Consider the following 72,089-nt stretch of genomic DNA (forward strand, 5'->3'; position numbering starts at 1 on the left):
TTTTTATAAAGTTACTTTGGATCCAAATTATGGTGACTCCAGTTTATAATTAACCATAACATGCTGACTAGTTTTCTATTAAAAATTGGTTTCGTAGCTGACAAAAGGTGTTCTTTCTGTAACAGCGAGGAAGAAACGATGAACATTTATGTTGCAACTGCTTTGTTGCAAAACAATTTTGGAGGAGGGTTTTACATTTTTTTTTACAACTGGGATTGGAGTGAATTTCGAGAATTCTAAAAATCCTATTATATTTTTAAATTTGCCAGTCGAATTTTTTAAATCTAGTAGTATTACTAGCAAAATATATTATATCTAGATCAAACTATCAAAACAAAAGCCAGACATGCATGAGCTCTACTTTGATTTCATATTTCATTTTAAATTGGAAGCTAATTAGACTTACATGGAAGATCCAAAAGTACAAAAGTTATTTACTAAGTAGAATCATGTGAAAACATATTTTATTGGTAAAAAGAGTAATGGCTATGATAGTAGAATAAGGTGATCACTGAAAGAAATGTTGACTCTGCAAAATATCACCCTTTTTCTCTCACTCCCTTTCTCGTACGTGCATGCTGCAGGGATGCACATATATGCAGAAATATGTGGGTATAGATACATGTGTATATATGTGTATAGGATTTTTTTTACATGAGTATGACTGTTTATGCATGCTTGTCATATTTAACTTTTTAGAATTACTAATTTATAATATGTATTGATATAGTATCTTGAAATTGTTAATGCAAACCATTTCTTTTTCTATTCAATAATTTATCTCTTCCATCCCTCTTACCTTTCATTTTCCCGTTTCTTGTCTTCTAGGTTAATAATTTACTAACATATATGTATTACATGCATGTATCATTATCTCTATGGCAATCAAATAATCTGTAAATAAATAAAAGATCACATTACAAAAATTCTAGACTTTGTTCTTGGCTAAATTTTAAAACTCTTCATGTATTCAATTCATTAATATTTTGCATTCCAGGTCAGGTGTCTATATCAATTCGGTTGTGATACAGTATATTACCTTAGAGACCTGTTCAAATAAGAATTGTTGACTTTTGTAGATAACACCGTGTAAAGAGAATAAAAGCCCCAGGTAAGTATTATATGAAACCACTTTTTATGTATGATTCTAAATAATATAATTATTGCGTACTTGCCTCTGTAGTTAGCATCGTTTGAAGAAGACCAGACCATTAGTTATTTCCAGATAAACCTTTAATCCCCATTTAATCTTTTAATCCCCATTCATCTGAATACGATTTAAGTTGTCTAAGTGCTGCATTTCAACAGTTGTACGACTGCAGTTGGGCAATACACTTCGAAGTTCATAACAAAATTAGGACAAAACTAATGGTGAAAGGATGCAAACTTGCCGTTTGCCAAAAGGGTAATTAAAGTTATCAGTTAGTCCTGATATAAGTTTTTAAGTGTATATATTTTGCCTACATCATACGTAACCTTGTAGAATTAAAATTTGTATTAAATGTTTGTTACAAATCTTCTCTATTTATTATATTGTATGTCTTCTCAAAATCTGTTACGGTACAATATAATCTGTCATTGCGTTTTAGAAGATATTTCCAAATATGTCTACAGTACTGTAATATTTTTTGTAATCCTCTAGGTCATCACCAAGTAAATTAATTTATTCAGACCGTTATGTATTCATCTGATCAAGATTGTAGGGGAAATTTTACTTTGTACTGGAAGTAAGCTTAGGTCTGTTTAATTGTTTTTGTATGTGTAGTGGGGGAGCTAACAGGTAACATTTCTGTGCAAAGTTTTAATTATTGCTCCACATCAATTTTCTGATACTAAGAGATTTGACGAATCAACTAAGGTATATAAAACATGAAGCTGTTTGACAAATTCAGAAGTTAAACCATCAATACTTGCTCCATTTTCAGATTTAATGCAATGACAATTTGCTGTTTGCTCGTCCTGCTAGTTTTCACTATTTACTGTTTTAACCTTCATTATTTTGGTGGTAGTATCAAAAGTCCGTTTTAGCAGTAGTAATATTGGATATTAAAAAAGACTGAAAAAGCGATGGTTTTGCTCCTTGTCTAAAAACTTGCTGGAGTCAACCTTTCCTCTATCTCTTAATAAATTCCATATCTTTGTGTCAATTTGCGCGAGAGCAGCTACATACTGCATTTGCTATACTTTCCCTTTGAGAAGTATATTTTTATATATTTTATAAACATTTCATCAAGATATTCTTCATGGTAATCTCCAGACCAAGAACTTGTAACAGTTCTCAGTGCTCTAACTAACGTTTATTTGCAATATTACACGATATATCAACCGTGATTGTATAGTTGGATGCATTCTGTTCTATACCTGTCACACAATATTCCGATAAATGTCTTCATAGCAACATATTCACCAGCATCCTGAAGAGTCAAAACCAATGTTTGTTCTTAAATAGCTTTACCAAAACCAAATATTTCGATTTTATAAAGAAAAATATCTCCGATTACAAATTATGAATTTGGTCATGCGAATATTCATAACACTGAAATGGTTTTTCGTGAGTCAATTTGAACTCTTCCAGGACTCAGATTTATCTTTATATTTTATCTGGACTTTGTATAGAGCGATCATTACTAGAAATACTGCCAATCCCGGACAAATGTTCTCAGAGTTCCATGTGTATTGACACAACACTGTTCAAAGATGTCAAACTTGGATAATAATATCATAATATAACAGTCGGACAGAAATAGTCCATAGTGCCTGCTTTTGGTGACCCACGCAAAGTTCAAAATGGCCGCTCCAGATTTTCAAAGCTGAAACTTTACAAAACTTCAATAGCCTGTGACCATTATTATTACAATATGTCTCATTGATGACGCTTCTTCAGGGCATTGGTGTATCTCAACTTACTGACAATTATCAAGTAACTAATATAATCGGCATATACCCCCGTCAATAATAAATTGACAAACAGAATAATTAAGCTTGTTGCATTATTGGTAATAAGAAGAATCTCCTCTTCAGAAGCACAGATGCATTCTGTACATTCGCTCAATAGTACATCTTCCCTCTGATGGAATATTAAATAGCTTATTGTAAATTTGTGTGAATAAATTTTTCCCTCAGTATGTTGTCATTTAACACAACTTCAGTCACATAATTTCACGATAAATAAGTATTACTCAAGAACAATAGATAACTATGAATGCTCCTATTCTCGCAAGTATATTGTTTGCCAACCTCAGTAACTGTACCATTAACTGTATTTAGTTTCTTGAGTTTGATAGCTCTGTTATCACACACGTGTTGCTAGATCAATCGACAACATTTAAAATATGTTTAAGCAATGTGATATGCGCTGTTCCTCTCTGATTTAGTTACACTTGTTAGCACTTACACATTCAGAATATTTACAAATAAACAAATAATAGTCAATAAATATCAATTGACTCTGTTTTCTCACAGTACGCTAACTTTACAAATGTGTTATGTTTTCCAAGGTGTGTCCGTGTACAGCTTCAGTAACTATATCATCGTATGCATTTTCTTCCTTGAGCTCTGGAACTAGATTATCGTATGCATTTTGTTCTCTGTGCTCAACTGTGTACACATATTTTCTTTTGGATTCCGAATCTGGTTTTGGTCCCAAACCCTTATCCGATTTCGTCGCCTTTTTCTCCGCATTAAGAAGCAACGTGAACATGAAAGTGACCGTAAATGCAACATTTAGTATAATCCCAACGAAAACCAGATAAAAGGACCAGGACTGAACAAAGTGAACAGCTGATTCCGGAAATCGAATTCTTAATGTCGCCATGTTGGATTGGACATTATCGTAGGTGTAAATGGACACTGCAAATGATAATAATAATAATAATAATAATAATAATAACAATAATGATGATGATGATGACAATACTGATAATAATAATAATAATAATAATAATAAAGATAATAATAACAATTACGAAGACTACGATAATAAGTGATGGTGGTCACTGTGTGGTGGCCATATATGACGAGAACAATGACAAAGACAATAGCACTGTGTGGTTATCAGAAACGATAACAACAAAATGAAGAGGTAGTAACGGTGTTTAACATCTTCTTTCAAAGCAAAATATTAAAAAATACATTTAAGTAAAATTGTGCATAGCACCTGTGGAAAACCGACAATAAACTGTAGCTTCTTTATCTGTCAGTGGTCAACACCAGGAACTGAACTCGGAGTGTCACAGGTAAATACCGAGTGTCTTGCTACTTTTTTTTACCGAAAGGTCTACACTCAAATAACTTTTTCTCCGTGATATTTGATATTTAACCTTGCATCAACCAGTCTACTTAGACTGAAACTAATCGATGAAGAAACATGATTAGTTACAAAGTCAGCGCAAAATATCTGATTTAGGATAATAGTTATTGGGAAAGAAATTGATCCTCAAAGGCAGAATAATTGATTGTATGTCAGAGAAACATCACATCCTATTGAATTCTAGAGAGGTTTATTTCTACTATCTCGTAAGCGGCATTCATTGGTCTCGTTCTTAGGAGCCCGTGGTAGCTTAATGTAAAGACAATCTTGAATGATTGACAGGGAGCCAAATGGCTAATATTCTGGTAATGAGGAAATCCATTTACGCTACAGTGTATTACATATCAAATACTGCGATTTCACTTTCTTATATTGGTAGGATCTCAATTTTCCCGATTTTCGTGCTTGCTAAAATATATTTAAAGACCAGACGATCATCGATACATTTACAAAAACTCTCCTGGTCCACTACAAGCGTTGCCAGTAACTAAAGTACCAACGAACTTTGTTTTTTGTTGTTGTTGTTTATTTTCTTAAAATCAATAAAAATCTTTACCATCTGAAAATAACCTTATTCATCATGAAATGCTAGGCTGTCATTCGGTGTAATTATTTAATGCATTTCTTTAGTATTACGTAATTACAATAACCTTTTTTTCATACGTTTGTTGTTGGTTTGTTTTCTTAATTCGGGATTTGGAGGTGGTGGATTTGGAATCCAGTGTATACGTATTTCAGTTCGTACATGTATCTGTTTTGAGATCTATATTTGCATGGCTCATATTTAAATATGCTTCAATCCATTAGAAAATAGCCCAAGATTAGCAATTGTAAAGAAAAATAAGTCTGCATAAAGAAGAGAGTAAACAAACATGTATCTAACCGTGTAACTTGTGCGTCATACTCAGGCACGTCAAAAGAAAATAAATCAGCCATACCTAAACTAGTACTTTAGTCCTGAGTGTGAGCTGTCAATATTATTCTGGTAGAAAGGATTTTGACAAAGAAGAAAAAGAAAATCAGTTTTACATAGAAATGTGTAATTGAATGTACCATTAGGAATATTTAATTTACGGTGTAGAACGATACACAGACATATAGACATACGGACGGTGACGGTAATCGGTCTAAAATACATAATATAACTGAGCACATGTTATCTTTACTAATCTGTTTTAACAAGACTGCAGATAATAAGGTCCCTCCATGCATCTTTACAGCTTGCTAACCTTGGTGTCTACCCAAGACACATTAATGTCCACTGCTGGACAAGTTCATCTTATCGGGTGTTGCCCTAGGCGATACTTGTCACCTGATTGCCATTTGAACAATTGGAATAGCTATATACCTAAGGCAATAAAGGGCAGATAACTAAAACTCTGCTTAAGAAGTAACACCTCTAGTAATATATGTTACGTATTCTTAAAAACAAGTCGTTTTTCGCACTCAGCAGTTGTCTCCCCCTTGGTCAGGCATTATGCTATTTATTGTGTGTCAAATGACTTCAATTTAGCACAGCAGAAACAAGATACGTCAAATAGGTAAATGTATAATTAGTGGCTACCTGCATTGGCGAGAACAAATATGATTGAACAAGGTATTAGGAATGAAAATTTGAGAATGTTTCAGATCAGGTTGCATAACAGACACTTTACTGGTATAGATGCGGTACAGTTTGAGGTGTACGGAAAAAAAAGTTTAGAATAACATTTGAATTCTTAATACTAGCAGAGCACTGCATCTATTGTATGTTTCAGATTTTCCATTGTAACTCAAACATCAGCTAAAGTGATTGAAGAAAGAAACCATGGTATGCATTAGAAAATATTAATCGACAGTACAATACAGCCAAAACCAAACAAATTTTTCAGCTGATAAATAAGAAGTATAGATACGGAAAGTATCGAGGAAATAGCAGTCAATACATCTTTAACTAAGCTGACACTGAATTGTCCCAGAATGGACAGTGTTTTAATCACGAAAAATACGAATGGAGAAGGTGATTTGATAATGTGTAATAGAGTGGTGAAAGTGATTTTATACAGTGTAATGCGAGTGAAGGTAATTTGACACTGTGTAGTAAGAGTGGAGAAGGTAAATTGATATTGTACAATAAGAGTGAAGGTAATTTGACACTGTGTAATAAGAGTGGAGAAGGTAAATTGATACTGTACAATAAGAGTGAAGGTAATTTGACACTGTGTAATAAGAGTGGAGAAGGTAAATTGATACTGTACAATAAGATGGTGAAAGTGATTCGATACTGTATAATAAGAGTGAAGGTAATTTGATACAATGTAATAAGAGTGGAGAAGGTAAATATATACTGTATAAAAAGAGTGGTGAAAGTGATTTGATAATGTGTAATAAGATTGAAAATAATTTCATACTGTGTAATAAGAGTAAAGGTAATTTGGTACTGTGTAGAAAGAAAGTAGAAGGTAAATCGATACTGTGTAATAAGAGTGGTGAATGTGATTTGATACTGTGTAATAAGAGTGGTGAATGTGATTTGATACTGTGTAATAAGAGTGGTGAATGTGATTTGATACTGTGTAATAAGAGTGGTGAATGTGATTTGATACTGTGTAATAAGAGTCAAGAAGGTGATTTGACAATGTGTAATAAGACTGGAGATTTGATACTGTGCAATAAGAGTGGAGAAAGTGATTTGATAAAGTGTAATAAGAGTGACGAAAGTGATTTGATACTGTGTAATAAGAGTGGAGAAGACGATTTGATACTATGTATGAAGAGTGGAGAAGGTGATTTGATACTGTGTAATTAGAGTAGAGAAGGAGATTCGATATTGTTTTACTTAGAGCAGAGAAAATGATTTGATACTGTGCATACAGAGTGGAGAAGGTGATTTGATACTGTGTAATAAGAGTCGAAAAACTGATTTGATACTGTCTAATAAGAGTGGAGAAAATGATTTGATACCGTGCAAACAGAGTGGAGGAGTTGATTTGATACTGTGTATGAAGAGTGGAGAAGGTGATGTGATACTGTGTAATAAGAGCGGAGAAAATGATTTGATACTGTGTATGAAGAGTGGAGAAGGTGATTTGATACTGTGTAATAAGAATGGAGATTTGATACTGTGCATTAAGAGTGGAGAAGGTGATTTGATACTGTGTAATAAGAGTCGAAAAACTGATTTGATACTGTATAATAAGAGTGGAGAAAAGGATTTGATACCGTGCAAACAGAGTGGAGAAGACGATTTGATACTATGTATGAAGAGTGGAGAAGGTGATTTGATACTGTGTAATAAGAGCGGAGAAAATGATTTGATACCGTGCAAACAGAGTGGAGAAGACAATTTGATATTATGTATGAAGAGTGGAGAAGGTGATTTGATGCTGTGTAATTAGAGTGGAGAAGGAGATTTGATATTGTTTACTAAGAGCGGAGGAAATGATTTGATACTGTGTAATAAGAGTCGAAAAACTGATTTGATGCTGTCTAATAAGAGTGGAGAAAATGATTTGATACCGTGCAAACAGAGTGGAGAAGACGATTTGATACTACGTATGAAGAGTGGAGAAGGTGATTTGATACTGTGTAATAAGAGCTGAGAAAATGATTTGATACCGTGCAATAAGAGTGGAGAAGGTGATTTGATACTGTGTAATAAGAGTCGAAAAGCTGATTTGATACTGTATAATAAGAGTGGAGAAAATGATTTGATACCGTGCAAACAGAGTGGAGAAGACGATTTGATACTCTGTATGAAGAGTGGAGAAGGTGATTTAATACTGTTTAATAAGAGTGGAGAAAGTGATTTGATACTGTGTATAAGAGTGAAGAAGGTGAATGTATACTGTGTAATACGAGTGGAGAAGCTGATTTGACACTTTTGTAGTAAAGTGGAGAAGATGATTTGATACTGTGTAATAATAGTGGAGAAGGTGATATGATACTGTGCAAAAAGAGTGTACGTGATTTGATAATGTGTAAAAAGAGTAGCGAAAATGATTTGATTCTGAGTAAAGACAGTGGAAAAGGTGATTTGTACTGTGTAAGAAGAGTGGAGAAGATGAGTCGATACTGTGTAATAAAAATGAAAAGGTGATTTGATAATGTGTTATGAGAATAGAGAAGGTGATTTGATACTGTGTTATAACAGTGGAGAATGTGATTTAATAATTGTGAAAGAAAGCGTGGAGAAAGTGATTTGATACTGTGTAATAAGACTGGAGAGGGTGAGTTGATACTGTGTGATAAGAGTGGAGAAAGTGATTTGATAATGTGCATTAAGAGTGGAGAAGGTGATTTAATGCTGTGTAACAAGAGTGGTGAAGGCGATTTGATACTGTGTAAAAAGAGTGGAGCAGGTGATTTGATACTGTGTAATTAGATTAGATGTGTTTTGATACTGTGTAATAAGAGTGGAGAAGGTGATTTGATACTGTGTAATGAGAGTGGAGAAGGTGATTTGATAATGTGTAGCAAGAGTGGAGAATGTGATTCGATACTATGTGAAAAGAGCGAAGAAGGTGATTGGATACTTTGTAATAAGAGTTTAGATGATTTGGTAATGTGTAATAAGAGTTGGCAAGGTTATTTGATACTGTGTGATAAGAACGGAATATGTGATTTGATGATTTGTAATAAGATTGGAGATGATTTGATAATGTGTAATAAGAGTGTAGGTGATAAATACTGTGTAATAAGAGTGAAGATAGTCATCCATAAGAAGTTTCTTAACTCAGAAAAGTATCAGCCTACACTAGTGTATTTGAAGGGTTCTCTTTAAACAATCAAGCTAAACAATAACTTAGCAATGTTTGTATTAACAACACTTTGCACAGACAATACTTGCCTATGGCTTGATTTGATACAAGAAGCTATCCGTCTACAACTAAAAATAAAGGTTATTTCTGATATTGACAAAGTATATATTTGTCTTGTGTTCGATGTTTTGGCTAACATTCAAAATATTCACATTAATTTAATTATATTTTAAGTATTTGTAATACATTTCAATGAACCTCATAATACGATAATTTATGGGCTATGTAATTGGTGAAGATATTATTTGTGTTAAGTAAAGACGATATGCCGAAATTGTTTTTATACATCAAAGAAATCTGCCCAAGTTTGCCATGGAACAAGACTTAGAGAGAAATTGGTTTCTCTAAGATAGGAAAAGACTATCGTGATATACCCTGACTATAAAAACGATACGTTGTTAGAATTACAGGTTGATACGTAACAAATAACCAGTACTTTGTTTCTAATTGATGACTGTGGGAATCATGATGACAGAAAATAAAGCAATTAGCGTTACTAAACTAGATTTTAGTGCAAGACATTGTGAAGGATCAATATAGCTAATCGTACAAAAGCAATCAAAGCCTACTTTTGGTGGCTTTCTAAAGCAAGGACAAACAATAGTGGAAACTATCTCCACCGAAATGAATCTCGTCACAGGCGAAGCATGAAAGGTTATTATTTTGAATGAAACTCAATTTTCCTTTTAACTATGAAGTAATAACATATCCGTTCGGTAATGTAAGTATGTTGTCAACCAACAAAATGCGTTTCGTCATATATAGACAACACGGTCATGCTCATTCTGATGGTATGAATCTAGTTTGTACGGTAAGAGAAATTACTTCATTCTGATGGTATGATCCTAAATTGTATGGTAAGAGTAATTAACTCATTCTGATGGCATGATTCTAGTTTGTATGGTAAGAGTAATTACTTCATTCTGATGGCATGATTCTAGTTTGTATGGTAAGAGTAATTACTTCATTCTGATGGTATGATTCTAGTTTGTATGGTAAAAGTAATTACTTCATTCTGATGGTATGATTCGAATTTGTATGGTAAGAGTAATTACTTCATTCTGATCGTATGATTCTAGTTTGTATGGTAAGAGTAGTTTGTATGGTAAGATTAATCACTTCATTCTGATGGTATGATTCTAGTTTGTATGGTAAGAGTAATCCACCTCCTGGTAATTTTCCTTATAATTGAATACGCAGTCTTTGTGCTTATCGAATGTCAGATTCTTTTTACTCACGTTTTGTTAATTCCTTTGTGAATAAAAGCTTCTTCCTTTGTAGGTCTAAATTAATACATTTTACTTTTGGGGCCCCGAGTGGCCGAGTGGTCTAAAGAACTCACCGTTCCGGATCACTGCCATCTCACCTCTGTCTGCGTGTGTTCGAGTCCAAGGCTCGGCTAGCGTGGGTACGTGGGAAAGCCTGCCAGTAGCTTCTCGTGGGTCGGTGGTTCTTCCCTGGGTTTTCCAGGGTTCTTCCTCCACCAGTTATACTGGCCGCCATATATAGCCTATCTTGTGCTTAAAAATGGCGTTAAACCCTAGAACAACAACAACAACATTTTACTTTTAAGCCACAAACTATTAAGTGCTGCAACTAGAAAAGGAAACAACACGTTTACAAAAGCAAAATGCATACTGAATCATAACAGAGAAACGTATAAAATCATCGAAGCAAAGTGCAAATGACTGAAAATTTTACGATGATAACAATCAAGAAATTTTTACATTTTTCAATGAAATTCAGTCATGCTTGAAGAACTGCATAGCATGCTAAATGAGAGAATTGAATTTTGTAAAAGTTCAATTATATTTAATGAAGTGGAGTAACTTCCGTACAGAGATTTAACCATAGGGAAAAAACCTACAAACCTACAAACATAGGAATAGAAATGTAATGATGTTATTTGACGTTAATTTGTCAGTGTACAAACCAAAGATTTACAGAAAATAAGTGAAAGTAAAAAACGTATTTTAAGTATAATCGAATATTTAATATCAAAGATTGACAGGTATCATCGGCTCGGTGGAAATTGGCATACAGCTACGCCTGATTGACTAAAGGAATAAAGAACCTTGGATTTAGATACAAACTGAAGATAAATGTTTCGTTTATGGTGTGAGATCAGTTTTAAATAGTCACCTAAAACTGTACATACATATCTCGAAATTTCAATTACATGAAGTACTGAACTGGTTTCACAGATATATGACAAATATGGCAGACATAAGCTCAGTTGAAAGAAGTATATTCATGAATAATGGAGAGAGAGGTGAAAGCAGTTAGAAGATAATCAACATTAAAGCTCTTAGAATGACCCAAACTGAGATAGTAATACACGTGTATATGCTGATCATATTCAACCCAAGCCTTACTACTAAGTACAAGGAGGAAAAAGTAACATTACGTTTAATAAAAGATCAATCAATGCTGGCATCCAACATGACAAGAAGAAATGCACCTATTAAATGCCCTGAACCGAATAATGCACTTGAAGAAATATTAGAACACAAATGATCATATACAGGTTACAATGGAATTCATTATTTGCTTTCTTTCACTGACAAGTCAGCGAGAAACCCGACGACTGTGTAGCTAATAAACCCACTTTATAAGCACTTACAGATCAAACACTTTTTTTATAGAATTTTGAATTGAATGTATTCATAAAATACATATCCATCAAATTCAATATATTTTATTTTATTCAGTGGTTTAGAAAAAGTTCACTGATCGAAAAGCATACGTAATACTGCATCGTTATAAATTAGTCAGTTTCCGCTACGCATATCTACTTATCTGGTGGATAGGGCGGTCATACAGATGTCCAACCAATATGACTATATTACACCCATATGGGAGTTATTTATGTGTTCTCAATGCAGTCTCTGTTTCGATTTTTGTAGAAACACTAAATCTAAATTGTATAAATCCCAACACATATATTTAGGAGAGAGACAGAGAGAGACAGAGACAAAGAGAGAGACAGAGACAGTGACAGAGAGACAGATAGAGAGATCATACAATAAATACGAAACCATGTTTATCTCTTGTTCCGGTTCGGTGGAAAGAATTTGTTTGATATGGCGCATGAGAAAGTCATGGCATGGCTGAAATGACAGATCCCTGCGCCATCAAACTCGTCGTTTCTGTCGACTCTGAACAAAACACATATATAGTCTTCACAAATATTAGCGTCATTATGACATACTGTGACATAACACTTCGCAAGGTCATTTAGGTACCAGAGCACGAGACATTGTAAGGAACTCTTTGATAGTGAATAATATAATAAGTCTGTTTTGTGCATGCAGGCCACACTTTAAAATATTAATCGAATCATTTCAGCACTTTCATAATGCCATAAATTTGTGGTATGCGCCATTTATATATACGTCTCCATTTTTAAGATTTATTAGCGTTTTGTAATTACTTGTTCGATTATGGGAAATCGTTGTTGGGGAAATATTCCTCACCCCGAGTAAATAGCCAGTTGCTAGGGCCAAGCGTCCCAGACTGCAGTATTAATGAAATTTCATGATGGAGTGGTTTGATTTCGTAGTGAGGTCAGGTGAAAGCCGTCAAAATGGGCATGGGGCCAAGTAGTTCCTATTAAAATCTAATTGTGTTGATCGATTATATATCTCCACGTGAAATATTTGTGATAGGACTGATAATTTGTACAGTGGGGTAGCTGAAAAGGGATTGTTCCATTATCTGGAGACGCCTTTTATTGTTGCTATGAAGGTAATTATGGCGTAGTGTTACACGAGAAATGTGGCTTAAAATCATATCGCTGACTTTGGGATAGAATAGGAAAATAGATCTGTGTATTTAGTGTTTGAGTTGTATTTATATTTTCACCGCGTGAAGTAGTGGCGCTAATTTACGGAAATGTAACAAAAGGAAACCATGCAATTGTGAGGTGGCCATGAAATTGTGAAGTTGTGAAGTTGTCACTTGTGGTTGATTTAAGGAAAAAAATATTTATAATCTGGGCGCGTTTGGAATTTGCAGTAGACAATTGTTGTTGTCGATAAATCCTTGGAAATAAGGGGAAAACGAATGACTTCTAACCGAATTCACACCAGAGTTGGATTCGCTCGGTAAAGACACCACATTGCCGTATTACAATATGCCTTGAAAAGTCATGTAAAATCCTCTTTTTATTGTTACGCTGAATTCAAAATATATTCAAAATATTTGTCATCAATGAACATTAATAAAATTTAAATTAAGACTGCTATTACATCTCTTTCTTCCAAGATATTGATAGTACGAGAGTTAAGTCATTTCATTTTTTTCTGAATTATTACAGAAGAATATCCACTGAATCTTAGCCATGCTTGCATGTAATTTTGGTTTCTTTGCAATATAAAATCATCTGCTTGTACTTTCCTCCTAAATGTGACTATAAACTGTATCTCCATGATACCGGGAATTTGTTTACATTATGTAAACAAGGGTATTCAAACTGTGCTGCATATATCTGACGGATATATCTGTACAATACGGCTAGGAACTCAATGACCAAGAGAAAAGCTACCAACATGTTCAGTCAAGTGTAATCCGGTATGCACCATGTCTTGCTCGTGTTCGTTTATTTATCGGTAACTCTGAGACTGATCTTAAGGGGCTATTGGTAATGCGCGTAAGATAAGCTAAACAGGATGGGCGGATGGGGTATAGCCCGATATCACGTAAGAAGTTAAAAGTTATCAATTATTAAGTTAAACAAACTGTTATTTGAATTGTCAGGGACTAACTGTTTTGCATTACCTATATTTATAAAGCTAAATTAGGCAGCTTAATATAAAGCATCGAACTATTGCACTGTAATTATCTTGTTGCGTGAAGACTTAGCAAGATGCAACGAGCTTTACATTTTTATATACATTGGGCCTTGCATACAATACATGTGGCAAACATCACAATGCCATGTTAATGGGGGCTGCCATAGTGGTCTTCTTCCGGTCATCCCGGTCTTTTGACAGTCATATTACACACGTGTACCCGATGGCTATCAAACCTTCCATATTGAAAGTACAATTGTAGTTGTTAATAGATTTAACAGTGAAGGAAAGTACGAAACATTCCTAAAATAAGCACTATGAAATGACTTTATCTGTTTTACATTTTACTTTTGTCCTCTCTTCACTGACCGCTTGTAAATATTTATCCGCTCAAGTTTATTTCTTCTGATATATGTAACACTCTACAGTTTCCTATTTGGCATACGGTTAGATTTTTATTAAAAAAGAAATTCCTCATGTTTTCCTCACTTTTTATATTGGCTATTTTTAATAATGTATATCTTGTGTATTTTTAAAATTACATTTAATTCATTTTATTTTAGTGTATGATTGATGGGTGTAATTTGGGTTATAGACTGTCTATATGGTCTCTCTTCATATGTGTACCTGTCAAAGTTGCTATGTCCCGATTGGTCATTTTGACTTTGTGAACTTCAGATGTAAATTGTAAAAAGAGCCGATAACTTTCTTTCATCTTTTTCTATATTTTATAATTCATTCATTGCAGTTTCAGAACCTGATATTGTTTAGTCTGGCAAAATTTGTTTCTTTATAGTAATTTAGGCTGATTTTTCAAGCAAATGGAAACATTCATTTTGGTTAGCTGTGTAGTTAGCTAATATGCAATTTCCAAAAGTGTGTGTGTATGTGTGTATGATGAGGATTTTTAACGTAGCTTTTAACAATGTTTCAGTTATATCGCTACTATGTCTGCAATGTGGCAGTTTATAATGATGTCTAGCACTGGAGCATCATGCCACAGACATGTAGCATGTTGTCCCACCCAGTCACATTATCCTGACACCAGGCCGACCATTCCTAACACTAACCTCTTAATGCTGAGCGCCTAGCGAGGCAGCTGTTAGTACCATTTTTGTAAGTCTTTGGTATGACTCGGCCGGTGTTCGAACCCACGACCTCCAGCATACAATTTCCAAAAGCAGAATATCCAAATAAATTTCAGCCACAGTAAATGACAGTAATATATATATATATATATATATATATATATATATATATATATATATATATATATATATATATATATATATATAACTCTCTCAGAAGTACATAATATTTGTAGAACGGCCCCATATTGAGTTTGCTAGGAAGTATCAGAACTATCACAGCTGTGGTATGCGTTTCCGCTAGTGCGTCAGAAAGCATCTCCCGCAGAGCAAGCACGTGATTCAAATAACAACTGTCAATAATCGTGAATGTGAAACCAAGCACAGCGCAACATGTAACTTGACGATAAATATGACATGTATACATGTTTATACCCAGATTGTTCATTTTGGGGATCATCATAATGTTTGGGACTACAAATTTGTGTAACCTCAACTTATATTACTTCTTTTTGCCACTAAATAGATATTCATAAGTGTCAGTGACATTTAATGTTCACTACATACAGGCTCTATATTAATGTACACTTTATAAATGTTTGTGGACAAAATGATATTATTATTTCACACAATCACTGCTAAATGTTCCAGGATACTTATTTTAAAGAAATGGGACCTCACAATTACCATAAGTTGTAGCTATTTTTTTACAATTAGAGTTCCATACCCCACCCACCTGTATTTAATTGTGCTTTCCTGATATACATTAGATGCAGTGATAAGGAGTAAGTGGTTAGAAAACGGATAATTTTAATTAATTTATAATTAATTTTTTTCAACGACAAAACAATGCCCAGATTACAGGCTCGTGTGCGTGAACGGGGCATTAGAATTTCCCCAATCGGAAATATGCCAGATAAATGGTGAAATTTCTCCAAGATATAGTACCTATGGCTGCGTAAGGACAGGCCGACTTCGCATTACCGAATCTGCACATTAGACCTGTACATCTACATGGTCGTCTAAGACCAGAAACTATAATTGCACACACGTGCAGATTAGTGCCAATACTGCTAGAAATCGATTACGTCCCTTCAATGAACCGATATGCAATCGTCAGCATCATGTAGCCAAGTTACATGAAACACCAACAAACCTACCAATGTAAGCCACGCATAAGGACATGTTTTCTTCTCACCTTTATATATCAGTCATTATATGCAAAAAAAAATGTTTTGGCCTGTTTTGTTTGTTTGTCTGCTCAGAATGCTTTCATAGATAAAGGTAATTTTGTCCTCACCTATAATCATGAGCGTTGACGTAATGAATGACGTAATACCCACGCACAGGGAAAGGTTCCTTATGGCAATAACGACAGATGATACAGTATTTAGTGCGGCAATTCCAAGAGCGATGAAATGTTCCACCCTGCCGAACATAGGAGAATCTGAAAATTGAAAAGTATTCAAGTCATTTATTTTCATTTTATTATTTTGTTGTCGAATACCTGAATTTTGCGGGAAAAAATGAAAAGCTGTCCAAAATAGATAGGTTTCAAATGGTCGTTATCGATTTTGAAGCTGACTTTAAAGCAAGAATGTGTAAGTTAAAGCAGGGAAATGATTTAGCTTTCAGTCGTCATTAGAGCGAGATTTTGCCATCACGCGTGGTTATGGTGAGATTTAGCCTTCAATCGTGATTACAGCAAGATCGAACCATCAATCGTGAGTACAGCGAGATTTTTAGGCCACTCTCGTGTTAAGGGCCAGTTTTAACTTTGAATCGTAATTAAACTGCGTGTCATTAGAGTGAGATTTCACGTTAAATCGTCATTAGAACGAGATTTAGCCTTCAAATATGATTAGGGTGAGATTTAGCCATCACTCTTGATCAGAGTGAGATTTTAACCCTAATCGCTTTGAACAGAGGGATGTAGTCTTTAGGCGGGGATGGGCAAGAGTAAGCATTGATCGAAATTGAAACGAGCTTTAATCGGAATACATGAGCAAGGAGCGATTTATCGTCTGCTAGTAATTAGTACGAGACGTAACCTTCAAACATAATTAGGTTGAGATTTAGACTTACGATTTATTTATTAATTTCGTACAGATTATTTTGCAAACGATAGGCTATGGAACAAACCTAAAAAAATATTACGCCAAAACATTTGGTTTAAAACTCACAATAAAATAAGAAATGCTAATGGGATCTGAACAGTATGTATTTCTGGGTAACTCGCATCCAAATAAATCTAAGGGATTCTCAAAGCCGATAGCTTCCATGTGCTGTGAAAGTTATGTCCCTCACCCTTTAAATAATACATGGATCTTTTTCATGGCGCAAGCTCAGATTTCGAGTTCTGTGGCGTGTGTGTTTCCAACAAAAGTGATTCTAAAGCCCACATTTTAATCCGCAATAAAAGCTGACTGTCATGAGACTAAAGATACAAATTTATATGATAAAATGGGAACCAGTCTCAAAATAAGTGAACATAAATTAGGCTTAGGATGCATTTGGAGGGTTATTATTGCTTGTGATAAAAGTAAAAAAAAAATAACAAAACGAATTTATTGCGAACTCATCCGGTTTATAACTCAGAAACATACCAAAAAATAAAGCACAAAAGAAACTGGGGTTAATCATCACAGAGCGGTTGAATCATAGAGAGGGTAACATCGTCAAACTTAAGATTTATATGTTTCTCATTTTTTATATTGTATTCATGTCTGCGTTGCAGCAGAAGATGGGCCCATATTTCGATAACCACAGAATATCAGTTCGAAAATTGCTCTCATTTATTCCCTATTTCTTGATGGTACGAAACGTGATTATAAGTGTGGTGAGAATTAAAATCGCTAATGAGCAATTTTCAGCATTATATTTAACTCAAAAGTTTAACCCGAAAACTGTCACTGTTTATCGTTGAGAGAAAGAAGTACAACTGAATATCAATTAGAAACTGGTGGTTAAAAGTTCATTCAATTTACACGATTCATCTGGGAAAAAAAGTTAAAATAATCTAACACTTGGAGCCCATTTAATGTTGTTTGGAGTTTGCGTTGTGGGATTTATTCATGACAACTCCTCGTTGCTGACATGCATGTACAGTGACGATATATTTGTAAAGCTCTTCATCCCAGGGCGAAGGAAATTCCATCGCCCCCTAAGGAACATAAATGAATTAGGGCTACGTAAGTATATATATATATATATATATATATATATATATATATATATATATATATATATATATATATATATATATTAAATGGGAAAAGAAAGTACTTCCAGTGCTGATAGCGCTGCACATGGCGTTGACGTTGTAATTTTTATTGATATATTTCTTTTCTTCATCACACAGGTAACAAAGACGAAGTAATTCAGTTGCAAGAAAGCCAGACTTGTAATTTAAGCTGTTGCCGTCTCTCTGTCCTTGGGAAAGTACGTAGGCCAATTTCCACGGCATGACATAACCAGATATGTATTAAAAGTGTCGCTAAAATCAAGCAACTGAGAAAAGAAATCGCAAAGATGCATTTCGATATCATGGTATGAAATACATGTTACGTGAGTAGTGAATAGGGATAGTATAGCGTCAATGGGAATTAGCATTAAAAAGACCCTTGGGAACATATAGCGTCAAGGGAAATTTAACATGGAGAAAAATCGTGGGAACATATAGCGTCAAGGGAAATTAACATGGAGAAAAATCGTGGGACTGTTGAGCGTCAAGGGGAATTTAAACAGGGTGGGACTGTATAGCGTCAAGGGAAATGGAACATGGGATTTTTTTTAAAATTTTTTTTAAAAAGGGGTAGGCAATGGAAAGGCTATCTCTTTTCGAGAAATATGGCTGGCCCTGAAAAGGGCCTTTGGGTTTTTTCTTCTTCTTTTAACTTCTTAACTTCTTCCACCATCCTCTTATTTTGTCCATCATTCCTTTCTTCTTTTTCTTTTCTGTTTCCGGCAACCAGTCCGGGTGGCCCATGGCCCTGAACTTCTCTTGGATTTTCATCCAGTTTGTGTTCAGTTTTTCGAATTCATCCCTTTTTTTATATTTTCTTCTTCTTTTCTTTCCTTGGACCACTTTTCTTTGATCTTCTTGACCTCTTTGGTCAGCACATTCCTCATTAGTTCTTCAGCTTTCTTAAGTTTTTCTAACCCCCACTTTGCGAAACACCAATCTGTCCATTCTACAACGTCTTCTAAAAAGCACCTTGCACTTGTCACATGATCTATTGCTTCTTTTAACTTACCCACTTTGACATACGGTGGGTTAATTAAACCTCTGATTCTCTTCTCCTCATCCTCTATCATTTCTTTCACGATGTTTACGGCTAAGTGCAGGCTGTTTACTTGTCTTGAGACGAAGTCTTTTGTCACTTCATACCTCCATTCCTGTTCAACCCTTTCTGCTACACTCAATCCATCTACCATCCAATACCAACTTCCCATAAGATCGTTGTATAAAGCTGAAGCTGCTGGCATCTTCTTGTTTGCTTATTCCGTAGAATGGGTTCCAATGGCCAACACTGTTAGTTTTATACTCAAAGCGCGAACGTGAAGGAAAACATCCCCTAAAAACATAGAGTTTTGTGTAGCCCTGAAAAGGGCTGTTTTTTGAACTCCTGATGCACCTATCTAATGGTTGCACCGTCCTGGCCTGGCGCCACACACGCATCTTCTTCCCCAGTCTTCTTTCACCTTTCTTCTGGGGAGCGCAGAGGGAGGATGATTCGCTTCGATTCCTCTGTTTCGGGAATATTGAACGACATCCTCTCTTCTCTTTTCTTTTCCTCTTCTTCCCTCTCTCTTCTCTCCTCCTCTTCCTTCTTTACTCTTGCTTCTTCTACTATAGCCTCCGCTGATAGTTCGTTTACTATGCGCCTGGCATATTCCAGGTGCATCTGGAGTTCTAACAGTTTCACTATTCTGCTATTCATTCTTGTGTTGATCAATCAACAAGGGTAGCTTGACTGCCCAGCGAGTTTCAATTTATACTGAAAGCGCGGACGTGATGGAAAACATCCCCTAAAAACATAACATTCATCTTACCTAGATCATGACCAAAAAAAAACAACAACAACGCGCGGACCTAAAAGAAACACTCACTCACTTTTTTTATGCTACCCATCACTATTATAAATTTTTTTTATAAATCACTTCAATAGACTATCCACATACTCAAAGCAATCCAATCTAACCCAAAATATACACCTCTAACAGCCAAAAAACAAATATCATTTTAATCTACTATCCATACCAACTTACTTAACCACTTACTAACACAAACACACAAATACATACACTTCCACTATTAATAAAGAGTTAGTGTTTATTTTCACACTACTCTACCTGCACCCATTGGCAAATTGATGGTTATTTCTTTTCTAGAGTATTGGGTAGCCCTGAAAAGGGCTGTTTTTTGTTTGCTATGGCATTCTTTTTTAGTTTCTAAGAATGCGATGTCCTCTGAGGATAGACTTTCTGGCGATAGGTCTGCTTCTTCGGAAAGAGAAGAAGAACTCTTTGGTGTCGATACGACAATCGACAAAGCCTCTGTCAGCTTCAGGTTGCTGCTGCTGCTGCTGTTGCTGCTGTCTCTGAAGTCTGTACTTCTCTGTCCATTCTTCTTTTTCCCTGTTCATTTCTTCTCTGAAGTGCTCTTCTATCAGGTCTTCAGTGATTTTTAACATTCTCACATTCTCTATTTCTTCTGGCTTCGGTATCAGACTGTGTCTGACCCTATGCAAATTCACGTAGGCTTCGTTGAGCTTAGCTAGTTTGGAGCACATCTTCGTAGGAGGATGAGTCGACAATGGATGGTTAGACTGGAAACAACCCCGGTTCTTAAAGTCAAAGCGCGGACGTGAAGGAAAACATCCCCCACACGGTTTTCGAGCCGCAACGTTCAGTGAGTGTCATGAGAGGGATAGTAAGAAATCAAAGAGCATCAATCCAACATTCTTCTAGCTAAACAAAAGACAAAGACATTTTTTCAAAACACAACATTTTTTATTCAAAGATCACTTAACACTAAACAACAACAACATTTCTAACATTTTTTAACAATAATCCAACACTATAACATTAAACAATTTTTTTTCAAATCACAAACATTTTTTCTCGATAGACAATCTACTTTGAACAAGGCTGACAACGTTGTGAATGAAATTGTGATTTCCACTGTTGGAAATCGTTAGGCCATTGATGGACACTACGTTTCCTAGCTTGAGACAAAAGATAAGCATAATGGTCACAAAACCATCGATCTACTTTCACATCGTTTCTTGCAGAAGAACGAGGATCAAAATGAGTCACTAAATGTTCTAAGGAATAGTCCAGGCTGCGATGATGCAGAAAATACACACAGTACTGTCCACACACCAAGGAATCTGTGCCTTGTAATTTCACGTTATTGAATCGGGTGGTTTGAGCATTTCTTCTCATAAAGTCGATGATATCGTCTTCCAAAGGGGGCAATCCGTACGAATCGAAATATTCCACACATCCTTCTTGAGGAAAGTAGACGGCTACCCAGTGGGTTCCTGGGAGATGACTGTCGTCCGTGTTGATCACGTAAGCTTGATGGTCTTTAGGTTTGCGATGAGGGAGTTCATCTTTAGCACAGACGACAGGATTCCAAGAAGCTGTATACGAACTGTGGTTCAAAAGGTAATAAAGTTCCCAGGTATCCATTGATTTGTGTGTGTTTTTTTCTTCTTCTTCACAGGTAATAATAAGTCGTCAATTCGATCCTGACTTTTTGCTTGAAAATGTCTGACGAATAAACGGTTATTCGTTCTGTTTCCTCACTCTGATTCAGGAGAGCTTCGATACGATGGATCTCTTGAGTGGTTAATGGTGGACAAGAATGTTCACGCAAGTCTTTATACCACTGGTGCAACACGTCTTTGTTCGAGATGAGACTCCAAGCTTCGTCCAGATACTCGTCCAATTTTTCTTCTTGACTCAACATCAGGCATTTATCGTGTTGAATTTGAGTGGGATGATCGTTTTGACATCCATAACAATTTTTCTTGATCAATTCCGTCATTTTGTCGACCAAGTGTTTGGCAAAACAGGAGACTAAATGGGCTTCTTGTTCTGGCCATCTTGACTTCATTATGATATCTTCTTCGACTTTGTCTTGGGATTCTTCTTTTTCCACGGTCTCCTCACATTCCATGTCCAAAGTTTCTCCACTAGGCAAAGAGGGATAACAGTCTTCCATGGCTTCTAGTAATCTAGAATGACTTCTCTCAAACTGTTGATTTCTATGGTATTATCGAATTCTGCATACAGGATGACGTTCACTGTTGCTGGTAGTTCTTTTGCAAACTGAAGTTCCACACGAATCTGGCCGGATTTTATAGGGTGGAAATGTCCCTCGTCGCTGCCCTGGTCTGGAGTGAAATCGAAAGCCCACAAAGCATAGCCTCCTGCATAATCGTCGTACTCAATGCCGTGACTGGTGTTGGTTCCTAACTGACCGGTGGCTTCGTACAGGGACAAGTACGATCTCAAGTAATTCATCTTTGTGGGATCAAAGTTAGGTTCGAAAGGTCGGGTACACAAGGTCTTGCCATCGCGACTGACTTCGACTTTCTTCACTAAAAAGTGTTGAAAGTTGAAAGGATTTTCTTTGAAGGCTCCGTTGAAGGCTGAATTCAGGACCATACCAAGGATTAAACGCTTGGGTAGCTGTCCTTGAAACAGATGATCTTCCATCATGGATTGCTGTCCAGCAGGAATGGTGAACGTTTTCACTTCCACACGTCGTATGGGATACTTGGCGGTCGTTCTGCTCAACGTTTGACTGATGTCGTTACCCACTTTGGGTAACACTTCCACGCGTCGTACGTAGAGTTTGGCCTCCTGGAATATGCTTTTAGGAGCCTTAGTAGGATCAGCAGCTATCAAATGGAAAGCGGCACTGCTGCGATTCAGTCTCAAGCGGACATTCACCCCGTTCAGCAAATATTTCTCTTGCAACCACATGTCCAAATGCAAACGATCCATCAGTTCTAAACTCTTTTTACCTAGGATTTTCTCTTCTCTTGCCTCAAAGCCGGAATTGCTTCCATCTGTTTTGTCGAACTTGTTCGCTTCGTCAGCTACCCACAGCACGCAGGCATTGAGATGACTATCCTTGGCATCTATTCCGTACGTCAAGAGATTTTCCAAGTAGGCACGGTAAGGGTATGTATCCATGCTGCTGCTGACTAGTTTGTTATTCAAGTACAAATCCACTGAGCTGAACAAGGAATGCATGAAACTGTTGACGGGAGCTATTTCGTCAGCGTCATCTACTCCACTATCATCTTTTTCTAGAACTTGGACTTTCAAGTACAAGTAACTGCTATTCAGATCGATGTAATCTTCGGGCTGTCCTTTGATTTCAAACTCGATGGGAGCGGAATCGGTCAATGTGGAGATGGGATTAAATTCCACCCATTGGGATTCTTGCATCGTCATCATGGTGGGGGGCATGGCAAACAGATCCAGTTCCGTCTTGGAACAAGCGCAAGACTCTCGGTGCATCATTTTGTTCTGTGTTTCAATAATCGAAAACGTCTAAGTCTCGAACGGTTCTTCTTTTCTTGGCCTTTCTCGCTTGAAGTCTGGTGAAAGGGTGTTTTCTTATTCGTCGTCTCTTTCTGCCTTGTCCTTGCTGAATGCCAGACTCGGTAGCGTGCAGGGCATTTATAGGTGTCTCTCGTCGGCCCAAAATGTCTTTGCCCGTTTGCAGCAAGACATTTTTGCCTGCCCTCATGAAGGCTTCTTTAGGGTTTTGTTTGTCGATGATGACATTTTGGAGAAATTCTTTGCCTTGCGTCAGTGCCGCATCTTTCAAGGCGTGCAATCCGCGTGTCACCATCGGTTTCAACACCGGGGCCACCGAACGAAAGGCCGATTTTAACATGTCTCCTAAACCGTGTCCTCGCTGTCGAGCCACCCCTTGGTACACTGGATACATGACTTACTTACTAATCGTGAGAGAATCGTTTTCGAAAATGGAGTTTCACCGTGACTTTTCCTTTGGTGAATGGAATATCTTGTCCCAGATCTCCTTTTATAGTAATGTTGACCGTGTCCAAATACGACTTACTGACCGGCAAATAGTGAGGATGGACAAATTCGCGGTGGACGTGATAAGTGTTTCCACCTTCCTCGTCAGCGTTCGTGGCAGAATCCACTTTGAAAGGAATGACACGCAGTAACGGTACGGAGGTGTGTCCCACCACGTTGTACTCCACCACATCGGAATACACGAACATCAAATTCAGTCCTTGGTTCAGTTCTACCGGGGTACGAAAATACTTGACAAAAGAATCGTTGTCGAAAAGGCCTGGTAATTCGCCTTTTTGTTCTACTTGCTTCCTCATCTCCATGTCACCGCCCAACATGTCAAACAATCCAGGACAAAATACAATGGTTACGATTTTAGGCCTTTCAAATTTCATCAAGAAGCGACGAGCTACTTTGTGGTACTCCATGGTGACACTTTTGTTCTTGACATTGACATTGGAACTCTTAAAAGCTTCCCCAAACACACCATTAAACTTGGTAGCTATGGTGTTGACCAAATGTTGACCGCTGAAATAATAGCCTGGGAGAATGAACAAGTTGTAGGTCCACGTTTTAGTTTTGTCATTATAGGTTTTATTGGTATATGTGCTACTAGTCTTATCCAACTCTTGTTGCAAATGTGAGTCATGAACTTCCACCGTAAAAGTATTTTGCTGGGGAATGACATTGAGGACTTGGGTCGGGTGAATCATTTCTACCAAAGCCACTTCCCAATGGGCTTCGTGATCTAAGGGGATGGCTTGAGGTAATTTGGCCGTGTAACAGCACAACGTGTTGTTGGGAAACACCTCCATGGAACTGTCACTGGGTAAGGTTAAGTAAAATTGGTTTTGGTGACTCATAATTCCAGAGTTCTGTGGCTGTCCGAGGGGTTAGTGGATGTCAGAGGTGTGTCTCCGCCCAAAATGGGGTTCTGGTTGTGGTTGTTGTTGTTGTTGGAGTGGTGACTGGCACTGGCACTGGACACAACGTTCCCGTTCGAGGAGAATTTCAGGGAGGGATTGGGAAGCAGGTAACCGATGCAACTGCTCAATAAAATGGTCCACAATTGTTTGTCTCCTTGTTGCAAACTCAAATTGGCGATGGCTGCCCCGATGACACAATACACCACGAAGATTTGGCAGAAAAAGACGATTTGCGTTTTAGGCACACGTTCTCCACACCACACCCACAAGGGTTGTTTTTGTAAATCTTGCACAGAAGAACTAGGTGAAGAAGGAGTGGTCGACGTAGCTGCGTCTGATGTGTGAAAGGGCATGATGGTCACTTCTTCTTTTTATAGTCGATGACTTGCGAAGTGTCGATCCAAGAATCGAAACTGGGTGGATATCCTTTCCAACGTACTTTGACTTCTTTGACACGTCGTTTGCCCACTTTACGGGTTCTGCTTTCGAGAATGCTTTCGATGTCGTACACGTCATCTTCTTTTTTGGTGACACGTTGTAACTCGGGCAAATAAAACGTTCCTTTGAGTACTTCTCCGTTCATGTCTTCCAATTTATAGACGGCAGGATGACGGCCATGCACTCGTCCAGTAACGCGAAACAGTTCGGTCGTCCAGTTAGGTAAGTAACCTTTGTCTAAAGTGCGTTTGGTTTTGCCAATGCGCACCCAATCTCCTACGGCCAACTCTCCACTTTTCTTGGGGACAGCCCTCGTCGGGGACGTACCGAACAGACGCTCGAACACCAGCACTTCGTTGTCGGGAGTCACGTCCTGCGGGGCACGTCCGATGCTTCGATGGTAAGATTGGTTGTACGCTTGCACCAGGTGCGGTAAGATGTCGATGTACTTCAGAGTGTGGTGATGCGTAAAATATTTCCACATGCGTTCTTTCAAAGTGCGTTGAAAACGTTCCACGATGCTGGCTTTGGTTTCGGGATTCTCGGTGGTAAAAAAATGAATGTCACGATTCTTTAATTCTTTTTGGAAAGCTTGGTTCAGAAATTCGGTGCCTTTGTCCGTTTGCCATCGAAGAGGGTGACGACCGCTTTGTTTCAACACCCGTTGCAGGGCTCGCACTAACTCGCTGCTCGATTTGGAAGTCAAGGGCACGACCCAGGCAAATTTGGAAAAGACGTCGATGACACAAAACAAATATTTGTAGCCACGATTGTAGCTGGCCAAATGAGAGACATCGGCTAAATCGGCTTGCCATTGATGATCGATGCCTTCCACTCGGGTGCGACTTCTGGCAAACTTGCGTCGAATGGGTTTGTGTAAAGTGTAGGTAGCTTGTTCTTGTAACCATCGTTGCACTTGAGGTAAACGGAGACTTTTCAGTCGAGTTTTGGCAGCACGATACAATTTTTGAACTCCTGCGTAACCTGCAGGATGCGAGGGATCGTAGTAAATGCTGGCTAAGACTTTTTTCCATTTTTTTGTGTTGGTTGGTGTGTTAATAAGGCACCCACTCTTGGAAGAGGCTACTCTTTTTCTCTTGGGGTATTTTCTTGGATTGCAAGGCTTTGCGTGTGCGGCCAGCAATAGGTGTCGAAGAGGAGAAGGATGTTTGAGCGGGGGATATCGGTTCTTGTTTCACTTCTGTCTTCACTTCTGTCTTCACTTTCTTTTTCTCTTGTGATGAAGAAGGGGTGGCCATCATCTTTTTAATCCATCCAATTCTGGAGGTAGGTGGTGTTGTTAACTTGCGTACTTTTTCTGGTGGAGTTTGAAACTCTTCTTCTTCTTCTTCTTTTCCTTTTTCTGTCTTGACCACTGGTACCGGTACTGGTACTGGTGATGGTGTTGGACTTTTCATCAAGGTCTTAAAATCTTTCAAAGTGGGTAGAGCTGTTTCGTCTAAAGCTTTCTGGTGAAAGAGTTGCAGTCGTTGCAAGAGTTGACCGTACTTTTGCGATTTTTCTGTTTCGGACAAATCTTGGCGATTCATCAAGGACTGCAATTCGTGTTGTAACTGGGACATCTCGCTCAAATTGGGATTGGGAGGTAAATGCGGGGTGCGTTGTTCTTGCCACCGATGGTATTCCATCCATCGTTTGTAAGGCACTAAAGCTAGTTTTCGTCCTTCCATGGGGTTGTCAGGGGCCGATTCTGAGATCTTGGGACTTCCGAAGGCCTTTTTATCTTGCTCCCACCTGTCCTCCCAACATGGTTCCCAAGACTCCTTTCAGTATGGGGCCTAACAAGAGAGGTAAAATGCCTCCACGTTGGACCAACATCTTCTTTTTTTGACGAATGGGAATTTTCTTTTGAACCATTTTCCGAAGAACGTGACGATGTTTGCTTAAGCATTGTTTCTGGTGTTTGGACAAAGGGATCGTGCCTTTCAAAACGTTTAAACAACATTCGCACACGGTATCGATGACCTCTTTGGAGGCCGTTTGAATGAGTTTTTTTCGTTGGGGTGGAGAAGCTTTGGACAGGACAGATAACAGGTCCCCATGTTTGGCTAAACGTGGTGGCAGTCCTTTCCTTTTCTTTCCTTGGGGTTTTCTGGAGGGTGACATCTTTGAGTCTTTAGGAGCACCTAAAAACACTGATACCCTACTCGGTCACAGGCCTTTTTTATACTGGAACGCGTCGCCACTGATTGTCTTTACGGCGTATCAGTTTGAGGACAGGCATGACACGTCGTGCAGGGGTACGTAACGGAGCCAGTTCTTGCTTGGACAAATCCAGTAAACTTTGCAACATGCCCGATCTTTCATGGACTTTGATTTTGGGAGAAGGTACTTTGTGAGCAGCAGCCACTGCCGCTAAATTGGAAGGTCCTGCCACTGGGGAAGTTCTTTTGGGGGTCATCAACGGAGAAGTTCTTGGTGTGATCAACGTCTCCAAGTACTCTTCAGTTCCTGGTGACATCAACGGAGAAGTGGACAAACGTGACGCTGCGGGAGACGCAGTCACCGCTGTGGCAGGTCGTGGTTTGCGAGTGTAAGGTTGCGTCCTGGCCGAAGTGCCTCTCTTGCGACTAGTTTTCTTCTGTGGACTTTTCTTTTTCTGAGGACTTTTTCTCTGTTTCTTTTTTTGGGGGCTTTTTTTCTTTTTCCGGGGTGGTGTTTGGTAAGAGGAGGGTCCTGCCACTGGAGAAGTTATTCTTCTTGGGGACCTGGTCTTTTTCTTTTTCTTCTTGGGGCTTCGTTGGACTTTTGTCTTGGGGATAACTTTGGGGGCATTAGGATCCCATCTTAAGAGTGAGCGAATGATGACCCCTCCTAGAGTACCGCTCCCTCCAGGTTTCAAAATGATTTGTTTTTTGGTTTGAGTGTCGATGCGGGGATCGGCCAGTTGGACCAAAGCGACTTTGTTTCGATCGAAAAAGCGTTGGGTTTGATGAGGAATCTGAATGATTCCTTGGAGTAATTGACGTGCCGTCACCGTGAACCATCGTAAGACTTCTTTGAGACTAGCTTCTAAGACACGAGCTCGTGTTTGTGGATCTTTTTCTCGACTGATGCCATACAAGGCACGAATCAATTTGACGGGAAGATGCGACTGAAGGGACGTCATGTTCACACTGTGTGAGACAGACGAAAAAGGGTCTGAGGTTTTTATAGATTTTTTGATGGGGAGTGAAATGAAGTCGAGGACGGAGACGTGTACAGGACAGGCCCTCCGTCTTGGCACCAGTGGTGAAACAAGTGGGTACGAAATCGCAAATCCTCGGGAGTCGTAGGTTTCAAATCGACGAGTAAATAGGCGTGTGGCGTTTGAGTGGCATCGTCGTACGCCTGAGTCAGCCAAGGCGTTCCTAACTGTTTGGCTAAGACTTGCACTTGCGATTTATCTCGAGGGCTTTTAAACAAGACCACGTAATGCGCATTGAGACTGATGGTGCGATGGGCTTTACTTTGTTGAAACAAATTTTGGGTGATGTAAACGACACTGGCATTACGGTGATGCCCTTTGCGCGTGAACCACAGTTTAATTTCTTCTTCGTCTTCTCCTAACATGTCGTCGAAAATGACCAAATGGGTTTGACGGGAGTCAGAGACGATGCCGTCGTCTTCTTTAGGAATGCCTTCCACAAACACGATGGAATCGCCTTGACTTTCTCGCAAGAGGCTGTACGCCGATTGCCACTCTTTGTAATACCACACGATCCGTTGAGGTGGCCTCCCAACTGGCACGATCTAAGTGTTCGTCGATGACTTTGACAGTAGAGGAAGAGGGAGCAGAGACAGCAGAGGTAGCCATGGTGTGAGAAATGTCACTTGTGACACGAAAAAACAAACAAGACAAGAGTTTATATACTTTTTCAGAACACGTTTATTGAATGTTTCAAATATGAACACGAAAGACAAAAATACATACAACCCAAATAGTGATGTACAGGAATATAAAACACAGCAAAGCGATCAAAGTGGAATATAAACAAGTGTCTGTACAACATGTTTTGGGTAACCAAGATGTCCTAGGGACAGTGTGTAATGTTCTTACAGTCTCTACATGAGGTATTGTCACACAAGTGTCCTCCAGGAATGACCTTTCAGGAATGTCCATGACAGTCCTGTCCTGAAGCGAGTGGTTGTTCTCGGTGACGGGTTCTTCTGGCACCGTCACTAACACAGGTTGAAAAGTAACTTTTTTCCTTGAACAACTCTCGTGCATACTGGGCCACTTCTTGGGTCCAAGCCTCAAAACCCCCCTTTTTCCAGTCACGAACATCTGTCCAATGAGGGTGTAAGTCACAAGCTACACACACATCGTCATACACGTCTTGGGTAGCTAAAAGTTGACGAATCTTTTTTTCCTGTTGAGGTCGAGAAGTATCCAGATGAAATCGCAAGGCTTTGAGCAAAAGGAGTTTTTCGTGACCATTTAAGGCCATGGAGGTGGTAAGTACTGATCGTAAAGAGTCCACAAAGAATCGGCTGGTAAACGAAATCCCAGAAAAGAAGTCACTAAGACACACACCACTTGTCGTCCCAAATTGAATGGATAAAGTTCTTGTAATAATCGATGGTAATGATCCACGGTTTGAATATGGTCATTGAGTTCCTTCCACGGAATCTGTTGGATTACATACGACATAAGTCGTGGCATAGCTGCCTGTTTTTATAGTCTCTTTGTTTCGAAAAGAATACACGTACTTTCTAGCCAGTGATCTTCGTTCTCCAGTGGGGAATGTAAATCTTGCATACTGTAACCGAAACGTCAGAGTTCGATTAGAAGTTTCCTCTTCCGCTAAGTAGATTCCACGGAAAATATGTTGGTAATCCTTTACCTCGTCTTCCTCAATGGGTTGCTCTAGGTGAATCTCGAAGTAACCAAAATGATCAACACGTGAATCATCGGGGGCCTGGAAGTATTGAACAAGGTCTGACCACTGAAACAATTTCTGACGAATCAGTTCTCTTATACCCTTCATGTACCAGTGGTTAAAGATCTGGTGACGTAACGGATGCAATTGTTCTTTACGTTTCACTTGTATTTTGACCAGCTCTCGGTAAATGCGTTCTCTCAACTCCACAGGCAAAGCACAAATGTTCTCTTGTAAAGTATCCATGAATAGGTTATACTAAATTCTCTTTGGTCTGACACAAGAAATGTACTCTTTGCACAAACATGGTTTTAATTCATTGTCAAATCTAAATCGTTTCACCACTAATCTACACATTACAATTCGTTCAGAAGTTTCCTCTTTCACCAAGTTGACATTGCGTGAAAGATGTTGGTAATTCGTTAACTCTTCCTCTGGAATTCGATGCAGTACGTTTACAATGTAGTAGATAGAATCGTCCATACCAAACCATTCCTTTTTATAACCAGGAGGTCGTTGATCAATGTCTGTCCAATGGAACACTTTCAACTCAATCAGTCCTTGTATAGCCTGAAGGTACCAGTGGTTCAAACACCGGTGACGTAACGGATGCAATTGTTCTTTACGTTTCACTTGTATTTTGACCAGTTCTCGATAAATGCGTTCTCTCAACTCCACAGGCAAAGCACAAATGTTCTCTTGTAAAGTATCCATGAACAGATTATTATGGTAAGAAGTTACTTCAATGTCTCGGTCCCACTAAGGGTAAGTAATGACAATTCGGTGAACATCGAGCATGTTCTACGTAGGCCGAATCTTGCGGTTCCCAGTGGTGAAGTGACACACCGCAACTGAAGCACTTGACTTTGTCTCCTTCGCCCAAGTAGAAAAATCCGGCTCTGGCTAATTCTTCGGGGGTCGGTCCTCCCAGATACTTTGGCCATTTTCCTTTGAACGATTGAAGACGATTTTCAAAGTCGCAGTATTCCGACAAACGCACAGGAAACGAATATTCGTCTTTCACAGGTTCGTTTCGATGAGGGTTGGGTGACATGGACAGGAGTTTGCTCAGGGCTGGATGACATCCGTAGGGAGGTAAACGTGAAGGTCGACATTCCCCTTTAAACCCGGTAAAATGTCTAAGAGGACGAGTGGCATCGCTTTCGCATCCCTCAGGTTTGACACGCACAGCATCACTTTCCATGATAGGGGCAGTGAGAACAAAGTTCCCATGATGCTTTACGGCATCGCTCAGGTCACAAGGTACAGCATCGTATCCATCGCAAGGCTCACAATCGCACTCGTCTGCAAACTCCGTTACGCAATTACAATGGTAACCACATGGACAATCGCAGTTTCCTTCCGGACATTTTCCGTCGCAATGCATGGGTCTTATCCATCCAATATTAGTCACACTAGAGGAAGATACAACTTTTTTACAATCCCCAAACTGGAACGATGCCTCTTTCAAAGTATTCATCTTGTTCGCTCGGTCTTGGTAGTCACAATGAACTATCGATCTTGCCTAGGGTTCCTTTTTTATATACAGACCAATACCGACGTGACCGTACGGTAAGGTGAAATGATTGGGAAGTCGAACTCGCGTCTGGTATACGATTTGATAGACTTTTTCCAAGGGTCGACTGACGATGTGGTGAGTGGGTAAACGTACAATCTTGTTCGGTTGATAGGTGGTCACTTTAAAGTTTCCATCCTCTCCCGATTGCAAGGCTTCTTTCAATACCCCAAAGTTGACCACTCGACTGGTACGATAATTCACAGTCAGTCCTTTCACTTTGCACGTCGTGTGCACTTCTCCTTGTTTGTCCCGGTATTCGTAGCCGTAATTTTTGGGACCGCCACTGACGAAACTTAGAATCTTGTCGTCGGGATGCTCGTCTGTCCAGGCTCCTAAACGGTCTCCTTCGATGTTAGGGTGATGTTGAATCGGGTGATGGATGTAAATGCAGCTGTCCGTGTCAAAGTACAGGACGCGTTCCCCTAACAGTTCTAAAGCTTCGTACAATTTTAAGCGAGCATGGGCTGTCACGTAAGCCGCAATGATGACATTTCCAAAAGGGTCGTCTTGTACGAAGTCCAGATCTTCTTCGTAATTGACCAAGATCAAATTCTCTCGAACGACGTCCACGTGTTTCATGTATTTGGTTTTGTCGTGAATCATCTGGAAGTAGCGGGAAGGTTCTGTCAAATATTCCGTCTTGGGTAAACATGGTCGTTGTGCCATTTTACCCCACAAGCAATTTAACATCACTTTGGCAAACGATCGCCTGCCTTCGTTTTTCTCGATGTGGTCTAAAGTGATGCCTTCTTGTTCGTAGTATTTCTCTTTGAATTGTATTTGGTCTTCGGGAGTGTGACACCAGGAAGGATAGCCGCTGGCTTCTTGCTTCAGTTTCAAAAAGGTATCCACGTAGTCGGCGAAAATGCCTTTCTGACTGGGGTCACCCTTGCGGTATTGTTGTGTCTTGGGAAAGTGGCAAATTTCGTACACTTCTAACAGTTGGTATCCCATGTCCAGAGCTTTGAACAATTCTACGCTGACCCAGGTTCCCGTCAAGGCCCGTTCTTCTTGGGTGTGCTGACAAGGCTGGTCTTGGTTGCACGTTTCGGCACAAGTACGGCACAAGGGAAACATTAGTTTGCCTTGACAATGGTGAGGTAAGACGGGATGGTATAGGTTCGTGGGAGGCAAAACTTTGCACTTGATCAAGCCTTCGTATTGTCGAATGTTTTTCAGGTCGATGTGTTCCGTCAGCAATCGCGGGTGCCCTACAGGAAAGCGACAATATTTGCACACGTAGGGATACAGCGAACACACGTCCAAGTATTTGATTTCTTCTCCTTTCTCTTCGTCGGCTTGGTACAGCAAACAGGTGGCATTGGTCCTTCCTCCGTACAAACTATCCCTCGGGTTCAGCGGGTCCATGAACTGGTAACTTTCCACGAGGCGTTTAAACTCGGGATCGGTTTTCATACGGTGATCGTACTCGTGTTCCCACATTTCCACCACTTGGTATCCTTGCTGTTCTAACTTTAGGCGTCGCTGACAAGTGTCCTGGTACAAGTCTTCCATCGTTCGTTGTAAAAACTGATTTTTAGTGCCACGGTCAGGGTAACAGACGGGACATCCGTGAAATAAGCAACCGTTAAACTCGTACACGATCTTGGGGTTTTCTAAGTCCCAGCCATCGACCGAATACGTTCCGATGGTCTTTTCGCCCCCTCCGTTGCGGGCATGCTGAATCCACTTGTCTTCCTTGTCGCACAAGTAATGTAACCAGCGTAGGGCTTTGACCGAGTATTGACGTTTGACATAGTGGGTCGTTTGAGGGCTGATGACAGCCACGGTGTTTTCAGGCATGAATCGTTGTCGATACACTAAGGAACACGCTTTGGCAATGGTGCAAGCTTCTTTCAAAGGATCGACCCCTCCGTGTTCCATGAACAGTTCTCGAAATTTTCCACAGCAACGCCGTAAAATGTCCACGTCGGAACGACAATACTTTAGCATTTCTTCCTGAAAGTCGAAAGGGTCCGAGGCGTGAGCCTGGTACCAAGCGTAGAAATCTTCTCGTTGTTCGGTACGCATGTTGTCGGGGTCGTAATAGTGAGCCTCAGGCAAATGGGGTAGAACGGCGTGTTGATTGGCTTCCGTATTGAAAAAGTGTGGAAAGTACCCTTTAGCCATTTCTGTCATTCCAAACGTTTTAGGCATTCGACTCAAAGGCATGGCCAAATAGCTCATCGAATCTTTAAACTGCACTTGTCCCACTTGCATGAAAATGATTTTGGCTCCGTTCAAAGTCACTTTAGGACGCTCGGTGCCTTGTTCCGTATAGTACCTCAAAAGAAACTGTCCATCGTATCCGGAGAAATTGTGAGCCATCACCGTGGCATGACGATGACAATCTCCGTAGCGTTCGATGTCCTCTTGGTTCCACGTCTTGTCGATGGGGTCTAAGACCCATTGGGCAAAATCGGCTAACGTGTTCGGTCCCCCAAAGATTTTTTCACGCCCTCCGGGAATCTTGCTGCAGTGAGGGCAATGACTGAAGATAGGTTCTTGAATGCACTTCTCGCACGCTCGATGAGCCACGCAAAAATTAGGAATGTGAATGCCGGTTTCTTGCATGCATTTGAAATCGAAAAAGATGAAATTGCCTTTCTTCTTGTGACCATCCTCTTTCTCTGGTGGGGGTTGGTATTTTTGCACGTAGCATTGGTGTTCCAAGTCCACGATGTGGTGACAAATGTGACATTTTTTCTTTCCTCGACAGACGTGTGCCTTGGCAGCATTGGTACATATGACTTGGTCACACATAGGGCACAATCTCAGGAGTTGACAAGCACATTTCTTCTGTGAACCTTGCGTTTTCAGATGTTGTTGGTAACAGGTAGGGCTGACAAACGTGCGCAGACAAGTTGAACAAGGCACTGGTTCTTCGCTCAGACAGGGTGAAGAGGCCAAACATCCTGAGCATTTCAATCCACAATGCTTGTGTTGCTCTCGATTATTATAACCATGGTCACATTTCTCACAGTAATAACCGTATCCCAGGAATCCGGTGATACTGGTAATCGTATCGAAATGGTCATCGTGATGATAAACATGAATGTATTTTCCGTCCTTAAAATCTTGCCCTCGAAACAAGAGAGGCCCGCGGATTTCTTGAGGGTGCACTTTCAAGGTGTATCGTGGAGCTAGGGCATCTTGCAATTTTTGCATCTCAGGAATGCCACAGGGTGTGTCTTTGGACAGGCCAGCTTGTTGCAACAGGAGTTCTGCTTCATTTCGTTGTTTGGCTCGGTCGGATTGTTGAATAGTTTTCCAGGTTCTTTTCCATTCTACCGTGTCGTTCTTGTTGGCATAGGTTCGTCCCACCACGATGGCACGGGCTAAACACATCTGGTCATGAGGATTGTGAATTTGGACAAGGCTACGCTTAATGCTGCGAAGGTCGTTCACCAATAACATCTTTTTGCGTCCGGTCCCTTGAGGAGGAGAGACGTGGGTCATGTCCAATGTGGCTTTTCCATCGGTGATGTCAAACTGGTCATTAGATTGTTGCACCTGTTGAATCTTGTCCATGACTTTGGAAGCGGTCAATTCTGCAGGGGTGCTAAACTCGATCCAAACAGGGGATTTCAAACCGTCGTGTTGTATGGAAAGTCTCAAGCGATCGTCTTCTTTGGGTTGACATTGTTGCTTGAGTGCAGTGAGCAAAGAATCCCACACCTCAGTGATGAACACTTCTGCTTTCTCTAACGGTACTTCAGCCTTGAAATCTTTAAACTTCACCGTGTATTTGTAAGCCGTGGTTCTAAATTTTCTAGAGGAGCGCTTTTCCGTCTCTCGAATGGAATAGTACTTTTCAGGGTTGACAAAGGGTGGTGGACTTGGTTTAGAGGGTTCGGATTCTGGTTCACTCATGTCCTCTTCAAAATCACTGGCATGAATTTGTGCCAAGATTTCAGCCCTGGTACGAGGCGATAGATCACGTTTCTGCCTCTTACTTCTTTCTTCTTCTTTCTTCTCGAATGAATGGGATCGTTTCATCTTGAAAGCAAAAAGTCAAATGACTCAAGTTCAAACACCATAAACTACTTTATAGTCATGGCAGACCAGCGTATATAAAAGGGTGTGTGTCTTGTCCTTTCACTATTCATTTCACTCTCAAGCCGAGCACAACGATGGAAGAGACTAACCAGATGGAACGTTTCGTCAGAGCTTTGCGAGGGGTCATTGGAAAATTCTCTTCAGACCAGCCTACGGACTACTCTCCTTCCTTTAGAGATAAAAGTCAAGATACTTGCTATATCTGTCAGAAGAAAGGGCATTGGTCTTCAGAGTGTCCAGACCGTCAGAAAAGAACAAAAACAGGGACTAAAAAAGACAAAAGTCAAGATACCTGTTATTATTGTCAAGAAAAAGGACATTGGTCTCCAGATTGCCCAAAAAAGAAACAAGAGGAGTCAGAAGAAAAGAGGGATTCTTCAGAAGAAGACAGGGATTCTTCGAAAGAAGAGAGGGATTCTTCGAAAGAAGAGAGGGATTCTTTAGAGGAAGAAGAGGAAGAAAAAAGACAATTCTATTTACAAGAGGCAAAGAAACAGGAGAAGAAGAAAAGAAGAAGTGAAGAAAATGAGGAAAAGACGGTGAAGAAATTCAAAAAACAGAGAGACTAAACAAGGAGAAAGAAGAAGTCAATGAACTTTTAATTAAAGTGATGTGTTGTGAATTGTGAATTGGATTGTAAAAAATGGAGAAAAGAATAAATGAATGATATAAGGTAAGTGTCTTTGAGTTGTGATTTTAAAATAAGAACGTACACTCACGCACTCATACACAGACACGTACTATAAGGGTAAAATGGGTGGGGTTTATTTTTTTTTTTTTTTGAGTTATTGGCAAATTGAAATTGTATTTCTTTTCGAGAAATGTGGGTGGCCCTGAAAAGGGCCTTTTTTCTTCATGGTGAAAGGGTGAGTTTAAGCAATCAACTTTAACTGCCTTATGCCTTTGCCACGGCCAAGGCCTACTTCTGGACTGCGTAATGTTGATGATGATGATAATGATTGGGTTGAAATCACTAAGGGTGGTACGGTAGGCTTAGTCACAGGGTTGACGTGTTTAGCTCGGGAAGGTCGTATTCTCTTCGGTCGTGATAAAGAAGTCTGATACATTTGTTTCAGACTTCTTAACTCCGCTAAAATGTCCAACAGTACCGTGACCGTTTGATTTTCACCCTCTTGTTTCTTTGCTGCTACTTCTTCTTGCTGTTGCTGCTGTTGTTTTTTTCTTACCTCTTCTTCTTGTTGCTGTTGCTGTAGGAGAAAAGCTTGTTCCGCTTCCTTTTGTCGTTGTATAAATTTTTCCAATTCTTCTTTCTGTCTCTGTCTAAAATTTTCCACTTGCGGTAATGAAGAAGGTAACGAAGGTTCCGGAACAAATTCTTGCGAGGAGAGAAAATCCACAAAATCCCAATTCACCTCTTCTGAAAGTAAGTCCGGGTTCCCTTGGGCGGTCTCCCCTGTTTGTGCACCCCATTGGATCGTTTTCTGAGTTTCCGTCATGTTGAATCACTGTCGCATAGATTGACTGCACACAAGCGCTAGCGAATCTATATAGACTACGTGACGTCACAGACTGCTCTCTTCAGATTGGATGCGGGCTGACTGAATTCTGTAACGCGTGTTCGGATTGGTGAATGAACTCAATCCGTTTCAATCCTTTCTGTCCCTATAAATAAGCGCCGTTCACTGCATTGATTCACCTATTCTCGGAGCCTCAACATGTGGACAGACGTTGAATCTTCAACCCTTGTGTCAACAATGATGTTCAGGACGGACATGCTCATGTATGTCCGATCCAAGTGGACCGTTGTCCACAGGACCAACAGCAGCCTGTGGATAAGAAGAGTCTATATAGAGAGACAAGGTTGCCTCAAGCGGACTCTGATGTATGGCCCTGCTGTAAGACGAAGTTTGAGGACAAGAAGATGTCGCAAATGCCCTTTATGTTAAGGGCATATTAACATAAACCAAAGGCCCTTTTCAGGGCCAGCCATATTTCTCGAAAAGAGATAGCCTTTCCATTGCCTACCCCTTTTTAAAAAAATTTTTAAAAAAATCCCATGTTCCATTTCCCTTGACGCTATACAGTCCCACCCTGTTTAAATTCCCCTTGACGCTCAACAGTCCCACGATTTTTCTCCATGTTAATTTCCCTTGACGCTATATGTTCCCACGATTTTTCTCCATGTTAAATTTCCCTTGACGCTATATGTTCCCAAGGGTCTTTTTAATGCTAATTCCCATTGACGCTATACTATCCCTATTCACTACTTACGTGTATATCGATAGGCAGCTTTATAGATTACGAATAACAAATATCTACATGGCTGAGACAGTCGATCAGTCCATTTTATAAATATTCAAAGTAGACACTGCTCCAACGACGCAAAGTGAGCGAAGTATCACTACACAGATTTCCACAAAAGAATATTTAATCCTCTTCCACAACTCCCGGCCTAGTGGTTCGAGCGTCCGCCTCGAATGCGGGAGGTCGTGGGTTCGATCCCCGACCGAGTCAAACCAAAGACTTACAAAAATGGTACTAACAGCTGCCTCGCTTGGTGCTCAGCATTAAGAGGTTAATGTTAGGACTGGTTAGCCTGGTGTCAGAATAATGTGACTGGGTGGAACATCATACTACATGTCTGCGGCATGATGCCCCAGTGCTAGACATCAATATAAACTGTCACATTGCAGATATCGTAGCGATATGACTGGAAAATTGTTAAAGCTACGTCAAAAATCCAAATCACATCACATCACATCCACAACTTTTATCGAGTGGTGGTACCTGGCCTAAACTGGATATCATAGGCTGGTAACTAGTTACGCTTTGTCTCTCGACTGATCGTTCACTGGTACCCGGCAAAACCTGACAAAAGAATATAACAGGCTGGTAACTAGTAAATCTATGTTTCCTGATTGGTTAGTGACTGATGTTAGTGGTACAACATCCGATTGCAGCAAGTTTGGAAACTTCCTCTGAATGGCAGTGATTGGCTGGAAGTTTCACGTAAGAGTGTGATAGCTGTCACAATCACCCGATGTGTGACACAGCTGTCAGAGAATGAACAAATCTCGTCAATCTGGCGTTTATCGCGAGAGTGGAAGAGAGTTGAGCATCACTATTCCGGTGTTCGTCAGACAGCAGAGAACTATCATCCTCCATTCTTCTGAGCGTTCTGAATCTCTGTCTTTTTTACCCACGATGCACTACACCTATTTTTCTGGTTCTGGTCTCCTGTGATGTATACTTGAAGTTGAGCTTTGGAGAACAGCAGAAGATATCGAAATTATTAGACTGATATCGAATTGTAATTTTAGAGAAATAAATAAGTTCCTTTTAGCTTATAGCGTGTCAAATCATTTGGAATAAAAAGAAACTTCCTTTTACGTACATGAAGTAATAGTGTTAAAACGTCAAATATGTGTAATGTAATATGTAGGTGTTTCGTTTGCAAAGGCAAAGAACGCTCACCTATCGCGGTACAACACACCTCAAAAGTTTCGCGCATTATCACAGAACGAGAATCAGCTAGCTTCGCTCGTCTTAGCCTTTGCCTATTTCAATTCAGTCTTTTGTATCGATCCTTAAACATGAAATGGCATTGACAGCATTCAATGGTTTGTTTGGAGGTGAAATTGGTTCTAAAGAAAAGTATTGATCACTTTATCCAAGCACGTATCCCGATAGAGCATTTGTAGTGCTAATGGATACGTATAGAGTACTTGCCAATAAACCTTGTGTACACTCCCTGCCTTAGTTATGTTATATATATATATATATATATATATATATATATATATATATATATATATATATATATATATATTCCATCCTGTCTTTTGTAGAATCTATTGATTGACAGTGGCCTGAGAGAATATCAATTATTCCAGTTACTAATTGTTTCTATAGATTAAACGTAAAATCTATATCGATTCTGATCATAAGCTAAATTGTTCCAACCTACATGCGTGTTACGATCTAGTAACTTCCTTTTCTCCTCATCTCTCCCTCTGTGTTTCTCTCTGCCTACCATCCGTCTCTCTGTCTGTCTATATGTTGTCTGTCTTACTGATATACATATGTTGCAGTTATTTATTATTTTTGTAGTCGATTTGTTCTCTTTTGGTATATCTTGTCCAAATAAATGTACATTTTTGTCTTCAACTTAAATACTTACCGTATTGGATCGTTCCATTTTCCGAAATGACCTGCATTGCCCAGATCCCTAAATTTATCTTCAACTCCGTCTCTCCCGTATTTACAGAAGACACTATCCAATAGTCTGTCTGGAATCCGGCTAAATGGGCCCCAAAACATAAAAGTATCAATCCAAGACTCACGTAGTACCCTACAAGCAACTTCTTCCCCATGGTAACTAATACTCTTCGACAGTGTGGAATGGACAGTTGATCTTCACATGATATGCTGTCGTTTCATTGGGTACGAAGTATATAATAAAGCATGAACTCCCAGTCTGTTCAGTAGTGACATGGATCGCTGAATACAAATGTTAGTATTCAGTTGGTATATTCAATAATAATATACAACTTCAACAAGTAATACACATGGGAGCAGCTGTATCTTGACCTTTTTGCATATTGATACTAACTTCAACTTTCTCCGTACTGTACATTAATTCCACGTAGGAGAATGATTTACTCAATCAATTATTGTTCCGGAAAGGCAAAATCAATGACAACAACTAACACACGGATTATTGTTACCAAGAGAGTACAGAGCTTCAAAGAAGATTGGTAGATAACGTAAACTGCATTAATTGATTACAACTTTACTTACGACTGCACAATTGAGATCGGTTATGCGGGCATCGTATTATTTATTATACCAAACTTTAGGAAATTTGCATACATGTCCATAATAAATTAGCTTTAATTGCAAATTAATTTGCTTACATAACAAAGATGGGGCGGGGTTGGGGGGGGGGATTGGATGGTAAAGCTGTCAAATGTATGGAAAGCCAAGTTATTGCCGCGAGTAAGACCAAAACATCATCCTCACCCCCTCTTGACACCTACCACACTCCCATCATGCCTGAGCGGCAAGCAAGTCTGTAGGTTGCTAGTTGTACGTCAATGGATTGCGATAGCCTGATTAGTCATCAAACAACATTTTCACATTTTCACATTCTTATATGTACAAGATCCTGTTTTCCAGTGTGGAACATCGTTGCAGAATAGCTCTTCAAAACTTCACATGTGACCTTTAACTTGACAAATCGACTATTTTGACAGTATATTGAGGGCTTAGTGTTCACGAGGTTGCAAACACTCCACAATTCCCATCATCACCTAAACATTCTATTAAAATAATGAAGACAAACATTAATTGCAACAGATTTACGGAATAAAGTGAGCAATTTTTTTACCTTAAAGTGGCCCGTTTCGCACTGATTGACCTACACCAATGTACAGCTTTTTGAGTGTAAATTCTCAGCCACTGTTCTTCGAAAGCTAAATTTGTTACAACGTCATTTAAACTTTACATTGAAGTAAACACCTAACATTTCACGCTCTATCTTTAGGTAAGATAATTCTAAGTGGATGCTTGCAGGTTAAATGTTACATCAGCATTCACAGTATGCAATTCTTTTTACTTTGTCCATCATTTTTCGTTCCGAAATTTGATAATAATCCTTCAGTATGGTCTAGTGTGAGATATAAATATTCTACCCTCAAAGTTGTGCGCCAGACAATAGACAAAGTCGTGTTAATTACGCAAAATTCTGAGGTTTGGGTAGAATTTTCCTATCCTACGCCGATGCTTATGAAGGCTTCTGATAATCAACTAACCACAAAAATTAAGTCTCAACAGTCCCCAGCCCACCACTTACCCATACCACAGGAGTCTGACGTTTTATCAATAAAGTACGGCGAAATCTCTGACAACATGAAATCAGCTTATCGGTAATATATATGAACACAAAAAGTGCAAGCGTGACCACAACTCTCCGCTCGATTGGACTTTTCTCTGGTGGCTTTTATCGCTTCAGAATTGAAAGAAGACTGAAAAACTGCACATATACATTCAAAAGACAGTGACGTACCAACGCATAACTCTCGGACGACCATCGCATGAATCCAATCGGGCGAATTAACCTTTATTTTCACCATTACGGTCACAAATCCTTTCTATTAGAATCCATGTTGTCAGAGATTTCGCCGTACTATACTGATAAAACGTCAGACTCCTGTGACCATACCCAGGAAGCCAAATCACGCAACTTATTCATTAGAAACGTAGGGAGGATGTCACAATTTTGCCAAAAAATACACTAAAGAAAAATGCATATAGTCATTTTCAAATGCAATTCTACCGATGCTTATAAGACGATACTTTTATATACAGTGGAGACTAGATCACCTATTTACTTTGACGGAATTGCAGCTCCACTGAAGTTTCCTCTTCCTTGTAACATATCTTGGTGTGAGTTTATCACACGTTATCACATGAGTTTGTATTTGCACTCACTGTAAAGAACTCTTGTCACGATACGTTTATGTAAAAAAATATCGAACACGAATACTATGTGGATTATCAGAAGGGATGTGTTGTATGTGCATGGAAACTGGTATATGCAAGTGTTTGCGCGTGCGCGCGCGCGAGAGAGAGAATTAAACTTAGTCATTGCCATCCTCTCTCATCCTAATGTTCTCTCCATCTCTTAATATATTTTAAAATCATCTTACATACATGCGCATCAAGTCTCGTCAAAAATCGACTAGTAGCTGCTTCAGTTAATTTAGCACACTGCCGTAATTTACGATTAGTTTTGCGGTTTAACTATGCGTTCATTGTTGGGCACGGTATTAAGCATTTCTTCTCTTTCTATTGTCATAATTTATAAGTAACCCTATGGCACTTGGATCTCTCAGAAATGTCAAGTCACGTGTTGGCTTCAAAGCATTTACCTTACAAGAAAGACATGTCTTGCAGACTTAACATGAAGATCGATTGCATTCCCATCCTTAAATTGAATTCGAATATTTATCGTATTGAATTTATCTCTTTGTAGTTGCAATTGCGTGTACTCTCCATTACGATTGTGTAAATCAAGTCTCGATGAAAAACAAATTTAAGAGAGACAGCATAGCAAACACGAATGATAATCATTTGATTAATTTTTGTGTTATTGATCTGTTTTCAGAACAAATATGCACATTTTAGATTTCATATTCACGAGGGAGTAGACACATGCATAGTTCTCTATCATTAGCAATGCAATAGTAGTAATTTAAATTTTCAAGTTGAGTTCCCAGCATTCATTGCAAATACTTTATTCCTTGTCAATAGTTACAGTAATTTTGTCATAAAACTTTTCATCTACATTTCAAATTTGTACTAACCATTATATATTTTAGAGAGTCTTTGTTTCAATCGTGATATTTATGTCTCAAAATATACTTTTTCCCAATGAATGTAAAACATTTTACTATCCTAGAACAAAATATAAAAGTAGTAAATGGGGTCACCCTAGGGACAATGGGACTTAGCATTAAAAACACCCCTGGGTCACTCTAGGGACAATGGAAATTTAACATGGAGAAAAATCGTGGGTCACTCTAGGGACAATGGAAATTTAACATAGAGTTTGGGTCTGTCTAGGGACAAGGGAAATTAACATGGGAATAGAGTTTGGGTTTGTCTAGGGACAAGGGGAATTGAATATGGGATTTTTTTTAAAAAAATTTTTTTAAATTTAAATTTAAATTTAAAAAAGGGTAGGCAATTGAAAGGCTATCTCTTTTCGAGAAATATGGCTGGCCCTGAAAAGGACCTTTGGGTTTCTTCTTCTTCTTCTAACTCCTTAACTTCTTCCACCAAGTCCTCACTTTTTCCATTATTCCTTTCTTCTTCTTTTTCTCCTCTGGCATCCAGTCTGGATGGCCCAAGGCTCTAAACTTTTCCTGGACTTTGATCCAATTCTGATTTAGCCTATCAAAATCAGCCTGTTTCTTTTTGTTTTCCTGATCTTTTCTTTCTTTATACCATCTCTCTTTAATCTTCTTTACCTCTACCTCCATCACTTTTCTCATCAACTCCTCTCCTTTCCTAAGTCTTTCCTGACCTCTCTCCACATAAGAGCACTCTGTCCCATGTGACATTTTTTCAAGAAAACACCTGACTTTGCTTGCATTGTCAAGTGCTTCCTTTAGGCTTCCCACTCTGACATAGGTGGGATTTATCATACCTCTCAATCTCTTTTCCTCCTCTTCTATCATTCCTGCTATCAGTTCTTTTGCTATGTTTAGACATTTAGCGTAGTCCAGGTACTCTGCTATATTCCATTCTTTTTCTAGTCTCTCCACTACATAGATACCATCTATTATCCAGTTGTATATATGTACCAAATTGTTGAACAAGTCACTTGCAACCACCATCTTCGTTTTTTATCATTCCGTAGAATGGTTCTAATGACGAACGTGGTGGGTTCTTATAGTGAAAGCGCGGACGTGATGGAAAACATCCCCCTAAAAACGTAAAATTGATCTTACCTAGATCATGACCAAGCAACGCGCGGACGTGAAGGAAAACATCCCCCACTTTTCTCATTTCATATAATCAAACCCAAACTATACTCTCCACATACGCTAAGAAACAGTAAAGAAACCCATAATCTACTATTCACACAAACTTCCTTGAACATTTACAAACAAAAAACACACAAACACATACACTCTCACTATCAATAAAGAGTTAGTGTTTATATTCACACTACTCTACCTACACACATTGGCAAATTAATAGTTATTTCTTTTCTAGAGTATTGGGTAGCCCTTAAAAGGGCTGTTTTTTTTGAACTCCAGATGCACCTATCTAATGGTTGCACCTTCCTGGCCTGGCGCCACACACGCATCTTCTTCCCCAGTCTCCTTTCACCTTTCTTCTGGGGAGCGCAGAGGGAGGATGATTCGCTTCAACACCCCAATCCTCTGTCTCGGGAATATTGTACGACATCCTCTCTTCTAGTTTCTTTTCCTCCTCTTCCCTCTGTCTTCTCTCCTCCTCTTCGTTCTTCATTCTTTCCTCTTCTACTATAGCCTCCGCGGCCAGTTCATTTAACAGGCGCCTGACATATTCCAGATGTATCTGGAGTTCAAGAACTTTGCTTATTCTGCTATTCATTCTTGTGTTGATCAATCAACGAGGGTAGCTAGACTGCCCAGCGAGTTTCAATTTATAGTGAAAGCGCGGACGTGATGGAAAACATCCCCCTAAAAACATAAAATTGATCTTACCTAGATCATAACCAAAAAAACAACAACGCGCGGACCTAAAAGAAACACTCACTCACTTTTTTATGCTACCCATCACTATTTTAATTTTTTTTTATAAATCACTTCAATAGACTATCCACATACGCAAAGCAAGCCAATCTAACTCCTAATCTACACCTCAAACACCAAAAAAAAAAGACATCATTTTAATCTACTATCCATACCAACCTACTTAACCACTTACAAACACAAACACACAAACACATACCCTCACATTTTTTAAAAAAAGAGTTAGTGTTTATTTCCACACTACTCTACCTACACACATTGGCAAATCGATCGTTATTTCTTTTCTAGAGTATTGGGGTAGCCCTGAAAAGGGCTGTTTTTTTTTTGTTTGCTACGGCATTCTTTTCTAGTTTCTAAGAATGCGATGTCTTCTGAGGATAGACTTTCTGGCGATAGGTCTGCTTCTTCGGAAAGAGAAGAAGAACTCTTTGGTGTCGATACGACAATCGACAAAGCCTCTGTCAGCTTCAGGTTGCTGCTGTTGCTGTTGTTGCTGCTGTTGCTGCTGTTGTTGCTGTCTCTGAAGTCTGTACTTCTCTGTCCATTCTTCTTTCTCCCTGTTCACTTCTTCTCTGAAGAGCACTTCTATCAGGTCTTCAGTGATTTTTAGCATTCTCACATTCTCTATTTCTTCTGGCTTCGGTATCAGACTGTGTCTGACCCTATGCAAATTCACGTAGGCTTCGTTGAGCTTAGCTAGTTTGGAGCACATCTTCGTAGGAGGATGAGTCGACAATGGATGGTTAGACTGGAAACAACCCGGTTCTTAAAGTCAAAGCGCGGACGTGAAGGAAAACATCCCCCACACGGTTTTTGAGTCGCAACGTTTAGTGAGTGTCATGAGAGGGATAGTAAGAAATGAAAGAGCATCAATCCAACATTCTTATAGCTAAACAAAAGACAAAGGCATTTTTTTCAAAACACAACATTTTTTATTCAAAAATCCCTTAACACTAAACAACAACTCTAACATTTTTAACAATAATCCAACAATATAACATCAAACAATTTTTTCAAAACACAACATCTTTTATTAAAAAATCACTTAACACTAAACAACAAGAACTCTAACATTTTTTAACAATAATCCAACACTAAAAGTTTCTCCACTAGGTAAAGAGGGATAGCAGTCTTCCATGGTTTCTAGTAATCTAGGATGACTTCTCTCAAACTGTTGATTTCTATGGTATTATCGAATTCTGCATACAGGATGACGTTCACCGTTTCATCAGGGTCTAGGTCTTTAAACTGAATTTCCACACGAATCTGGCCGGATTTTATAGGGTGGAAATGTCCCTCGTCGCTGCCTTGGTCTGGAGTGAAATCAAAAGCCCACAAAGCATAGCCTCCTGCATAATCCTCGTACGTAATACCGTGACTGGTATTGGTTCCTAACTGTCCGGTGGCTTCGTACAGGGAAAAGTACGATCTCAAGTAATTCTTCTTGGTAAAGTCAGGTTCGAAAGGTCGGGTACACAAGGTCTTGCCATCGCGACTGACTTCGATTTTGGACACGCCAAAGTGTTGAAAGTAGAAAGGATTTTTTTCGGCAGCTCCGTTGAAGGCTGTATTCTCGACGATACCAACGATCAAACGTTTGGGTAACTGTCCTTGGAACAGATGATCTTCGATCATGGATCGCTGTCCCTTGGGAATGGTGAAGGTTTTCACTTCCACGCGTCGTATGGGATACTTGGCAGTCGTTCTGCTCAACGTCTGACTGATGTCGTTTCCCACTTTAGGTAACACTTCCACACGGCCTACGTAGAGTCTGGCTTCTTGGATTTTGGTTTTGTAACCGTCACTATCAGCCAATAAATGGAAAGCGGTACTGCTACGATTCAGTCTCAGGCGGACATCCACCCCGTTCAGCAAATACTTTTCTTGCGACCACATGTCCAAATGCAAACGATCCATCAGTTCTAAACTTGTGTCGGCTCCCGTGATTCTCTTTCTTCGTTCTAGAAATCCATCATTGTTGTCTTTCTTTTCATCAGTTCCAATATTTCAAACTTGGTAGGTTCGTCAGCTTCCCATACCACACAGGCATTGAGATGAGTGTTCTTGGCATCTATTCCGTACGTCAAGAGATTTTCCAGGTAGGCACGATAAGGGTAAGTATCCATGCTGCTACTGACCAGTTTGTTATTCAAGTACAAGTCCACTCCACTGAACAAGGAATGCATGAAATTGTTGACGGGAGCTACTGCTTCATCGTCTATAGCACCTCCAGTCTTATCTAGAATTTTGACTTTCAGGTACAAGTAACCGCTATTCAGATCGATGTAATCTTCGGGTTGTCCTTTGATTTCAAACTCGATGGGAGCGGAATCGGTCAGTGAGGAGACGGGGTGAAATTCCACCCACTGGGATTCTTGCATCGTCATCATCGTGGGGGGCATGGTAAACAGGTCCAGTTCCGTCTTGGAACAAGCGCAAGATTCTCGGTGCATCATTTTTTTTGTCTCTTTTCTCAATAATCGAAAACGTCTAAGTCTCGAACGGTTCTTCTTTTCTTGGCCTTTCTCGCTTGAAGTCTGGTGAAAGGGTGTTTTCTTCGTCGTCTCTTTCTGCCTTGTCCTTGCTGAATGCCTGACTCGGTAGCGTGCAGGGCATTTATAGGTGTCTCTCGTTGGCCTAAAATGTCTTTGCCCGTTTGCAGCAAGACATTTTTGCCTGCCCTCATGAAGGCTTCTTTAGGGTTTTGTTTGTCGATGATGACATTTTGGAGAAATTCTTTGCCTTGCGTCAGTGCCGCATCTTTCAAGGCGTGCAATCAGCGTGTCACCATCGGTTTCAACACCGAGGCCACCGAACGAAAGGCCCATTTTAACAGGTCTCCTAAGCCGTGTCCTCGCTGTCGAGCAACCCCTCGGTACACTGGATACATGACTTACTTACAAGTCGTGAGAGAACCGTTTTCGAAAATGGAGTTTCACCGTGACTTTTCCCAGATCTCCTTTTATAGCAATGTTGACCGTGTCCAAATACGACTTACTGACAGGCAAATAGTGAGGATGGACAAATTCGCGGTGGACGTGGTAAGTGTTTCCACCTTCCTCGTCAGTGTTCGTGGCAGAATCCACTTTGAAAGGAATGACACGCAGTAACGGTACGGAGGTGTGTCCCACCACGTTGTACTATACCACATCGGAATACACGAACATCAAATTCAGTCCTTGGTTCAGTTCTACCGGGGCACGAAATAACTTGCTAAAAGACTCGTTGTCGTAAACGATGGGTAATTCGTTTTTCTTGAGCATGGCCTTTCTCATGTCCATGTCTCCGCCCAACATGTCAAACAATTCAGGACAAAATAAAATGGACATGATTTTACTCCGTTCAAATTTCATCAAGAAGCGACGAGCTGTTTTGTGGTACTCCATGGTGACACTTTTGTTGACATGCTCCAAAGCTTTCAGAAACACGACATTAAACCTGGAGGCTATGGTGCTGACCAAATGTTGACCACTAAAATAATAGCCTGGGGGAATGAACAAGTGATAGGTGGTGTACTTTTGTGTACGGGTTTTCTTGTCATATTTGACATTGCTATCCATCCACTGTTGCATTTGCTCGTCATGAACTTCCACATCAAAAAAATTTTGATTGGGAAGGACATTGAGGACTTGGGTCGGGTGAATCATTTCTACTAAAGCCACTTCCCAATGGGCTTCGTGATCTAACTGGATGGCCTGAGGTAATTTGGCCGTGTAACAGCACAACGTGTTCTTGGGAAACACCTCCATGGAACTGTCACTGGGTAAAGTTAAGTAAAATTGGCTTTGGTGACTCATAATTCCAGAGTTCTGTGGCTGTCCGAGGGGTTAGTGGACGTCAGAGGCGTGTCTCCGTCTAAAATGGGGTTCTGGTTGTGGTTGAAGTGGTGACTGGCACTGGCACTGGATACAAGGTTCCCGGGGTTCCCGTTCGAGGAGAATTTCAGGGAGGGATTAGGAAGCAGGTAACCGATGCAACTGCTCAATAAAATGGTCCACAATTGTTTGTCTCCTTGTTGCAAACTCAAATTGGCGATGGATGCCCCGATGACACAATACACCACGAAGATTTGGCAGAAAAAGACGATTTGCGTTTTAGGCACACGTTCTCCACACCACACCCACAAGGGTTGTTTTTGTAAATCTTGCACAGAAGAACTAGGGGAAGGAGGAGTGGTCGACGTAGCTGCGTCTGTGTGAAAAGGCATGATGGTCACTTCTTTTTATAGTCGATGACTTGCGAAGCGTCGATCCAAGAATCAAAACTGGGTGGATATCCTTTCCAACGTACTTTGACTTCTTTGACACGTCGTTTGCCCACTTTACGGGTTCTGCGTTCGAGAATGCTTTCGATGTCGTACACGTCGTCTTCTTTTTTGGTGACACGTTGTAACTCGGGCAAATAAAACGTTCCTTTGAGCACTTCTCCGTTCATGTCTTCCAATTTATAGACGGCAGGATGACGGCCATGCACTCGTCCAGTGACGCGAAACAATTCGGTCGTCCAGTTAGGCAAGTAACCTTTGTCGATAGTGCGTTTGGTTTTGCCAATGCGCACCCAATCTCCTACGGTCAACTCTCCACTTTTCTTGGGGACAGCCCTCCTCGGGGACGTACCAAACAGGCGCTCATACACCAACACTTCGTTGTCGGGAGTCACGTCTTGCGGGGCACGTCCGATGCTTCGATGGTAAGATTGGTTGTACGCTTGCACCAGGTGCGGTAATATGTCGATGTACTTCAGAGTGTGGTGATGCGTAAAATATTTCCACATGCGTTCTTTCAAAGTGCGTTGAAAACGTTCCACGATGCTGGCTTTGGTTTCGGGATTCTCGGTGGTAAAAAAATGAATGTCACGTTTCTTTAATTCTTTTTGGAAAGCTTGGTTCAGAAATTCGGTGCCTTTGTCCGTTTGCCATCGAAGAGGGTGACGACCGCTTTGTTTCAACACTCGTTGCAGGGCTCGCACTAACTCGCTGCTCGATTTGGAAGTCAAGGGCACGACCCAGGCAAATTTGGAAAAGACGTCGATGACACAAAACAAATATTTGTAGCCACGATTGTAGCTGGCCAAATGAGAGACATCGGCTAAATCGGCTTGCCATTGATGATCGATGCCTTCCACTCGGGTGCGACTTCTGGCAAACTTGCGTCGAATGGGTTTGTGTAAAGTGTAGGTAGCTTGTTCTTGTAACCATCGTTGCACTTGAGGTAAACGGAGACTTTTCAGTCGCGTTTTAGCAGCACGATACAATTTTTGAACTCCTGCGTAACCTGCAGGATGCGAGGGATCGTAGTAAATGCTGGCTAAGACTTTTTCCATTTTGTTGGTTTGTTAATAAGTCACCCACTCTTCGGTGATGCTACTTTGGGTGGGTCGAAAGGGTGGTTTGGAAACGGATTTACGTGTCCGATGGGCTACGGGAGTAGAAGTCGAAGGTAGTGGTGGAGGTGGAGGTAGCAATGGAATGGCTTTGGTTTTCTTTTCTTTTTTCACTTCTGGTTTCCCTTCTTTCTTTTTCACTTCTGTCGAAGGAGGAGTGGACATCATCTTTTTAACCCAAGCTTTCATTTCTTCTCGTTGGGGTGTGGGGGACGGGGTCAACAAGGATGCTGCAATCTTACTCGAAATGGGAGCTGCTGACGGTGTTTGAAACACTTCTCGCATCTCTTCTTCCTCAGGCCTTCGTGGGGTAGCATCTCTGGTGACCCCAGGGGATGGTAGTAGTGGTGGTGGTGGTAATGATGATGGTGCTGGACTTTTCATCAAGGTCTTAAAATCTTTCAAAGTGGGTAGAGCTGTTTCGTCTAAAGCTTTCTGGTGAAAGAGTTGCAATCGTTGCAAGAGTTGACCGTACTTTTGCGATTTTTCTGTTTCGGACAAATCTTGGCGATCCATCAAGGACTGCAATTCGTGTTGTAACTGGGACATCTCGCTCAAATGGGGATTGGGAGGTAAATGCGGGGTGCGTTGTTCTTGCCACCGATGGTATTCCATCCATCGTTTGTAAGGCACTGAAGCTAGTTTTCGTCCTTCCATGGGGTTGTCAGTGGTCGATTCTGAGATCTTGGGACTTCCAAGGGCCTTTTTATCTTGCTCCCACCAGTCCTCCCAACATGGTTCCCAAGACTCCTTTCAGTATGGGGCTTAACAAGAGAGGCAAAATGCCTCCACGTTGGACCAACATCTTCTTTTTTGACGAATGGGAATTTTCTTTTGAACCATTTGGCGAAGAACGTGACGATGTTTGCCTAAGCATTGTTTCTGGTGTTTGGACAAAGGGATCGTGCCTTTCAAAACGTTCAAACAACATTCGCACACGGTATCGATGACCTCTTTGGAGGCTGTTTGAATGAGTTTTTTCCGTAGGGGTGGAGAAGCTTTGGACAGGACAGATAACATGTCCCCATGTTTGGCTAAACGTGGTGGCAGTCCTTTCCTTTTCTTTCCTTGGGGTTTTCTGAGCGTGACATCTTTGAGTCTTCAGGAGCACCAAAAAAACACTGATACCCTACTCGGTCACAGGCCTTTTTTATACTGGAACGCGTCGCCACTGATTGTCTTGACGTCGTATCAGTTTGAGGACAGGCATGACACGTCGTGCAGGGGTACGCAACGGACTAAATCGAGCCAGTTCTTGCTTGGATAAATCCAGTAAACTCTGTAACATGCCCGATCTTTCATGGACTTTGATTTTGGGAGAAGGTACTTTGTGAGCAGCAGCCACTGCCACTAAATTGGAGGGTCCTGCCACTGGGGAAGTTCTTTTGGGGGTCATCAACGGAGAAGTTCTTGGTGTGATCAACGTCTCCAAGTACTCTTCAGTTCCTGGTGTCATCAACGGAGAAGTGGACAAACGTGAGGATGCCGGAGACGCAGTCACTGCCGTGGCAGATCGTGGTTTGCGAGTGTAAGGTTGCGTCCTGGCCGAAGTGCCTCTCTTGCGACTAGTTTTCTTCTGTGGACTTTTCTTTTTCTGGGGACTTTTTCTCTGTTTCTTTTTCTGGGGGTTTCTTTTCTTTTCCCGGGGTGTCTGGTCAGAGGAGGGTCCTGCCACTGGAGAAGTTCTCCTTGGGGACCTGGTCTTTTTCTTCTTGGGGCTTCGTTGGACTTTTGTCTTGGGGATAACTTTGGGGGCATTAGGATCCCATCTTAAGAGAGAGCGAATGATGACCCCTCCTAGAGTACCGCTCCCTCCAGGTTTCAAAATGATTTGTTTTTTGGTTTGAGTGTCGATGCGGGGATCAGCCAGTTGGACCAAAGCGACTTTGTTTCGATGGAAAAAGCGTTTGGTTTGATGAGGAATCTGAATGATTCCTTGGAGTAGTTGACGTGCCGTCACCGTGAACCATCGTAAGACTTCTTTGAGACTAGCTTCTAAGACACGAGCTCGTGTTTGTGGATCTTTTTCTCGACTGATGCCATACAAGGCACGAATCAATTTGACGGGAAGATGCGACTGAAGGGACGTCATGTTCGCACTGAGAGTGAGACAGACGAAAAAGGGTCTGAGGTTTTTATAGATTTTTTTATGGGGAGTGAAATGAAGTCGAGGACGGAGACGTGTACAGGACAGGCCCTCCGTCTTGGCACCAGTGGTGAAACAAGTGGGTACGAAATCGCAAATCCTCGGGAGTCGTAGGTTTCAAATCGACGAGTAAATAGGCGTGTGGCGTTTGAGTGGCATCGTCGTACGCCTGAGTCAGCCAAGGCGTTCCTAACTGTTTGGCTAAGACTTGCACTTGCGATTTATCTCGATGGAATCGCCTCGACTTTCTCGCAAGAGGCTGTACGCCGATTGCCACTCTTTGTAACACCACACGATCCGTTGAAGTGGCCGATCGATCAAATGATGTTTATGTTCGATCAAACGTTTGACGAATTCGGTTTTGCCTGAACCGCTAGGTCCAGCAATGAGCATGTTAAAGGGATGGCGAAGATACAAAGCCTCCCAAATGGCACGATCTAAGTGTTCGTCGATGACTTTGACAGTAGAGGAAGAGGGAGCAGAGACAGCAGAGGTAGCCATTGTGTGAGAAATGTCACTTGTGACACGAAAACAAACAAGACAAGAGTTTATATACTTTTTCAGAACACGTTTATTGAATGTTTTTTTTCAAACATGAATACGAAAGACAAAAATACATAAAAGCCAAAGGCTTAAGTACAAGAATAAAAGGCACATGATAACCATGAACGTGGAATAAACACAAGTGTCTGTACAACATGTTTTGGGTAAAGTTCTAACCAGTTCTATAGCAGGGGTAAGGTCACACAAGTGTCCTCCCGAAAGGGTCTTTCAGGCCTGTCCACGACAGTCCCGTCCTGGGTGACGGGTTCTTCTGGCACCGTCACTAACACGGGTTGAAAAGTAACTTTTTTCCTTGAATAACTCTCGTGCATACTGGGCCACCTCTTGGGTCCAAGCCAAACCAATCTGGTTTCTTCTTCGTCAACGACATGGTAAGTTACTTCAATGAACAATGAACTATCGATCTTGCCTAGGGTTCCTTTTTATATACAGACCAATACCGACGTGACCGTACGGCAACGTAAAGTGATTGGGAAGTCGCACTCGCTTCTGGTATACAATTTGATAGACTTTTTCCAAGGGTCGACTGACGATGTGGTGAGTGGGTAAACGTACAATCTTGTTCGGTTGATAGGTGGTCACTTTAAAGTTTCCATCCTCTCCCGATTGCAAGGCTTCTTTCGATACCCCAAAGTTGACCACTCGACTGGTACGATGATTCAGAGTCAGTCCTTTCACTTTGCACGTCGTGTGCACTTCTCCTTGTTTGTCCCGGTATTCGTAACCGTAATTTTTGGGGCCGCCACTGACGAAACTTAGAATCTTGTCGTCGGGATGCTCGTCTGTCCAGGCTCCCAAACGGTCTCCTTCGATGTCAGGGTGATGTTGAATCGGGTGATGGATGTAAATGCAACTGTCCGTGTCAAAGTACAGGACGCGTTCTTCTAACAGTTCTAAAGCTTCGTACAATTTTAAGCGAGCATGAGCTGTCACGTAAGCCGCAATGATGACATTTCCAAAAGGGTCGTCTTGTACAAAGTCCAGATCTTCTTCGTAATTGACCAAGATCAAATCCTCTCGAACGACGTCCACGTGTTTCATGTATTTGGTTTTGTCGTGAATCATCTGGAAGTAGCGGGAAGGTTCTGTCAAATATTCCGTCTTGGGTAAACACGGTCGTTGTGCCATTTTACCCCACAAGCAATTTAACATCACTTTGGCAAACGATCGCCTGCCTTCGTTTTTTTCGATGTGGTCTAAAGAGATGTCTTCTTGTTCGTAGTATTTCTCTTTGAATTGTATTTGGTCTTCGGGAGTGTGACACCAGGAAGGATAGCCGCTGGCTTCTTGTTTCAGTTTCAAAAAGGCATCCACGTAGTCTGCGAAAATGCCTTTCTGAGTAGGGTCACCCTTGTGGTACTGTTGTGTCTTGGGAAAGTGGCAAATTTCGTACACTTCTAACAGTTGGTATCCCATGTCCAGAGCTTTGAACAATTCCACGCTGACCCAGGTTTCCGTCAAGGCACGTTCATCCTGGCTGTGATGGCAAGGTTGGTCCTGGTTGCACGTTTCGGCACAAGTACGGCACAAGGGAAACATTAGTTTGCCTTGACAATGGTGAGGTAAGACGGGATGGTATAGGTTCGTGGGAGGCAAAACTTTACACTTGATCAAGCCTTCGTATTGTCGAATGTTTTTCAGGTCGATGTGTTCCGTCAGCAATCGCGGGTGCCCTACAGGAAAGCGACAATATTTGCACACGTAGGGATACAGCGAACACACATCCAAGTATTTGATTTCTTCTCCTTTCTCTTCGTCGGCTTGGTACAGCAAACAGGTGGCATTGGTCCTTCCTCCGTACAAACTATCCCTCGGGTTCAACGGGTCCATGAACTGGTAACTTTCCACGAGGCGTTTAAACTCGGGATCGGTTTTCATACGGTGATCGTACTCGTGTTCCCACATTTCCACCACTTGGTATCCTTGCTGTTCTAACTTTAGGCGCCGCTGACAAGTGTCCTGGTACAAGTCTTCCATGGTTCGTTGTAAAAACTGATTTTTAGTGCTACGGTCAGGGTAACAGACGGGACATTGACGCTTGACATAGTGGGTCGTTTGAGGGCTGATGACAGCTACGGTGTTTTCAGGCATGAATCGTTGTCGATATACTAAGGAACACGCTTTGGCAATGGTGCAAGCTTCTTTCAAAGGATCGACCCCTCCGTGTTCCATGAACAGTTCTCGAAATTTTCCACAGCAACGTCGTAAAATGTCCACGTCGGAACGACAATACTTTAGCATTTCTTCCTGAAAGTCGAAAGGGTCCGAGGCGTGAGCCTGGTACCAAGCGTAGAAAGCTTCTCGTTGTTCGGTACGCATGTTGTCGGGGTCGTAATAGTGAGCCTCAGGCAAATGGGGTAGAACGGCGTGTTGATTGGCTTCCGTATTGAAAAAGTGTGGAAAGTACCCTTTAACCATTTCTGTCATTCCAAACGTTTTAGGCATTCGGCTCAAAGGCATGGCCAAGTAGCTCATCGAATCTTTAAACTGTACTTGTCCCACTTGCATGAAAATGATTTTGGCTCCGTTCAAAGTCACTTTAGGACGCTCGGTGCCTTGTTCCGTATAGTATCTGAGAAGAAACTGTCCATCGTATCCGGAGAAATTGTGAGCCATCACCGTGGCATGACGATGACAATCTCCGTAACGTTCGATGTCCTCTTGGCTCCACGTCTTGTCGATGGGGTCTAAGACCCATTGGGCAAAATCGGCTAACGTGTTCGGTCCTCGAAAGATTTTTTCACGTCCTCCAGGAATCTTGCTGCAGTGAGGGCAATGACTGAAGATAGGTTCTTGAATGCACTTCTCGCACGCTCGATGAGCCACGCAGAAATTAGGAATGTGAATGCCGGTCTCTTGCATGCATTCGAAATCGAAAAAGATGAAATTGCCTTTCTTCTTGTGACCGTCCTCTTTCTCTGGTGGGGGTTGGTATTTTTGCACGTAGCATTCGTGTTCCAAGTCCACGATGTGGTGACAAATGTGACATTTTTTCTTTCCTCGACATACGTGTGCCTTGGTACTATTGGTACGTATGCCTTGTCCACAGGTAGGGCACATTCTCAGCAGTTGACAAGCACATTTCTTCTGTGAACCTTGTGTTTTCAAATGTTGTTGGTAACAGGTAGGACTGACAAACGTGCGCAGACAAGTTGAACAAGGCACTGGTTCTTCGCTCAGACAGGGTGGAGAGGCTAAACATCCTGGGCATTTCCGTCCACAATGTTTGTGTTGTTCTCGATTATTATAACCATAGTCACATTTCTCACAATAATAAACATATCCCAGGAATCCGGTGATACTGGTAATGGTATCGAAATGTTCATCGTGATGATAGACATGAATGTATTTTCCGTCCTTAAAATCTTGGCATCGAAACAACAGAGGCCCGCGGATTTCTTGAGGGTGCACTTTCAAGGTGTAGCGTGGAGCTAGGGCATCTTGCAATTTTTGCATCTCAGGAATGCCACAGGGTGTGTTATTGGACAGGCCAGCTTGTTGCAACAGGAGTTCTGCTTCGTTTCGTTGTTTGGTTCGGTTCGATTTTCGAATGTTCTCCCAGGTTCTTTTCCATTCTACCGTGTCGTTCTTGTTGGCATAGGTTCGTCCCACCACGATGGCACGGGCTAAGCACATCTGGTCATGAGGGTTGTTAATTCGGACGAGACTTGTTTTGGTGTTGCGAAGGTGGTCCACCAATAAGACCTTTTTGCGTCCTGTCCCTTGAGGAAGAGAGACGTGAGCCATTTTCAGTGTGGCTTTACCATGGGTGATGTCAAACTGGTCATTAGATTGTTGTACGTGTTGAATCTTGTCCATGATTTTGGAAGGGGTTAGTTCTGCGGCTCTGCTAAACTCGATCCAAACAAGGGATTTCAAACCGTCGTGATCTATGGATAGTGTCAAGCGATCGTCTTCTTTGGGTTGACATTGTCGCTTGAGTGCGGTGAGCAAAGAATCCCACATCTCGGTGATAAACCCTTCTGCTTTCTCCAATGGTACGTCGGCCTTGAAATCTTTAAACTTCACCGTGTAGGTGTAAGCCGTGGTTCTAAATTTTCTAGAGGAGCGCTTTTCCGTCTCTCGAATGGAATAGTATTTTTCAGGGTTGACTAAGGGTGACGAACTTGGTTTAGAGGTTTCAAATTCTGGTTCACTCATGTCCTCTTCAAAATCGCTGGCATGAATTTGTGCCAAGATTTCAGCTCTGGTACGAGGCGATAGATCACGTTTCTGCCTCTTACTTTCTTCTTTTTCTTTCTTCTCGAATGAATGGGATCGTTTCATCTTGAGTTCAAAACGTCAAATGACTCAAGTGTAAACAGCATAAACTAATTTATAGTCATGGCAGACCAGCGTATATAAAAGGGTGCGTGTCTTGTCCTTTCACTATTCATTTCACTCTCAAGCCGAGCACAACGATGGAAGAGACTACCCAGATGGAACGTTCCATCAGAGCTTTGCGAGGGGTCATTAGAAAATTTTCTTCAGACCAGCCGACGGACTACTCTCCTTCCTTTCGAGATAAAAGTGAAGATACTTGCTATATCTGTCAGAAGAAAGGGCATTGGTCTTCAGAGTGTCCAGACCGTCAAAAAAGAAAGAAAACATGGGCTAAAAAAGACAAAAGTAAAGATACCTGTTATTATTGTAAAGAAAAAGGACATTGGTCTCCAGATTGCCCAAAAAAGAAACAAGAGGAATCAGAAGAAGAGAGGGATTCTTCAGAGGAAGAGAGGGATTCTTCTGAGGAAGAAAGAAGACAGGTGAAGAAAAAGAAACAGGAGAAAAAAAGAAGAAGGGAAGAAAGCGAGGAGGAAGAAGAGGAAAAGAGTGTGACGGTGAAAAAAGTCAAAAAACAGAGAGACTAAACAAGGAAACAGAAGAAGTCAATGAACTTTTAATTAAAGTGTTGTGAATTGTGAATTGGATTGTAACTATGGATAAAAGAATACATTAATGATACAAGGTAAGTGTCTTTGAGTTGTGATTTTAAAATAAGAAGCTACACTCACGCACTGATACACAGACACGTACTATAAGGGTAAAATGGGTGGGGTTTTTTTTGAGTTATTGGCAAATTGAAATTGTATTTCTTTTCGAGAAATGTGGGTGGCCCTGAAAAGGGCCTTTTTTCTTTATGGTGTAGGAGTGAGTTTAACCAATCAACTTTAACTGCCTTAAGCCTTTGCCACGGCCAAGGCCTACTTCTGATGATTGGGTTGAAATCACTAAGGGTGGTACGATAGGCTTAGTCACAGGGTTGGCGTGTTTAGCTCGGGAAGGTCGTATTCTCTTCGGTCGTGATAAAGAAGTCTGATACATTTGTTTCAGACTTCTTAACTCCGCTAAAATGTCCAACAGTACCGTAGCCGTTTGATTTTCACCCTCTTGTTTCTTTGCTGCTACTTCTTCTTGCTGTTGTTGCTGTTGTTTTTTTCTTACCTCTTCTTGTTGCTGTTGCTGTTGCTGTAGGAGAAAAGCTTGTTCCGCTTCCTTTTGTCGTTGCATAAATTTCTCCAATTCTTCTTTCTGTCTCTGTCTAAAATTCTCCACTTGCGGTAATGAAGAATGAGACGAAGGTTCCGGAACAAATTCTTGCGAGGTAAGAAAATCCACAAAATCCCAATGTACCTCTTCTGAAAGTAAGTCCGGGTTCCCTTGGGCGGTCTCCCCTGCTGGTGCACCCCAATGGATCGTTTTCTGAATTTCCGTCATGTTGAATCACTGTCGCATAGATTGACTGCACCCAAGCGCTAGCGAATCTATATAGACCAACTGACGTCACAGACTAATCTCTTCGGATTGGATGCGGACTGACTGAATATTGTAACGCGTGTTTGGATTGGTGAATGAACTCAGTCCGTTTCAATCCTACCTCTGCCTATAAATAAACGCAGTTCAGTGCATTGATTCACTTGTTCTCGTCGCTTCAAGATGTGGACCGATGTGCAATCTTCTACGCTTGTGTCTTCCATGATGTTTAGGACGGACATGCTCATGTATGTCAGGTCCAAGTGGACTGTTGTTGATAGGACAGATACTAGTCAATGGATGAGGAGAGTTTACATAGAAAGACAAGGATGTCTCAAGAGGGTACTTGTGTATGGACCGGCAGTTAGAAGGAGTTTAAGAAGAAGAAGAAGAAGATGTGACAGATGCCATCTATGTTAATATTAATATTAACATAAACCCAAAGGCCCTTTTCAGGGCCAGCCATATTTCTCGAAAAGAGATAGCCTTTCAATTGCCTACCCTTTTTTAAATTTAAATTTAAATTTAAAAAAAGTTTTTTAAAAAAATCCCATATTCAATTCCCCTTGTCCCTAGACAAACCCAAACTCTATTCCCATGTTAATTTCCCTTGTCCCTAGACAGACCCAAACTCTATGTTAAATTCCCATTGTCCCTAGAGTGAGCCACGATTTTTCTCCATGTTAAATTTCCATTGTCCCTAGAGTGACCCAGGGGTGTTTTTAATGCTAAGTCCCATTGTCCCTAGGGTGACCCCATTTACTACTTATAAACTTTGGAAAGAAATGGATGGTTGACGCAATTGATTTGGCCAAAATATATTTATTTGCTGGAAGGATATCATTTGTAACGAAATGATCCATCAATTCCATCAGCCAGAAACAACAACGTATTTTTGCATTGAAAGAAAATAACAACAAAATCATGTACCAAAGATACTGACTCGCGTCTTTAATGTATTCCGTTCATATAGTATCTTTTGCTGTAACTATTATCGACTTTCTGATCCCTGTAAGTATCTGAAATATCTCTTTCTTCTTAAAATTTATTGCTTATTTCCAAATTCTTGTAACAAGCCAAAGGGGCTTCTTTACCAAGCGACGTCAACCCTGGCGTGAATCCCGCTAGAAACCACATGTTTCCACTGATTCGAAAGACTTCTAAACAACTAATATTGTAAACTGGAAATACCAACGCGTCCATACTATAAATAATTTTACTTTGATTAATACATGACCACATATCCCCCAGCTTCACAATTACCTGACAATCTCACAACTGCATGGTTTCTCCTCATTAAATTTCCGTAACGTACCGCCGTATTCCACGTAGTGAAAATATAAAAATCAACTACCTAATACAGGAAACCTTTTTACAACGCAACCTTAGGCCAGTTACATACTGATTTTAAGCCTCATTTCGCCTGTAGCTCTGCACCATATGTACCATTATATCAACAATAAACGAAGCCTCCCGACGACGGAACAGTGCGTTCTCGGTTTTTCCATTGTGCATTGTACCAGTCCCCAATCAGAACTACTGCACATGGAGTCACACAATCTATTCGCACATTTAGATTTGAATAAGGACTACTGAGCGGCAGGGACCTGCATTCACTAAAAGTAAACCATGACATCATAAAATCCCACTAACACTTCACAACGTGACGTTTGTCCCTAGTAATTGGCTAATTCTTCGGGTCGAGGACTATATCCTCATCTCCGACTTCCCATAATCAAACAGTTAATCACAAAAATCTAAGAAATCCTAAAATTGGAGAGTATTAAAACAATTACGCATACTCCAAATTTTTTAAAACATTTTTTATAGCGTTTTTATTTACTATGTGTCCAGTTTTGCTCTGTCACCGTCCATCTACGATATTATAAATAATACTGCAGAAGAAGGCATTAATAAATATCTAGCCCCAACCAGGGAAGCTGACATCTTAACTGCATACAGCAACTCAGGATTCAATGGGTATGTAAACAATCAAATTAATAAATATATTCAACATAAAGACGTCAACTTCTGCTCAATACAATATATATTGTAATCGACCTGGTAAATTAAATTAACATTTAACAAGTTCATTCATCATACGGAATTTTAAGATGTACATGTGAGAGAGTTACTATTCTTTGCATTGTCCGTTCTACCTATCTGTATAACATTCGCCTCCTTCCTTTATTCTTTCTATCTTTGATTTGTAGATATTCCTCCTTTCTCCTTCTTTCCTCCTTCTTTCCACTCTTGGTTTTCCATTCACATTTTTCTGCTATTCTGCCGACTCGTGTGTACACTCTTGGAAGCTTCTGAAGGAAAAACCAAGAGTCATAATTTCTTGCATATCTACCCAATAATTTAGGAACCCATCACTCTCTCACAGATCTTCCGTCAGATTAATGGGCGACAAACCTTACAAGGTCCTATGTACGACTACAGATCTACGCTTACATACTTCCTACATGTCTTGAGCCAATAAGTACTAATAATATTACTTCTATGAATATGGTAACACACATACTCCATTTAAATATTAATATATTCCCGTACAGTAACCTACAACATAGTTAATGAAGTAAACATTCGTACCGCATGTGTCATAAAAATTAAGTAATGTGTGTCGAACTTTGGGCCTAACTTAGCATTGCCATCAATCTACGCTTACTACATTCTAATAAATGCAAATCCACATCCTAACACAAACATTTTAATAAATGCAAAAACACGTCATAACTCAATTAAAAATAATTATAGTAATATAAGGTAGCACAATCTAATTTACTCAAATCAAGTTCATTCTGTCAAAATATCGTCTTACTCTTCGAACCTTTTAAATCCAATTTCATTTCCCCTTTACAAGATGAACCATCACAAATCTCTGAGTGGCCTTTCTTTAGAATTTCATTCCCATACAGTTTCATCTTTCTATGATACCGCGATCTGAGCCAGATTCGCGCCGTCTGTACCTTAAACACCTACGCTATCACCGATCAAAAAAAAAAAAAGATCTTCCAACAATATCCATCGGTTTAACATACGAGCTCGACTTCAGGCCTCAAACATATAGTGAGAATCTGGGGTAAATAAGAAATTAACATTGTGACATTAATGTAACATTTCCCTTGAAAACATAAATTGTTTTTTTGTCAGATACAGAAATGGTCCTGTGTGGTCCGGGATAAAGATAATGTTAAAAATGTCCATAGGTTTAACGCGTGAGCGGAAGTCTAGCGTCAACGCGGATTTACTGTTAAAGTATCCATAATGTTAACATCTGAGTGGGGCTCTGAAAACAAGGGGAATTCATGCTTGGCATTTGCCTCAAAGGAAAATCTAATTTTTAAAAAATATATAAGCGGCGCTCACCTATACATACTAGCCAATACGCCGTTTTGACTGACCAATATCTACACTTGCCCATACACCAAGTGAATGATCAGCACCCGCACCTAGAGCAGGTACATGGGAAAGTCATTCTTGCAACAGAGAAAGATAATTTCATCAGTATCTAAATGATCATCGTCTATGTGGGAATCATCATCATTATCATCGTCATCATCATGATCACCATCGCTAAATCAACAGTCACCAATACATCAACCATTTGCAACGACCTGCAGTGAAAATGCTGCAGCCCCAATGTTCTTCTTGGCAGATTTTGAGTTTCCCAGCATTTTTTCAAAGCTAGTCAAAGAAAAAAAAGAATTGTTTATTTTCAGAAACACTATAGATAAGTGCTATTTGATTCTGTCAAATCAATTTAATCAATTTTCTAAATCAACTCCGTCCAGTTTATACAGAAATAACCTCAGATGAGTTAGATCACACGGTTATGTTCTGACGAATGGGAATCTTCCCTACATTTATATACTGATGCAACTGTATGATGCACATATATTATAAATAACTTGGTGTTTAAAGCGTTTTTGTAATGCAGTTTGTTATACCAATATTGTTGGTACATCAATCTGTGATCCGCCCATAGTGCATTAATACGCATATATATTGCTTCAGCAGTAATCTATCACTTCTATTCTCTCTAGATCATTGATGAATACGGACGACTAAAGACTGAACCATGTAAATCAAGGTTAAAAAATAACATAATTGTAAATGAAGAAAGACATCTGGGTAAATTATCAATCAATCATAACACAAAAAAGTATTGACACACATCAGTTGACAGTTAAAGCAGAGGAATAACTTGAGTATTGTAATCGTCTTGACTAATAAACACTGCAACATATATTTCACAAGTATACAATGGTCATAACAAATTCATTTTGAACTATTACAAACGCACAACATTTTGAGCACATTAAAACAAGTTTACAAAACGAATGCATTGAGTAAATATATCGATACTACAATAGCACCAAATATTTCAGTAGAGATCTACCGGAAACGTCACCGACGGATGTTACAAGCGCAACTCGCACAGAAGTAGCACGAATTATATCAATATGTTTTGTTTGCCTGTAAGATGTAATATGTCGCCATTTAGAACGGCTACAACAGAGGGAAGCTTCCGAATCCTATCAGTGCTACAGTTTGCAGTTTTCTTCTCCTCGGTTTCCTCTAGCTAATTCTCTTGGGCGTACTGGTGCCCAAACAGAAGCATATGATTGGATACTGTTGAATCTCCCCACAAATGCTAAGCAGATGGTGGATGCCTGCCTCGTCCAGCCTCACCTGCAAATTGTGTTTGGCCACGAATTTGTACACAAAGTCCATAAACTCCGGGCCGAAAACAACCTGCAGCAGTTCATTAAACAACTTAGTTACGTGAAAACCGCAGAGGCTTTTAACGGCTTGAGACAGCAACCACGGTCAATGCATACTTGTGCATGTATATCCCAGAACCTTGTAGTGCGACAGATGTACGAGGTCGGCTGGTGCACTTCGTTATGGCGGTGAATTTTGCGTGGTGCAGTTGGTAAGTCATGAACCATTCCCTGACAAACGTTTGTGAACATTGGTTACTTCCAGCTTTTCGAGAGCTGCCACATTCTTCCAGTAACTGTGCAGGCTGTCGGACATTGTATCAAGCATAGAATCCATCACGTGTAATTGCCGTTGTATCATGTATTGGTACACAACTCCAATTTTTCAAAGCAGAAGGAACTTCACTAGTCAGGTTATAAATATTTGTATGCAACGTGGCCCTCGAAGTCAATACCCCTGATGATAAATAACAGCTCATAGTTTTATTGTTCAGGCGGAGGCGAATAAAAGGTAGAAGGAATGAGTTCAACGCCAGTCTGTCAGCTGTCAGTCGTTTCACTGTCGGTCACCAGGCAGCAAAAGTATTCGGCTACGCAGACGTCCTGGTAAAGTGTTCATAAAGCTGTTAGACGCGTGGCCGCTAATTGAGATAATCGAAACGCTCGCTGATCTTACATTGATAGTAGATCTGGACAACTTAGCACTGATCCACAGCCGTGATGTTTGAATTCCACGCAGGCCGCATCAGGTTCGAATACACTGTAGGTAGAGCTTTCGCAGTTTATGTAGTGGCGTTAAGGCTGTTCTCCGCCGACAATCTTTCAGCAGCAACCATTATATTCTTTTAAATGACTTCACGATATTCAAATGAATGCCTTGTGTCCAACAGCTTAGTACTTATAGGTTACTGCATTTGTATGGGAAAATATGAACGACCTTGGGAGTGCAGTATATCCATCTGACAAAACGAGCTCATATTTTCACATACAAAATGTAGTAACCTTTTTATTATATGCTCATTTTCTTATTATACCTAAGGCAGTATTACATAAACAAAGATACACTACAATAAACTAAGTAACTGAATTTATGCCGTATTTCAAACTAAATACACAAGCGTAGATTCATCAGTACGCAACAACATCATTATTAATACGCACATAACTCCGCCCAGAGAAATTTGAACTTAGTCACTTTTGCAAGAAAATGGCGTTTTGGTCTACTTAAAATTGAAATTTAGAGTCATGTTGTGAATGAATGCGTATTGCAACAACTTTTCTATTTCGTCTGGAATGAATAAATTTTGGTATTTCTGTCGATCCTACGAAATTTTGTGGTTATGAACTGGATTTTTCTGTGCAAATTCTACTAGAATTACATCTGATTTCCGCAGCGAGGGATCAGCGTGTTGAAATCTGCAAGTGTGTTTCTATTCTGTCATTAAATGTTTGAGAGGATAATGGGGAAAAAGTATGAAGTCTTTCAATTGTAATTATCAAAAGGACGCTATGGAATGTAATGTTCATTTCATTTTGAGTACAGTGAGGAGGGTGTAATTGCACATGGAATGTAGTTAAAATTACTGTACAATTTCGAAATCTGTAATCAAGCTTTAGAATCCATGACATGGTTAATGGAAGTCGGATTTGCAGAACTAAGAAAGTACATTTTTACGAAATTCAGGATTTAAAACTGTAAGTATATTATTTTGCCATTCTGATTATCACCTAAAGAAGACGCGTTTATGCACCGTCACTTGTATGTTATTTGTAGGGACCCAACAATGTTATGACCTGTCTGGCGTCTATCACTAGCCTAAATCAGAAACATTGTATCAAAGGGTTAACGCGGATATTGCAAAGCAGCTGGTATGTGGCAGTCCACCAAACATCTGCTTTAGTTCATTCAGAAACAAATTAAATGAACCAAAACGTAAAACGTCTGCTACATGAGTGTACATGATTGGTTTACAAAGTAGTTCCTAATATCCTCTTGGGCACACGTGTCGTGCACGTGAGTGGAATACGAAGGTGTGCAATATCGCAGAATATTGCACGATTCTGACAATGTAAAGTTAATGGAGACAAAATTGAGCATATAATAATGTGACTGATTCGGCGGTTGCTGCTTCTTCGAAGTCGATAGGACCAAGGTCAGTTTGTTATAAGCGTATTGGCAAATACCCACCTTCAACTCCCCTAAGTGCTGTTCTACGGCATAAAAGGTTCCCGAGGTCCTTAGCCGTATGGTGGTGCAGACATTTTGCTACTACTATCACATATACAAAGGGTCGGGCATGTGTGTAATAGTGGCTGATTGTGATGGTGATGTTTGTTCTTCCGCCGTACCTTCCTGCGTTTTCTTCGGCGAGCAGCGTAATGAGACGTACGCAAGGCTAGTATGCAATGCACGACCGACACATAGAGCAAACGCCGGTATAGTGCTGTGTTTTTCTGTGCTGCTCTTGCTTGCATTGGAGCTGTGTGTATGTCGGTGTTTATCTCAGTCCGGCGTTATTTCGTTTTAAAAGCAAGTTCGTCTACAGCGGCAACAATATCAGGACTTAGTGGCACACAATACGTTCTGACTTGATACCACTGAGCGTCCAGCCTTTTGTACCGCTGACGCTACCATACTAATTGCGCTGACGGTTCCGTTGTAACTCACATTATTTGTTATAGTTTGACTCAGTTTTTGTATTCAAAATGCCATTATGTTATCATGCCCGCTACAATTGACACTAGTACCGAGACGTATCTGACGTAGAGGTGGTAGGTGATGTTCGTTAACGAGACCTTAATGAGCGGGTCATATTTAAATCCCTTGCAAGGTGTTTGCGGCTGGGTATGGATCGCGTACAGACAAACCAGACGAACTAGAGCCATCACGATCCTCAGTGCAGCCTCATGTATGATCCTACGTATTGGTGACTTCCTCGTCGCTCATTGTCTTTAGACTAGCAAAGTTTGGAGGCCATACTAAGTATTCTTTCGCGACTTACGATGTCACAAACTCAAACAGGCGACTACACTAATATACCGGTGTTTCTGTGGTTCCAGCTGCACCTGTGCCAGGTCATCGTTGTGTCTTCTGGCTTGGCCAATCAATGTTAAGTCCCTCAATATCAAGGTCACTAACTGTTTATGTCTTTCGAAGTTTTCGGTATAGTTCATTGCTAGCCTGATTCTTAGTAGTATGTATGCTATGACCACAAGTGTCATGGCGTGTCTTGCGTTGCATACCATAAAAAGTCAGCACATCACCTAAAATCATCACTCTCTCGGGAGCAGACGGATGCAAACTGGCAGGATACTGCTAGTTATGTGTAAATAAATAGCTTGCTGAATCTTTCCTTTATAAGATAGTCATAGACTCCACATCATGTAAGGCCTTAACGATACCAATTACTCTCAACATATCCCAAAGTGCGTTTTCGCTTTTGCTGTAGAAGAGCGCTGCCCATGGTCAGTGGCTTTGTACTTTGGTGTCATGAGTAACACACTGATGCCAATATGGCGCCTGGCATAGGCGCGGTTATTAAGGGCCATTTCCATGTGACTGAGAAAAAACAATGTACAAACGTTACTTATATAGTATGGTTCTCTAGAACGTTTAAAGAGCGCACAAAGCAGGGTATCTTCATTACTGAACTGTGTCTGTTTTGCCGCGGACCCATGGCCAGTCTTACGCCTTGAAGGAGCATAGAATAGAGAATAGGACAGATGTTGTCCATGAAATCAAAGCGGGCCTTTAATGCCAACCCAAGCAGTTTGGAGTCAGACACGTCCTTACCGCAGGCAGTGAAGACGACGAACATGACGCAGAGTTGTTGTAAGTTATCAATATACTCACACAAGCTGCCGTTGGAGCAATGGGGATGGTACAATGCAGAGCATTACCCAAGGCTATCGGGCGGTTGCTATTTTGTATCTTTTGCTGCGCATCCATAATGATATATATGAACGCGTTTAACACGTCCTTCCCCTGGGCCGTATTAACTGTTTACAGAGTTAAATCTCTCACGTATTCGATGCACCTTCCTGATTTGTGAAGAGTGTGTTTTTCTGTTGACCTCATATCGATGGCAAGTGCAAATCGATTTTGGTGGAATACCCCAACATCGATATTCGGTATCTCTGTGTCCTTCACAGATGTTCTCACCATAACATTTAGGGTTATATCCCACTGCTGGTTCACGCATGCCCATGGGAAAAGAGTTTGTTGTCACTGTCATCGTCGTTAAATGTCATATCAGATGTGAGGTGTTATGAAAGTCCGGACTGGTAATATGGCATACGATCAATTAAGAGCTCGAAATCGAACCCACATATGAGCGATCCCGAAACGCGGTGGCTATGGACATATCGGCTACTTATCAACAATGGCAATATCAGCGCCGACACATATATTGGCAGTGTTCCTAGTCTGTATACAACGGCAGACTGCGTTAGCCCGCTCTTTCTCCGACGCCGGAGATCCTTGTATGAAACCCAAACATCAGTATCGGCGATGTTAACCAATTCGATTCCTTCAGACTTAACTCTAATTTTTTTGACGATGACGTGACCGATATTTTATCGATTGTGCGTTTAGTGTCAAGCAGCAAAGCTGTGCTACCGGCCAGGGCAAATGTTGATAAGTCAGTCAGGCACAACGATGTTACCGTAGTTCAGAAACCTGGCAATAAGTATCTGCCTTTCATTTGTGGTGCTTCGGTTCTTAGATACAACAATGGTGTTCCGAACTCCGTGTACACTATACGTGCGACGGAGGGAGAAGAATGGATAGAGTGTTTTCTCCGTATTGAGACATGATTAAGTCGTAACAACTTTGATGCTATTGGAGCACGTGTGTTCTTTTAATAAGTAGGAAGCGGTGATGGCTTCTACACGTATACTCTAATCTAATGACATTGTTTTTTCTCTTCAATGACCTACCTATTTATATGCTTTTCTGTCTTTATGTAAATACTGAACGAGTTATGTATGCATTTATGTTTTGTATATCTGTGCCTCTTATCCCACTTTCTTTTTTCCCCAAAAATATCATATTAGAGTTAAGCATAGTACATTTTGTTGTTTCTTCTTAATTTGTCCTAATAAATATACATTTTTTTCACTTTTAATACTTACTGTAGTGTACTGTTATAAGACCCATGTGGACCTACATTGCTGTTTTAACCGGAAAAAAATCCAATAGTCCGTCTGGCTCACGGCCAGATGGACCAACAATCAGCATTACCAATCTAAGAACAACAAAGGAACTCGTATAGTTTCTTTCCCCATCTTCGCTAGACAAGGTTCCGGTATATTAAATTATCTAAACATAGGCGGATCGACCAGATATTTCAGTGATCTTCCTAGCGACTTATATCCATGTATTGCTACCCTTAGTATGTAATACCAACTTACCGATAGCGATTAACAGCGGTGCATTGTACTTCAGTGGAAAATGATGGAGGCAATTAACTTCAACGGTACATTTTAACATCGAAAGTAGGACTACGTACCAGAGACAAGCCATTACAGGGTATTTCAGTGAAAGGATGTATTTGTGCAAACGCGGACCAGCAATGAAAAATTGTTTATTTATGAGTTCGTTCCAGTCGGGTGCCCCCACCCCCTCGTCTCGATCATGTAGTAACACTATTCAAATTTGAAGGACTTTATTATGATTGGATGCCGTTGCTTGCCGCTGCATGCGATGCACTTCACGGACCTGAAGCAGTGAACTATCATATGAATCCGCCAAGATGTAGATGGGATAATATATCGGAACCTTGGCTTGGGAAGCGTTATCTTTCCCATGTTATCTGGTACCCTTTAACAGCATGGAATGACCGGTTCATTTTCACATGCCTTACTATCGCTGTAGCAGCTTGGACGTAAGTAAGAAAGCATGGTCTATTCATAAGTACAGGGATCCCAGGCGACTTACGTACCTAGCAGCTAGATTTTGACCTTTGTGTTTGTTACTATTAACCCAAACCTTCCCCGCAATATTATTTGATGACACTTCGAAAACTGACTAATTCGATAAATTTAGTCCTGACAGGGCAAAATCTATCCGTACAAGAAAAGTGTGGTATTATCTGTTATTGTGTGTTTGTTGTTGTTGTTTGTGGGGAAAATGGGGAGGGGGTATTGTTTTATAAATAAAATATAATAAACAAATGTGTTCGACCAGAGCTTAAACGCAGGCTTTATCTATTATAAAGGAACAAGCTTGTAGAAATGTATTTTTTAGCTGGTCTGCTCTGACGTATGCATAATTTACATTTGTTCTAAATATAAACGGTGTCGTTCATTACTGAGTCGTTGCATGCCCCCTAACGCACCCACCCCGTCGATTAAATAAATAAAAACCAGGAATGTCAATTATAAGCCTCACCTGTTCAATACAGAACACTATACACTCAATATTATAACACTATACACTAAATGCTATAACACTATTCACAAAATAATAGAACACTATACACTAAATAAACGAGCACTATACACTGATTAGTCTTTCCCGGCAAATGTACCGAGCCACTTCTAATTACTTAGAAAAGTGAAGTAGGTATTGACTGAATTGCCCCTACCGCCACCACCCCCAATGCCCACAGAAGTGTATCTCAGCATATCTTGATGGACGTTCAGACGATCACAAATGATAGCTTGCCTTTTGACAGCTTGATGCTAGCTGTATATTTTTTAAGGGTATGGCCCATCAGAAAATTACAGCTTGTCTATTGACAGTATTACATCAGTTGTATACATTTTAGGGGATGGTCCATCAGGTACAGCTAAAAAGAAATAACCTGACACACTTAAAAGGTCGCTCTCAGGTTTGATGTAAATTTTGATCTTGATGGAAACATATCATACAATATAAAATCGACCAAGGAAGATTTGAAATTAATTAGCTAATAAATAACTGTATGGTGTCAAAGAAAGAAACGGCATTTTATTTATTGATTGCCCCAAGAGACAATACCAAATGTCTCTGTATATTCCGATCATAACTAGCTTTACTCGAAGCTACACATATGCTATGCCCAAACAAATTCCTTTGTTATTATATTTATTCAATAGCAAATGAAATAATTGATCAGGGTAGATGCTTGGAAAAGGATAATCAATACCATTATTGATCAAACATTTCACGTTAACTCAGCGCAATGAATGTTATCAATGTCTCGCGTATGCGAAAGCCATACAAAATAGTATTCCTTATTTATAAAATGAACTGGTAAGCTATCTCAATAATCCGTAAATCCGATATTAGTAATTCACAAAAGCGGCATAATGATATACGCATAATCGTACGCACTAAAGGATAATCATACACACGTAAACTTATCAAACTACAGAGGAAGATATAACGATCGCATCGAAATAATACTCTTCTTCAACGAAACCTAGCACGTGGCTTCCTGAGATATTCGCCATAGGACGACCTGGTATAGTTTAGTCTCGTTCAATAGGACTCACTCGTGACTCTCAGCGACCGAGCGTCTATTCGATTGTTGCCTGTAGACTTTTGCTGACTTTATATCTCTCGTTTTATTCGTAATGAAAAATGTATTGTATATACTGTAATAGTAATCACAATAGTATCAGTACATGAGCGATAAATATAAACGTATTATAATGTACCTTAGGGTATGTGGACTGTATTACCAAAACAGGCAAAGCATGATTTTATGTCGTGATTAGGTTAATGTCACAGTGTGATAATTTGAAATATTTTTATAGCGAAATGAAATATCTGTCTTATGTAGATTTAATCTGTGTTGTTTGCTGGATTTTCTCAATTATTATCTGTTATGCATATTTGTATTTTGTGACTGACTGTTGTCTAAAAGTCACGTTAAGGATCTACCTGACATTTATTTTGTAAACTACATAATAGACAGTTAATATTTCTCTGTAATGAAAGAATAAATGTTCAGATCATTATTAATGAAAGTAAGCATACATCTGTGTCTGAGCTTAGGACATTGGTTTTCACCTGGAAATTCCTGACCTTGTTGACAACTAAGACATGTTTTAGAAAGGAAACTAACATACACCCTAGTAGTACTATTGTGTCTTAGCTTTTGTTAACTAAAGTTGTTTACTTCAAAATTACTCACCGCTCCGGTGGCCTAAGTGGTTAGAGCCTCACATGCGGGAGGTCGCGGGTTCGAACCCCTCCCCAGTCATACCTACTTATAAAAATGGTACTTACAGCTGCCTCGCTTGGCGCTCAGCATGAAGAGGTTAGTGTTAGGACTGGTTGGCCTGGAGTCAGGATAACATGACTGGCAG

At 40.3% G+C, this 72,089-nt stretch overlaps 1 protein-coding gene across 1 annotated transcript; it reads right to left on the reverse strand.

The window, feature by feature from the left end:
* Nucleotides 1-447: 447 nt before the first annotated feature.
* LOC149776224 (uncharacterized) lies at nt 448-40,580 on the reverse strand. Its single transcript, XM_089942620.1, has 3 exons — nt 40,088-40,580; nt 16,290-16,436; nt 448-3,849 (listed from the first exon to the last, which is right to left on the reverse strand). Exons 1-3 carry the CDS (start codon nt 40,278-40,280, stop codon nt 3,473-3,475), a joined length of 717 nt encoding a protein of 238 aa, XP_089798746.1. The 5' UTR covers nt 40,281-40,580; the 3' UTR covers nt 448-3,472.
* Nucleotides 40,581-72,089: the final 31,509 nt, after the last annotated feature.

Source organism: Sinohyriopsis cumingii, chromosome 18 (genome assembly GCF_028554795.1).
Source record: "Sinohyriopsis cumingii isolate HCF-2022 chromosome 18, ASM2855479v2, whole genome shotgun sequence".
Lineage (NCBI taxonomy): Eukaryota > Metazoa > Mollusca > Bivalvia > Unionida > Unionidae > Sinohyriopsis > Sinohyriopsis cumingii.

What these genes read in the sequence shown, in the direction of transcription:
- LOC149776224 (XM_089942620.1), bottom strand. Translation starts at nt 40,280, where the DNA reads ATGGGGAAGAAGTTGCTTGTAGGGTACTACGTGAGTCTTGGATTGATA. An exon ending in AAATGGAACGATCCAATACG is followed by an intron (nt 16,437 to 40,087) that starts GTAAGTATTTAA and finishes TTCAATTTTCAG; the next exon opens with ATTCTCCTATGTTCGGCAGG. An exon ending in GTCAACGCTCATGATTATAG is followed by an intron (nt 3,850 to 16,289) that starts GTGAGGACAAAA and finishes TATCATTTGCAG; the next exon opens with TGTCCATTTACACCTACGAT.